Source organism: Antechinus flavipes, chromosome 1 (assembly GCF_016432865.1).
Source record: "Antechinus flavipes isolate AdamAnt ecotype Samford, QLD, Australia chromosome 1, AdamAnt_v2, whole genome shotgun sequence".
NCBI classification, from domain to species: Eukaryota; Metazoa; Chordata; class Mammalia; order Dasyuromorphia; family Dasyuridae; genus Antechinus; species Antechinus flavipes.
In genome coordinates, this window is record NC_067398.1 from 724,701,343 (window position 1) to 724,773,431 (window position 72,089).

The 72,089-nt window shown below is 41.6% G+C and overlaps 1 protein-coding gene and 1 pseudogene across 1 annotated transcript; one reads left to right on the top strand and one right to left on the bottom strand.

Moving 5' to 3' along the window:
- Positions 1–3,591: 3,591 nt before the first annotated feature.
- On the bottom strand, positions 3,592–5,559 carry LOC127543841 (zinc finger protein ZFP2-like; annotated as a pseudogene).
- Positions 5,560–22,168: 16,609 nt separating this feature from the next.
- On the top strand, positions 22,169–37,871 carry LOC127545817 (zinc finger protein 883-like). The gene is made up of 6 exons (XM_051973323.1): positions 22,169–22,525; positions 23,384–23,510; positions 24,080–24,175; positions 28,959–30,559; positions 35,495–35,605; positions 37,122–37,871. Exons 1-4 carry the CDS (start codon positions 22,511–22,513, stop codon positions 30,392–30,394), a joined length of 1,674 nt encoding a protein of 557 aa, XP_051829283.1. The 5' UTR covers positions 22,169–22,510; the 3' UTR covers positions 30,395–30,559; positions 35,495–35,605; positions 37,122–37,871.
- The last annotated feature ends 34,218 nt before the right edge of the window (positions 37,872–72,089 follow it).

Below are 72,089 nucleotides of genomic sequence, written 5' to 3' on the forward strand. Positions count from 1 at the left end.
AAACTCTTGTTGATGGATGACAAGAGAGGGTAGAGCTGGGGCAAGGGAAAAAATGGAAACTTTTTCCAATCTGAGAAAGAAGTTGCCTTTCAAGACTATATCTCCAAATGCATTAAAAGCCAAGTTAGAAAAGGGTATTTTTGATATTTAAATTTGGAATATGAGAATAAGCAATAAACAATCCACCAAGTAGAAGCTAAAGTTGCTCTTTTACTTCAGACTAGACTTGTTCTTTGGTGCTGACATTTAAGAAAAAAGGGAATTCATTTCTACAAATGGTCATTTTAAGGGGAAGGAACCAGAGAAGAGCCAGAGCAATTCAATCTGATGGCTCTTCCTACAGACAGAGTTTTTTAAAAGTTTTCTTTTAGGACAAAGAAAAAGGAAAGTGAACTGGAAGTAGATTCTGGACAGAGGGGCATGCATCCTCATGGAAAGAAGGCTGAAGGAAGAGATATGTACTAGACAATGGAACATTAGAAGAAAAGCAATCAGAACTAGTGGTCTTCTTTAAAGGGCAGTCATGAAAGGTAACCAACAACTTGTTTCCCTTCCTTTGACAGTTTTGAATGCTAACAAGCAAGCAGCTCGCGTTTTGTGAATCCCTGCCCCATCCTTTAATAGCTGGTAACTTGACATCCAGCTTGGGATGGAAGTGAGCTTCCCATCATGATGAAAATATAACTGATTTCCTTCCTATGTAGACCTTTGCCTCTAGAGGGATGTGCTAGGGCCTCATTAAGTCCAACTAGGGCAAAGGAAACCAGAGAACAAATGTATATGTTTAATAAAAAAAAGGAATTAAACCCAGAACATAAATGAATGAATGAATAAAAGTAAAAAGGAGAGGAGAGGAAGTCTTGAAGGGAATCTAGTCTTCTTAGCTGTTGGTACTTGGAGCAAAAGGGAGAGACAGTGGCTTTATTGGTAGGATCTATCAATGCTCAGTCCATGGCCCAGAAGCAGTTCTAGGAGATGGATGTATTTTGGTTTTCTTCTAATGTGAGTTGGTGCTTGTGCTGCTTGTTTTTATTATCAGAACTTGTCTTATGTACTTTCTTAATTTGTATTTTTCAGTGTTCAGTAAAGGTAGAGATTCAAGAAACTAGGAAAACTGGGTTCAGATCTTGCCTCTGACATATACTGGCTCTATGACCTGGACCAAATCTATTCAACAAGCACCTACTATGTGCCAAGTTCTGGAAATACAAAGAAAGGCCAAAAAGACATTCCCAGTTTTTAAGACTCACAGTCTAGGGGGAGACAACATGCAACAGCTATGTACAAACAGCTCTGTCCAGGTTAAATCAGAAATAATCCCCAGAGAGCAGGCTCTAGCATGAAGAAAATCTGGAAAGACTCCCTGTAGAAGTCAGGATTTTAGTTGGGATATGAGGGAAGCCAAAAAAGCAAAGGTGATGAGGGAGAGCCTTCCAGGCCCCGGGAGGACCAGAGAAAGAGCCTGGAGCAGAAAGATGGAGGTTCTTGTTCGTGGACATCAAGAGAAGTCAGAATTACTGGACTGCAGAGTGCAGATCGTGGGGGTAAAAAGACTGGATGGGATGGAGCTAATTTATGACAGGCTTTGAACAACAAGCAGAGCAGTTTGTATTTTTTCCTAAAGGCAAAAGGAAACCATTGGAGTTCATGGGAGAAGGGGCAATATAAACCGATCCATTGTAGGACGGTCACTCTGACAGCTAAATGGAAGATGGACTACAGGAAGGACTTAGGTCAGGGAGACTGGTCAGCAGGCCACAGAAACAGCCCACGGGTGAGGGTCCTACAGGAAGGAGGCTGGCACGGTGACAGAAGACAGACATTTAGAGATGCTAGGAAGGTAGAAAGGATGAGGGTGTCTAGGGGGGCTGAGGATGATCCCTCATCCGCTGGGAGTCTGGGTGATTCTCAGGTAGTAACAGGGAAATGAGGAAGAGGGAAGAATGAGTGGTAAAGATAACTAATGCACAAAAGGCTGATCCAAGGTGACTAAGGGGGACTGTTGGAGTCCTTGTATGGGCCTGTGCCCCTGCAGGAGGCCATTCCATAGGACTATTGGGGGCAGGTTCCTAAGAGAGAAGTGGAAAGAGCTCGCAGAATGGGTTTGGGCTGGGAAGGAAATGAGGTCCTTGGACCCAATCCCTGACAAGAGGACTATCTTCAGATATATGTCTCAGGGCTTTGGGAGAGATGGCCTCTCACCGGGAGAAGAGAGTAGGAGAGATACAATCTCATAGGTAACCCGAGCAAGCTGCCGGCTTCCAGGAGCACGGAGTAAGCTTTGCTCATCTGGGAACAGGTAGCAAAAGGGCCTGGCCATATAACTCACCAATGGTTAGGAAACTGGGTGGGCCAAACAAGAGCTACCCAACCCTGATACCATCCCTTGCTGTGCCTAAGGGAGGAAGAAGAGTCCCTCCAGGGACCAGGTTCTGAGTCTTAGGCTGGAAGCACTTCTGAGATAGCTTGATGGAACAGTGATAGAGCCCTGGCCCCCTGACCAGAAGCCCCGATTTCAAATCCATTCTTCTCTAAGAGGATGCAAGACGGCATAGAGAAAATGACTCTGAGCCAGAAGAACTGATGTCCAGCAGACACCTTAAGCTTAACATGTCCAAAACTAAACCCATCCCCTTTTTTCACATAATGTGCCCCTTCAAAATTTTGAAGTACCCTAACTATGCTCCCAGTCACCCAGACTTATCTCCTGTCCCTCCTCTCATCCTCTATCTCCATCTGTGGCTAAACCTGTCCTTCTAGCCTTTTTTCTGCTTCAACACTGCTAATATACTAATGGAGGCCCTCGTCACCTCATACTTGACCTATGACAATCATCTTTTGGCCTCCCTGCCTCAGCTCTTTCCTACTCCAATCAAATTAGCCTTCCCTAAGTGCATATCACCCCCTTCTCTATTAAGCAAACTCCAATGGTTCCTTTTCCCCTCCCAGAGCAAATGTCAAATCCTTTGGATTTCAAAGTCCTTTACAACTGGCCTTCAATCCACCTTTACAGTCTTCTTCCACCTCACTTATCCTCCCAGACTCTTTGACTCAGTGTCACTGACTCATATGTTATTCATTATACAGAGACTTCAAGACTACTGGCTTTCCCATTCTCAAAATGCTCCATTTCCTGGCTGCCTTGGCTTCTTTCACATCCCAGATAAAACCCTACTTTCTACAAGAAGACTTTCCCATTCTTCTTTAATGCCTTCTTCCAATTTATTCCGAATATTGTTTTTTGAACAGTTTCTATTGTATTCTGAACAGTTGTTTTCATGTTGTCTTCCATTAGACTGGGAGGTCCTTAAGGGCAGGAATTATCTTTTGCCTTTCTTTGTATCCCCAGCACTTAGTCCAGTGCCTGCCATGTGGTAAGAGCTTAATAAATCCTTAGTGATGACTAAAGGATAAAATATCTGGAAGGTAATTTTTCATATCGAAAAAAACATTATACATTGTAGTTATGGCTTTGGTAAAGGGAGACTTTGGGATGGGAGACTTGAGAGGAAAATGTTTGGAAGAACTATGAGAAAATTAGATGAAACTTTGCTTCACCTATAGTTTGTATTTAATATGACATCCACAATATTCAGCAAAATATGTACTCTAATTTTGTCAAAATTTTTATATTCTTAAGGTTTATTTTTCTTAAAATTTTACTCAGTATGAATTTTCTGATCTTGGATAAGACTTTTGATTCGGAAGTTTGTCCCATATTTATCATATAAGGTTTTTCTCCAGTACAAAGTTTCTGATGAGCAATCAAATGTATGGAAGGTTTTCTCACTTTCATTAATTTTCTCCACTATTAATTCTCAATGTATACTAAATGCTGTACTTTCTAGTTCAATACAATTATAAATTTTCTAATATAATCCTGTGCTAGAAGTTAAGAGCTAGCTTATGGAAAAACTGTCCACATTTATTAATTTGTAATTAATAGTTAATTAATTCTGTGATGTTCAGGGAAGTGTTTTTCTTCTGGTAAAAAACCTTCCTACAGCCATTACCTAATGTTTCTCTCTAGTATGAATTTTTTGATGTCTGGTAAGTCCTGAGCTCTGGCAGAAGGCTTTTCCACATGCATTACATTCATAAGGTTTTTCTCCAGTGTGAATTCTCTGATGTTGGGTAAAATGTATACTGCGGTTGAAAGCCTTCCCACACTCACCACATTCAAAAGGTTTTTCACCAGTATGAATTCCCTGATGTTGAGTAAGATGTATGCTTCGGTTGAAGGTCTTCCCACATTCATTGCATGCATGAGGCCTTTCTCCTGAATGAATTCTCTGATGTTTAGTAAGTTTTGACATCCAATAGAAGGCCTTGCCACATTTATTACATTCATAGGGTTTCTTCCCACTATGAATCCTGTGATGGGAAGTAAGGGATGACCTGCGACTGAAAGTCTTCCCACATGCATTACATTCATAAGGTTTTTCTCCACTATGAATTCTCTGATGTTCAGTTAGTCCTGAATTCCAGCGGAAGGCCATTCCACATTCATTACATTCATAAGGTTTCTCTCCTGTGTGAATTCGTTTATGATCAGTAAGGAGTGCAATTCGGCCAAAGGCTTCCCACATTCGTTACACTCATAAGGTTTCTCTCCAGTATGAGTTCTTTGATGTTGAGTAAGGTGTATACTCTGGTGGAAGGCTTTGCCACACTCACTGCATTCATAAGGTTTCTCTCCAGTATGAATTCTCTGATGTTTAATAAGTTCTGAGGTCCAAAAGAAGGCCTTGCCACATTCATCACATTCATAACTTTTTTGTCCACTATGAATTCTATAATGAGAAGTAAGGGATGACCTATGACTGAAAGATTTCCCACATTCATTACATTCATAAGGTTTTTCTCCAGTATGAATTCTTTGATGTTCAGTAAGTCCTGAGCTCCAACGAAACACCTTTCCACATTCACTACACTCATAGGGTTTCTCTACTGTATGAATGCTCCAGTGTTCAATTAGTTGTAGACTATTGAGGAAAGACATTCCACATTCATTACATTTATGAAGTTTCTCACCTATATTGATTATTGGGAGAGAAATAATAGATGAGCTGTGGTAAATTTTTCTACCATCATTATCTTTATGAGGTTTCTCTTGAGTATTTATTCTATGACATTTTAAAAAATCTGAATTATAACTGGATGATTTCTCACATTCATCAAATTCAGAAAGTGTCTTCTTCAAACAAAATCTATTATACTTATTTGAGTCAGGGTACAATCTGAAGCTCTTTCTTTGTTTATCATATTGGTGGAAACTCTTTCCAACATATATCTTTTGTTGGGAGACAAAGGTTGGCCCCAGAAGAAAGATTCTGTCATATTTCTTACATTTACGATTCGGCAATTTATTGAAAGTTTTTCTTTGGAAAGTTTTTGCTTGCTTAGAATGTTTTTTCTCATACCTTTGCTGTCTTTCTAGCCCAGTTTCATATTCTACTGACTTTAAGACATAAAGACCATCTTTTATGAAATTTTCTTGGAATGACTCTTCCACAGAAATGTTTAGGCTTAGAATTGACTTCTTGGCTTCAAGTCTATTCTCCCAATCTGAAAGAAAGAAAAAGTAAATACTTCCATTTCTTAGTTACATTTAGTCCTGTCTTCCATTTCTTCTATTAAGAAAAATGTTGAACTTTAAAACCTAAAACAAATAATATTACTATTGTATGGTTATTTATCCACTTGGTTTATAAAAAGCATTTTTAAAGATCTTCATAAGAACCTTGTGAGGTTGGTAGGCTAGTTATTATTTTCCAAATTAGGAAACTGATTTAGATTAATTTGTTGACTTAACCACTAATGAATATCAAAGCTAATATTTGAAAAGTCACAATAAAAGAATCACACAGAATTTCAAAGTTGGAAAGGACCTCAATGCAACCTTTATTCTAAAAGACTTTCTATTTTAATGCCATTACCAATTGATCCTTTGCTTGAAGACTTCTAGAAAATCCAAGGCAACCCATTCCGCTTTTAGATAGTTCCAAATGTTAAGAAGATTTTCCTTAACATCAAGCTTACATTATCCTCTGTAGTATCTCTCTATTACTCTTAATTCTGAGATCAAAAAGAACAAATTCAATTTGTCTTCCACATGGCAGCCATTTAATTACAGAAAGTCAGCAATCACATTCCGATTGTGTCTCCTCTTCTTTAGGTTATATATCTATCAAAGGATATATAAGTCCCTCCCAAATGGTCATATGGACTATTTGTGACCAATAAGTAAAGCCTTCCAAACTGGTATTGGTCTGAACAGCCACAGTCAGACACAACCCCAAAATCATGATGTTATTCCAGTCCTCTTTAAGCAAGGACAAAATAGCATCCTTCAAATCACCTTCCTGTGGCATTAACTCTAAAGGAGCTAATGAATTATGAACCATCTTGGTTCACTTCAAATCAAGTTGATTCAATAAACATTTATGTGTAAGAAATCATGGTAAGAGAAAGAACTAATGGATTTTGAGTACAGATTGAAACATTCTTTCCCCACTCCCCTGGGGAATTGGAGTTAAGTTACTTGCCCAGGGTCACACAGCTAGGAAGTGTTAAGTGTCTGAGATCAGATTTGCACTCAGATCCTCCTGAATTCACGGCTGGTGCTCTATCCCATTCCTTTTTTATATAACCTTATTTTTCTTGGGGTATTTTTGGTGTTGGTTAGTCTTTTTTTTAACACCCCTAACATGAAAATGTTCTGCATGACTGTATATGTATAACCTATATTAAATTGCTTGCTTTCTCAACAAGGGGCAGGGGGAAGGAAAGAAAGAGAATACGAAACTCAAAAATTCTTAAAAACAACTGTTAAAAATTGTTTTCACATGTGATTTGAAAAGACAAAATGTTAAATTAAAAAATTAACCAGTCATTTTTTTTTTTTTTGTACATGAAGCCTTTCCCAATTCCACATAGCTATTAGGACCTACCCTCCCCAAATCATTTTTTGTTCATATACATCTATTCTATTGTTATTCAGTTGTGTTCAACTCTCTTTGACTTCAACTAGTGCTTTGCTGTTTTACAGGTGAGGAAACTGAGGCAAACAAAATGAAATGATTTGTCCAGAGTCACACAGCTACTAAGAGTATGAGGATCAATTTGAACTCAGACCTTTCCCACTCCAGCGTCATTAATCTATCTACTGCATCATTCAGTTGCACTATTTAAAAAGAAGAAATTAAAGTGCTGAAGACAAAAACCAGTAGATTCAATTACATTTAAAAAATTCTCTCCAAAGAAAATTAAAACATTCAAAATAAAATGGACAGAAATAGATTGGGGAAAATTTTGCTTTCATATTTCCAGTAGAAACTTGGCATTCACAGTATATAAGAATGGATACAGATTTATGAGACCAAGATCTATTTCACTAAAGACAAATGATCAAACTTATAAATATGCCTTTTTTAAATGAATACAAATTGTTAGTAATTTCCTAGCAAGAAAAACCTATTCAAACTTTCTAATCATCAAAGATATACAAATAAAAAAACCCCTGAGACTTCACTTTGCCACTTTTAAATTGGCAAAGGTTTGTAATCTGGAAAATTAGGCATGGTCAAGCTGAAAAAAAAAAAAAACAATGGGGTTCTTATACTGTGAATGAGGTCAGGAACTGGAGCCATCACCTTCAAAGCCAATATGGCAACATACAAAAGGAACATCAGTACTCCTACTGACCCAGTCGTCCTACTGGTAGGATGGTACTCACAGGAAGCCAACAAAAGAAAACAAAACCAGAATTGAGGCCTGTAATCTCTGCTTCTAAAGGGGGCTTAGGCTGGTAGATCATTTGGGCTGCAGAAGTCTGAGCTGCAGTGAGTTAATGAATAGCCACTTAACTTCGAGTTTGGGCAAGATGGGGACATTTAATCTCAAAATAATAATCACAACAAAACAACAACAACAATAATAATGTATAACATCATGTATAATATAAATTGTATAGCAATAGCATGTATAATAAATATGTAATGCATAACAATATGTATAATATATAATGTATTACAATAACATAAATAATGACAATGATGGTATTGTTAGTAATAGGAATAACAAAAGGCCAAAAATAAATCTTGTGTCTAACAGCTGTGTTACAGTTACATTCTGGCATTTATATATATATCAAAGCTTCATAAACTATAGGTTGCAAACTTATATGGAGTCACACAACCGAATGTAGAAGTCCCCAAATTGTGATTTATTATCAGTAAATGTTTGATTCAGGTACCTACTTTAGATACCTTTGTACCTGGTATTTCTCAGATGAAAAAATTTAAGATCAGATATATATCCTGCACCTTTATGATAGCTATGATGCAAGACTATAGGGATATGTGGAACTTTTTCTAAAAAATGTAAGAAAGTGAAGTCAGAATATACATACTGAGCTAGGGGGCGCAGTGGATAGAGCCCCAGCCCCGAAGTCAGTTGGACCTGAATTCAGATCTGATCTGGGACACTTCACACTTCCTGGCTGTGTGACCCTGGGCAAGTCACTTAACCCCAACTGCTTCAGGAAAAAAAATACATACACACACACTGATCACATCTTGAGAAAACTAACAGTAACATAATCTTAGGGACTATTTAAAATCAAAAGTGACTAGGATGGGAAGGAAAAACAGGGCATGGTACTATTAAACCTATATTTTACAAGGAAATGAATGAATGGATGGCAAAAAGTGAGTAACGGCTGCTACGGAGGCAAAGTCAGAGGAGAAAAGAAAGATGGGGCTTCTGTTAAAGGCCCTGGAAGGCCAGGGAAGCTTCGGGCAGGAACTGGCTCCCTCGGCCCTCCTCCCGCTGTGGCTGGACAGTGTTTCAGAGCCTTCAGCTGAGCAGCCCCGGGGCCTTTCCCGCCCGGTTCCCAAGCTCACCTGGACCGGAGTTTGCCAGGACAGATCCTTCTTGAATCCCAGGGGCTCGCTGTTGCTCCAGCTGCTTGATCACGTCTGGCTTAGAATCCTCAAGTCCTGTCCAGTGAAAACAGGAAAGTGCTGGGCAAAGAGCCCCTCGGAAAGGAGGCCTAGCCGGATAACCGGTAATTAAGGCCTGCTGTGTGCACGGCACTTGCCTAAGTACAGTCTAAGATGCGACCGTGGGCACCGGGTAAGGTTGCAGAGCGGGTTTGCGCTCCCAAAGCCAAGACAAAGCGATACATTTGACTCATTTCCAGGTAAGAGAAGAGGCATCCAACAACCCCATGAATCTGTGCATTTGACCTTGGGGATCACCCGATGGAGCTCCCAGGGGCTGGTGCCCCCCCCCCCAGACCAGCCACCTGCTAATAACGGGTAGAAATCCCTCCTCCCGGGGCCAGAGAAGGGTTAGGATGCGCAGGGGCCGCAAGCCCGAGGATGATCAGCACTAGGACCTGGCCTGGGGCTTACTGAGGCCCCGGGGGAGCCCCTTACCCAGGCCCGCCAGGGTCCGCTAGTTCTCCAGCATCACCTCCCGGTACAGCTCCTTCTGGGCCGGGCGCAGCTGCCGCCACTCCTCCCGGGAGAAGTCCACGGCCACGTCCTGGAAGGTCACGGAGCCCGGAACCCCGATAGGTTTGGGGAGGCCGCCCTGCAGACAAGTGCGGCCGTGGTGGGGGCCGAAGGCTCAGTCAGGGTGAGGAAGATGGCGGGATGGCAAAATCTGGGGCCAAAGCGAGGAATGGCAGAGGCTAAGGGCATCCAACTCCTAGCACCCCTCCCCCAATCCTGAGCTGGTATCCTGCCCTTCGGTACCCCAGGTCCAGTGCTCTGAGCATGGCTGCGCCCCCTGGAGGACTCATGAGGCATTGGCCCTTCTGGACCCCAAGCCCAGCACTCTTGGCCCGACTGCGCCCCCTAGGGGACCCATGAGGAAGTAGCCTTTCTGGACCCCAAGCCTGGTACTCTGGGCACTGCTGCGCCCCCTAGGGGACCCATGAGGAAGTAGCCTTTCTGGACCCCAAGCCTGGTACTCTGGGCACTGCTGCGCCCCCTAGGGGACCCGTGAGGAAGTAGCCTTTCTGGACCCCAAGCCTGGTACTCTGGGCACCGCTGCGCCCCCTAGGGGACTCATGAGGAAGTAGCCTTTCTGGACCCCAAGCCTGGTACTCTGGGCACTGCTGCGCCCCCTAGGGGAACCGTGAGGAAGTAGCCTTTCTGGACCCCAAGCCTGGTATTCTGGGCACCGCTGCGCCCCCTAGGGAACCGTGAGGAAGTAGCCTTTCTGGACCCCAAGCCTGGTATTCTGGGCACCGCTGCGCCCCCTAGGGGATCCATGAGGATGTAACTCTTTTGGAATCCAGATCCCGCTGCGCCTCCGCTGGGGGACCCATGAGGAAGTAACTCTTCTGGACCGCAGGCCCCATACTCTGGGTTCCGCTGCGCCCCCTAGGGGATCTATGAGGATGTAACTCTTTTGGAATCCAGATCCCGCTGCGCCCCCTAGGGGACCCATGAGGAAGTAGCCCTTTTGGATCCTAACCCTGCTGCTCTATGCCCCGCCGGGGCCCCCTAGGGAACCCAAGAGAAATTGGCCCTTCTGAACCCCAGCCCCTTCCTCTGGGCACCGCTGCACTCCTTACCCACCTCTAACCAAAGATGGCCCCAGTTCTTAGTGTCCAGTTTGAGAAGAGAGGGGCCACACTCACCTGGCGGGTCCTAGCCGTCATCCTCCTGCTTTCTAGGACGGGTGAGCTCCCTGCTGGAGGCGAGGCGCATGTGTCTCCTCAGAGACAGGGCGCTCCTCGAGGGCAGGGACTGTCTTTTGCTTCCTTTGTAGCGCCAGCGCCTAGCCCGGGACCTAGCACACAGTAGGTGTTCATAAACGGCGGCGACTGCGTGCTGAGGTCACGAGGAGCCCGTATGCAGCCCAACTCATTCTCCAGGATTTCTTCCTTCTAGACCCCTTCCTCCCCAATTAGAACAGAAGCCCCCTGAGGGGCGGTTTCTCGTTTCTTGCATCCTCAGCACAGTCTGGCATGCAGGAAGCGCCTAATAGATGCTCTCTCTAAAGTCCCTGCTGACACCTCAGTCGGTCCTTCGGCAGAGGAGGGGGCTCGGCGGGGGAGTGGAAGCGACGAGAGAGACGGGGGATGAGGGCGCCGACAGCACCAGATGACCTTTACGCTTGCGGTCTCATTTGCCGGCGATGCTTCCTTTTGCAGAGGTGTTAACAGAGGTACCAAGCACCCCGCCAGCAGCATCAGGCAACCCAGGCAACGCTGAGGGGCGGGGCGGGGGGAGAGGACGGGAAAAAAAGGAGCCCAGGACCGGCTGGGGAAGCCGGGGAGGGAGGGAGGGAAAGAGGGAGGAAGCGCAACATCACGATCTGATTGGTCGGTTTTCTAGCCGCGCCTCCAAGGTCAGCCTATGGACGTGCCGAAGAGTTTCTGCGTTACAGGACTGCGCGCGCGTAATTCTCAAAGGCCAGACCAACAATGGGGAGCCTTTCAAAGTCGGTGCGGGCTGCTCCTCCCGCTCTGTCCGCGCTCTCCCGGCTCTCACCCAGGGCCGCGGGGACCAGGGAGGCCTAACACTGCAGAGCCAAAGCGCCTACGAGCGCGCCCAGAACTGCAGCACCGCGGGAGGGGGTAAAGCCGGGGGGAGAAGGAAGCGCCTCGACTTTTCTTCCTCTTGCCTGGTTATCTCGTTTCCAAGGCAACCACGGCCCGCGTGTTTCAAGTTTCTCCTGGAAGCCCCAGGAGATGCTCGTGCTCGGGCCTGGAGGCCCCTCCCCCTCCCCGTGCTAACTTCCCATGGAGATCTGCCGTGCTGGAGGGGAGCTTAAGGACCCAGAGCGGGGAGGAGGCGGGGCGGCTTCCATCGGGCCTAGGCTCCCGAAAAGCTCGGCTACATCCTCCTCCTTCCTCTTCCTCCTGCTCCTTTGTGTGCCCACAACCAACCCCCATGGGTGTGCTTCTTCGTTCTCAAAGAGGACCAAGACGGCGTCAGTATGTTAAAGTGTGTCCGACTGTGATCGGTCAGACCAGCACGGGCTCGGGCCGGGGCACTGCAACAGGTCGGACATAAATAGTCCCCGTGAACCTTTGGGGCTCTTCCCTCACTTTGTGCATCTCATGTTGCTTCCGAGCTAATTCAGTTTTCCTTTGCTTTTAGAGCACAGCTCCTTCTCTGATGAGGGCAGTGTCCCCCATGTCATACAAGCATTCCAAAATCCTTCCGAGGGACCCTGAGAGTGCCCTTGTGTCCCTTTTTCTGACCACTTTGTGAGCGCTTGCCCCGCGGGAGTGCTCCATAAAATAACCTTTTGGCAAGCGTACTTTGGGCATTCGAATATTGTGGCCAGCCCAATGGGGTTGCGCTCTCTGCAGCAGAGTTGGGATGTGTGGCACGTTAGTTCAAGAAAGGACCTCAGTGTCTGGTATCATATCCTCCCGGGTGATTTTCAAAATATTCCTAAGACAATTTAGATGAAAGCAATTTGGATTCCTAGCATGGCTCTGTTTTCACAAGCATGCAGAAATAATGTCCACGCAAGGGCTCTGAGGACAACCATTCAACAACTGTGTTCAGAAACAGCCCTTACGCTCAGGGAATTTGCTTTCTGAGAAGACACACACAGCTATGGTAGGGAATTCAAACCCTGAATATGAGCAACTGGGTTTAGAGCCCAGAAAATATAGATTTATAAAATGAGATGTGGCCTAAGACAATGTGGTATAATGAATGGAGAGCAAAGCTCAAAGCCAGGAAGATAGCATTTATATTCTGCCTTTGGCATGTACTGCCCTTGGACAAGTGATTTAACTTAGTTCTCTAGGCAACCCTATAAAAATATAAATTACTGGGAAGGTGCTAACCTGCATTGGTAGAGTTTCTTCCCTCCAGTGAAATCACATCCTCTCCTCATGAAATATTGTTTCTGAAATGCTGGATACTTGGTGATTCAGAACTGAAACTAGAGGGAGAAATTAGGGATATGTATATACATGCACATATGTATACACAGACATATATACATACACACATGTGTATATTGTTACATATCTTTCATATGGAGATAACCTTGGGATTTATGTATATAGAGATGGTAATTTATGGCAATCAGAGATATCACCAAAAGAGAGCCTGGAGGGAAATGAAAAGCAGAACCAAGACAGGGCCTTGAGTGGTAACCCGTTGTACCCTCTAGAATGGCTGTGTTGTAGGCAACAATCATCCCTTCATCTTAAATGTATTCCTCTTCCACTCCATTTATCTACTCACTCTTACTGAAACCTGATCTCCCCCTAATTACGGCTTCCCTGGCCACCCTTTCCAATACTGGCTATACTTCATTCTTCTCACCTGACTGATTGAAATGGGAGAGTTGTGACTTCTGCCGTCTCCTCCCTTGAGGTTTATGCTATTTATGTCTACCACCCAGTCAAAATCCTTGTAGCTGTGGTCTGCCCATCACTCCGTTCCCTCTCAATCAGATACCTAGATAACAATTTTTCTTTCCTTATCAACTCTCACCTTTATACCGGGGGATTTCAACATACATACTGTGATAGTCTTTCAAGTATTTGAAAGGCAACTATGGTGTTTCCTCTTCTCTAAACTGGCTAACCCCCTCAGTTCCTTCAGCTGTTACTGGTTGATAGCAATCGTCAATCACCAAGCATTATGATTATGACATGGTCTCCATTGCCCTTGATTGAAAGTGCTCCAGTTGGTCAACATTTATCCCAAACTGCTTTCATCCGCGCTTAGTGGGTCCGAGCGGCATTTCTGTACACTTGCATAGTCCAGCCTGCCGGATGCCCTCTTTGGCTGTGTGCCCGGATGCGGGCCTGCCCTGGACCCGGAGCAGTGGCAAACGCGCTTTGCTCAGCCTCCTAAGGTCTTTCACAGCTGCTGGTTTCTAAAGATGTGGTGACGAGAAGCGGAAAACCAAGGGAGGTGTGGACCCTGGGGAATATAACCTGTTACTCTTGCCTCTGTTCATCTTCCCTCATCTCTGCAGTCCATTATTTCTCATCTATTTTCCTCCTCCCTTTCTGCCCTCATTCTGTTGTAATAGTCTAGCATCATGGAGTTTAGCCTTTCCCCTCCTCTAGTGGCCAGAATTGTCTTGCTGACCGACCTCTAATCAGTCGTGTGACTTCTCCAAAACCTTCAGCAGCTGCTTGAAGCCACCAGCACATAATAGAAACTCTTCTTTTGTTGAATTCCCTCCTCGGTTTAGCTCCAGGCTCTGTCCTTGAAATCTTTTCCCATAGTCCTTCCCTAGGCAAATTGTATTACTTGCTGTTCTGTTGCTCATAGCTTTTGCCGTCTTTCCAGATTCCGTCTTCCCTCGCCATGCATTTGCCAACATTATCCTGCAGCTAAGAATGTCCTTCTCTTCCCTGCCTTGCTCAAAATTCCCATTTTTCTTCAAGGCATAGCTTAGATGCATCTCCGATGTATCCGTCCATTACTCCACTGGTTCTACTCCATTCATTCACTCTCCTGCAAATCCTGCCTGAATCCCTGTCCCCCAACATGAGAGGAAAAGAAAAATAAAACCTGTTACAAACGCATATAATCAAGCAATGCAAAGCAAACATTTTTGCCTCTCCTACCTCAGGGAAGCAGTCATTCTTGAACCCAGGTCAGGTCTCCCTGGCTCTGTGATGAAATCACAGATTTTGTTTTTTCCTATTTGTTGAATGGATAGGAATTTTACTTCTCCCCTGAAATAGGATATCTGTATCATCCTATTTCATCTGATTTTTTAAAATTGGAAGTTTGAAAATTACATATGGATAATTATGTATGATTTGTGACTTTAACTTCATTTTTCATGATGTTATCTAATTTCCCAGTATATTTTGACTAAAATCCCTTATTTAATATTGTATGATCCCATATTTACCAAACACTATTCTATATTTCCTATTCCAATTCTGAATTCTGATTGGTTATATTCATTATATATATAAATTAATTTTAATATATATTTCATTATTTTAAATATATTTAGTATATTGGAATATTGCTAGGAGTTGGAGAAGAGCACTCTGGGACAGACATAGGAGCACTCTGGGACAGACACAGGGGCATTCTGGGACAGACACAGAGCACTCTGGGAGATTGAGAGCCAGAAGCCCTCTCTCGGAGGCAAGACAGAACCCTAACCCTAACCCTAACCCTAATTTTTTTTAAATTAATTTTTGTTGATACCTTCAAAATCACTTTTATGGATGATATCAGTGTCACTTTTCAATGACTCCATCTCTCTTCCTAAGGACACCCTCTTGTTACAGAAGTATAGCGTTAAGCAAAACAGATCAAAACATTGATTACCTGTAATAATACAAGCCTTGTGCTGTAATTATAATTTACTGCCTTGATTAAAAGGGATAATATTAAATGTTGTCTAGCTGTTCAAAAATGGAGACTGCTACTAAAATGAGGTCCTTCACCATTGCAGTTGTCTCTCACAGAACTTTTTGGCTTCTCCGTGTTCTCCGAAAATGTAAACACCCCTAATTGATCGCAGTAATCCTGGTCAGAGCAGACCACTGCTATCACACTCTAACACTGAAAGCTCTGGCTCTTTGAACACAACCTGTGCTTATATTAGCTTTCTTGGTGGCCACGGAGTCTTATTAATCTTCTAATACATTAATCTTTTAATCCACTTCTAATCCCCAGACCTTTATTTAGGCAAACCTCTTTAATCATGCTTACCTCTCCTTGTAACTGTGAAGCGGATTATTTGGATCCAAATGCAAGACTTTGTTATTCCCTTTAAATTAATTCATGTTCCATGTGATGGGTATTCTTGCCTATGAAGATTCTTTGCAGGCTTAATCTGACATCCTTCTAAGCTTTATATTATCTGTCTATTCATCCATTATTATCCAAATCATTAATAAAAATGATGAGGAACATAGACCAAGGACATATTTCCAGAGTAACCTACTGGGAAACTTCCAAGTTGACATCAAATCATTAGTAACTACTGTTTTTGTCTTACCGTTCCACTAATTCTGCATTACTTCACTGCTTTTGTCAAGCTAAGGTCTTTCCATTTTTTTTCCTCAAGAACAAACGTGGTAAATTGTTGTGTGTGTCCACTGGAGAGACAACATGATATAGGGTAAAAACAATGGGTTTCAAGTTAAAAGACTCAGATCCAAATCCCAATGCTTCTATTTACTATCTCTGTGATCCTAACCAAGTCATTTAACCTCATTTGTTCTCAATTTTCTCATTTGTATAATGAGGGGGATGGACTAGATGAACCCTCAAGATTTCTTGCTCCCTCTGCTGAACCTGTCCACTCCCTAATCCAGCTTCCATACAGCTGCCAAAATCATCTTCCTAAAGAACAAGTCTGACCATATTATTCCCTTGTTTTTCTTTCTCCTTGAAATTACTTTTACTTTATATGTACTTATCTGTACAGATAAGTATTCTCTATTCCTCACTAGAATATAAGCTTCCCAAGAACAGACATTGTTTCATTTCATTTGCACTCTTGTCACCTGCCAAACTGATAATCCACATGATAGTTGCTTAAGGATGGAACTGAGTTTGTTGCCTGTTTGTTAGACAAAGCAATTTAGGGTATAGGGAAAGAAACACTGCACTTATTAGCAGTGTGAATATGAGCAAATCACTAAACTACTTTGTGACTTTTCCTATTTGGAAAACAATCTAAGACCTGTTCCACTCACAAAATTGTAAGAATCAGTGCAAAAGGTCTTACAGAACTAGAAATAACATAAAGAATAAAATGTTATTTCTGTGTTTTAAAATTTAATAGTAGATTTTTCCAGGTGGAGAAAATAGGAATGCTGAACAAAGGAATACTTATTTTTTTTTTTAATTTCTTTCAGATTGGAAGAGTAGACTTGAAACCAAAGAGTCAGATTCAGAACTGAATATTGCATCATCTCAGAAAAGACCCATGAGAAATGGTCTCTGTGTCACTATATTGGGAAAGTGTGATGCCACTTTATGGAGGCAGCAGATCAATAAGGAAGAATATCCTATGCAAGAACAGACCATGAAAAGGAAAATTTCCAATTAAGTGAGAGGTCATAAACATAAGCAATATGGCAGAATCTTTCATTTAGGTCCAGTTCTTTTTCTATGACAGAGAACATCTCTAAAAAAGAGAATTCATCCTTGTGATAGAGTTTCAGAATGTATTCAGACTCAAGTAAATGTAACAGGATCTGCTCAAAGAAAATACTTTCTAATTATGATGAAAGTAAGAAATCTTTCAATTGTAATTCACATACTGTTGACTACAATAAATTTATAAATATAATGAATGTAGGAAAACCATTGACCAGAAATCTCTGTTACTTCCCTTCAAACAATCCATAGTGCAGAGCAACCCCAGAAAGGTAATGAAGATATAAGAGTTCCTACTGAAAACAAGCCTTATGAATGTAATGAATATGGAAAGTCCTTCCGCTGGAGTTCAGGACTTACTGAGCATCAGAGAATCCATACTGGAGAGAAATCTTATAAATGTAAGGACTGTGGAAAAGCTTTCAGTCACAGGTCATCTCTTATATCACATCACAGAACTTACAGTGGAGAAAAACCTTATGAATGTAATAAATGCAGCAAAGCTTTCTGCCGAAGCAAACGTCTCACTGAACACCAGAGATTCACACTGGAGAGAAGCCTTATGAATGTAATGAGTGTGGGAAGGCCTTCCACCAGAGCACAGAACTTAGCAGACACCAGGGAATCCATACTGGAGAGAAAACGAATGTAGGAAGACTTTCACTCATAGAGCATCCCTTACTTTCTTTCTTTTTTTTAAGATTATGATTATTACTGTTCATCTTTTTTTTTTATTATTATAACTTTTTATTGACAGAACATATGCCTGGATAATTTTTACAACATTATTCCTTGCACTCACTTCTGTTCTGACTTTTCCCTTCCCTCCCTCTACCCCCTCCCCTAGATGGCAAGCAGTCCTATACATGTTAAATATGTTGCAGTATATCCTAGATACAATATATGTTTGCAGAACCGAACAGTTCTCTTGTTGCACAGGGAGAATTGGATTCAAAAGGTATAAATAACCTGGGAAGAAAAATAAAAATGTAAACAGTTTACACTCATTTCTCAGTGTTCCTTCTTTGGGTGTAGCTGCTTCTGTCCATCATTGATCAGCTGGAACTGAATTAGATCTTCTCTTTGTCAAAGAGATCCACTTCCATCAGAATACATCCTCATACAGTATCGTTGTTGAAGTGTATAATAATCTCTGATTCTGCTCATTTCACTCATGTTCATGTAAGTCTCTCCAAACCTCTCTGTATTCATCCTGCTGGTCATTTCTTACAGAACAATTATATTTGTGGAATCTTCTTAATGGGAACAATAAAGAATGTTTTTTAAATATGTGGAACTTTTTTTTCTTTCTTTTTTTTCTGAGGCAATTGGGGCTAAGTGACACAACACTTCCTAAGGTGTTAGGTGTTTGAGATCACATTTGAACTCAGGTCTTCCTGACTTCAGGGCTGGTGCTCTATCCACTGTGCCACCTAGCTGCCCTTGGCCACGTGGAACTTTCAAAAAATATTGATCATATTTTAAGACAAAGAAGTAATGAAGATAAATTCACACAGAAAATACCAAATAAATCATTTATAGAGAATAATGCAATAAAAATAGTTATTGGTCAGGAAGCACAACAAAAGACACAGACCTAAATGGAGATGCAATAATGACATTCAAAATAATGACTATGCAAAAAATAAATCATAGAAGGAATAATTGTGTAAAAGTTAGGGATATATATATATGTGTATATTTTTATATACACACATATATATATAGGCAAAATATATATAACCAAAATTTTTGGATGCAGCTAAAATAGTGGTTGGGGAAAAATTATAGCCATAAGAACATACATTAACAAAATAGAAAAGGAATAGCCTAATAAACTAAATATACATTAAAAAATTAGAAACAACAAATACACTCAAAACAAATATTAAAAATTATACATGAAACCTAATTAATGCTGAGTCAAAACAATTAAGAAGATGGAAACAAGAGGTAAAAGGAAGCATTTATAAATATCAACTCTGTCAAGAACTGTGCTAAGTGCTAAGGATTAAAAATATATAACAAAACAAAAACCACCCAGAAAAAAAAATGGACTCCCTGCTTCAAGAAGCACATTTTATGGGGAGAAATAACAAAAGTGTACTGTATGAGGAAGAGCAAGGCAGTATTATTGGATGAAGAGCCTATGGAGAGTGGTGAGGCATAAGAAGACCAGAAAAGGAGAAAAGGGCAGGTTAAGAGGCACTTTAAAAACCAGAGGATTTTCAATTTGATTCTGGAGGTACCAGGAGCCACTGAAGTTTAACAAATAGGGCTGAGGAGTATTTAGGAAAGGTAATCTGATGGCTCAGTGGGTAGTGGACTGGAATGAGGAGGGTTGGGGCAGAGGGATCAACCGAAAGCCCATCCCACAGTCCAGGCTTTTTTATGTCTAAAAAAGGGAGGAGAAAAAACACAAAATTCAGGGGGAAAAAAATCATTATTAGAGATGTGGAAGAAAATGTAAGCCTAATTCAATCCTTTAACTGTGGATAGAGAAACTCAAGGAGAGTACCAGATTGGATAAGAAAATATAGTACATAATCATACATACAGGGGAATGAATGGTTGCACTAGAGTTTGTAGTGATGTCAGAGAAGATATATAAGAGAAGTGAAGGTAGAAATGATAAGACTTGTCGCTGATTGGATGCGGGAGATTGTGACTTGTTGGCCGCCGGATGCTGTCCTTCCTTCTAGAAGAGAACTAAAATGATGTCACCATTGTTAGACGCCTTACCGTGGTTCCGACTGTGGCAGATCAGGACAAGAGGAGCTCGGAGTGCTCGGCCACAGGTCGGCCACAAGTCGTTCCTGTGAACATGTCTGGGGCTTCTCCCACGTTGTGCACCTCCTGCTTCTTCCCAACTAATTCCTCTTCACTCACAGAGCCCGGCCCCTTCTCTGAGGACCGCAGGCCATGCTGGGAGGTCCTGGGCCAGAGTCTGCCATGTCATACAATCAGTTCCTAAGTTCTTCAGAGAGACCTTGAGAGTTTCCTTGGATGGCTTTTTCTGACTACCTGGTGAGGGCCTCCCTGTCTCCATTAAATGGAGCATCCATTGGGCATTGGGGAGCAAGGTGGCCGCCCAATGGAGCTGCGCCCTCTGAGGCAGCGTGGAATGCTAGGCACTTTAGTTCGAGAAAGGACCTCAGGGTCTGGTACCTTCTTCTGCTGGGGAATCTTCAGAATCTTCTTCAAAAGGAAGTGATCCAGTTCCTGACACGGTCCGCGTGCACCGTCCAGGTTATAAATAGAGGTAACAAAAGAAAATTCTTTGTCTATTAATGATTAATAAGGCAAAACTCAGGGGAAAAAAGAGAATTAAATTGTTTATTAAAAATATGTCAAGGTAGCAACGCGGATGGGTCGATCACTAGAGATCAACAAGGGATCCAGGAGGAGGGCAGCGTTCAGACTGAGACTAAGCAGATAGGTCCACATCAGCAGAAGGGGACTGCCCGGCATCGTGCTCCTCCCCGCCATCGTGCTCCTCCCCGCATACCCACTCCTCCCCAATGGCCTGTGGTTCCCAGCTAACAGACTGGGAGGTGACCAGTTAGTTGCTGGACAGCAGGTGGTGCAGAAGCTGCAGACTGGGGGGCTGATACCTCTCCAACCCTGACTTAGGAACAGGAGAGGGAACAATGAGTCCCTTTTTTAGACATATTTTGTCCCTAGGTTGCTTAATGTACTTTAAAGCAACCTTTCCTTTTTTACATTTTATTTATCTTAGGTTATGCATGTACATTCATTTTTTACATATTCAGAACAGAAGGGAGAAACTGACGGAGTAGATCTTCTAGGAAAATACAAGGATGACTTTGGAGGGCTTCTGTTCTGGCAATCGGATCCAAAGCCCTCCCCCAACCCAACCTAGAAATGCTATAGTTCTGACAATCTGATTCCCAATAGACCCCTCCTCAGTTGTTGCTGACTGTCAGACAGATAATCTGTTGGTCAGGGATCACCAAATCCCGGAGACCATTCCTCTGGGCCTAGAATTAACATGTCAATGGTAGAAAGCTGGATAAAAGGGTCTCCTGTCTTAGGAGTTTGCTCATTTCTTTCGAAATTCAGCCCGCTTTTAATAGCGTTAAAATTACTACAAACTTTGCCCAGGACTTGGAATTGGGTTCAAGCCAGAAAATTTTTTTGAGACACCTTGGGACACTGGTCTGTGACTCCAAACTTTTGGGGTCCTTTTCCCAACCTCAACAAAATCAGGGAAAAAAAAGGGGGGGGGAAATCAACTCGGATTGCCGAGCAGAACCGGGTCTGTCCGGGAAGACCCCGTCATGGTCCCGTGGCTGTCGTGCCTCGGCCCGCTCAGCCTCCCCAGCGGGGAGCCCATCGATGGACCGCAGGGCCCAAGAACTGACCATCACAACCGATTAAGAAACTGTACACAGGGCCCAGCGGGCACCACGCACGGTACCAGGACTCTTCCTGACTGGGCGACTCCAGGAAAGTGCCTTCCCTGCTTGCCTCAGTTTCCTCCTCTGTAAAGAGTCGGAGAGGAGAAAGGCCCAGAAAACCGCCGAGGGGTCCCAGAGAGGCGGACACGCCTGAGTAACTCGGAATTATGTCCTGGGGAAGAGTTGGACTCGAATCAATGCTCCCAGAACACAGGCAGAATCCGCGGGAAAAGCGGCAAGCTGGGGGGGGAAGGGAAGGAAAGTGCTCTATCGGGTTATGATGGGAGGAGGTACAGAAGACTGGTTTAGCCCCAGGATGGAAGGGAAAAGAGGACATTAAAGAACAACACAAGAAGGGGGTTCCCTTTTTAAGGGAAGACAGCGGGGTTCCTCAAAATGACGCGGACTCCGCCTTCAGAGTCCGCCCCCCTCGGCTCTGCCGGCGGCCAGGAATTGTTCATGGGCATGCGCAGAAGGTTGTTTCACAGACCACCGCCACCCCCTTCCGCCTCCCCTCCGTACCGGGCCATACTTCTTCCCCCTACGCGACAGACGCCCTATCCTGCCCCTTTCAATGCACCGCCCTCCGCGACTTCTTCCCCTCCGTTCTCATTCTCATTCGTAGTTGAGGCCAGACTTGGGACTACTGGGAGCTGGAGTTGGAGCGCCGGCTGGGAAGATATCTGCGCGTGCGCCGTCCTCCCCTGAGTCTCGCCCATTGGTCGGGGCCGGGCCGGGGCGCGTTCTGGGAGCCAATCATCGGTGCAGATCAGGGTCTGGGGCGGGCAGAGCAGCAAGGCTGGGAAGCTGCCCTCAAAACCCTCCTCTGGGGTGCCCTCCCGGAGGCTCCGGACTCGACCTGCGACTCAGCCCGCCCGCTTCCCTTTTCGGAGAGATGCCGTCCTGAGGAGCGGGCCTGCGGAGGCGAAGTGCGCCGGGCCTGCCCTTTATCTCCCCAGATTCACCCGCCCTGAAGCCGGAATTTGGAGCAGCCGCAAGGAGATGGGGGGCCCCCAGGTGCGGGACAGCCGGTGTCCAGTCGGGGAAAGTGAAGTGGGGGCGGGGAGGGGGGCCCTTCCCGCAGGGGACCGTGTAAAGCTTTGTCCCGCACATGCTCAGCAAAGGGTCCGTGGTGCTGGAGGCGCTGTGCAAACAGGAAGCCCAACTGAACGGTACCGGGCAGGTGTGGAGCGTGCCCGGAGACCGCTGGGCGGGATGTCCAGGAGTTTTGTGTAGCCTGCTGGGCCGCTGCCCCACGGTTTTCAGAGGGCCTCCCGTGGGTGGGCCAGGCCCCGCCTCCCACTCCCCTCTGCGGTCCCTCCCTGTCTGCTGGCCCGCTCCTCACCACCCAGTGGCCCCTTTCTCCCTTGTAGTTTACTTTGTGTAGATTTGTTCGCTCCTTGCTCCACCCTTTAGAGTATAGGCTCCTCCCCCAGAGCATAGGCTCCTCCCCCAGAGCATAGGCTCCTCCCCCAGAGTATAGGCTCCTCCTCTCTGAGGGCAGGCACTGTTGGGGGCCTTTTTGTATTCCTAGGACTTAGCGCAGTACTTGGCATACAGTTGGTGCTTAATAAGTGTTTGCTGATTATTGATTGGCTGATTTATGAGTGGGTACAGAGAGAGTCTCCAAGCCTGGCAGCCAGGGACGGGTGGGGAGCTGAAGGCCTAAGGTGAATACCCACCTCAGTGAGCTCACACATCCTGCCCAGCACGTTGGGGTTATTGTTTGGTTCCGTGACTCAGAAATGAATATAAGATGGGGCACTCAGGAGGTGAGGGGTCCCTTCCTAATTATGTCTGTCACCATCACCCCACTTTCCAGAGGTCAGTGGGAGAGATGGTCCTTGGGTGAGCTTGTGTTGTGTGCTGTTGCAGGAATCGGTAACGTTCCACGACGTGGCCGTGGACTTCTCCTGGGAGGAATGGGGGCACCTGGGCCCTTCTCAGAAGGAGCTTTACCGGGAGGTGATGCTGGAGAACTACCGGAACCTGGTCTGCCTGGGTAAGGACCCCGGGACCCAGAATCTGGCCCCCGAAGGGTCTTTGGGGCCTCCCTCAGTCACGCGTTTGGCGTCCTGCTTTCCTGACCATTTTTGAGAAGGAAGCCAGGTTCTCGCGCTACCTTCTTTGGGTAGAACAGTGCTGGTTCCGACCTCCTGAAAGCCGGCTGCTTGCTTGTGTTGCCTTTGTAGCACCTCTCCTGCTCGCTCCTCCCGGGCTCTGAGGTTTTCTCCTAAAGCCCTAGGGCCTAACCCCAAATATGAGCAGTCTCCATCCTCCTACCGGAGCCGGCATTTTCTTTCCAAGTTCAGATCCACTCTGCCAGTTCTTTCCACTTCCCTCTTAGGAACACAGTGATTACTATCCCCCCTAGAGAACTTTTGTAGAGTTCTCCGTGGGTTCCTCTGAGTCCCGCTGCTCCTAGAACAAAAGGTGGTCAGGCTGGGTCTAGGGCACCGCCAAGTCCTTTGAGTTTTAAGCAGTGGCTTGTAGTTCTCTGGCGAATAGTTTTGTTATTAAACTACCTCGGTTGTTTTCTGACTCCAGTGCTTTTCTGCTTCCAATGAGCAGGCCTTGCTGTGTCCAAACCAGACGTGATCTCCCAGTTGGAACAAGGAGAAGCACCTTGGACGCAAGAGGGAGAAGGCCTAACATGCAGGTGTGCAGGTGAGTGAGTGGAACCAGACGGATGAGCTTGGCAGCCACAGTTCAGATCTCAAACTATATTACAGAGTAATGCAACTCCCTATTTGATGAGAATTAGTAGGTAAAGTAAAAAGCAATCTGGTAAAAATTTTGCTTAGACCAGCATCCAAACTGTATTTTACAATAAATTTAAAATGGACACATAACCTGAATATTAAAGATCATATCATAAAATGATAGAAGCCATATGGATCATTTACCTTTCACAGCTATGCTTTAAAGATATATTCTTAACCAAATAAGTGATAGAGGTATTTATCAAAAATAAAGTAGATAATTTTGATGACACGAAATTGAAAAGTTTCCATATAGATAAAATGATTCCACCTATGAAAAGAAAAGTGATCAAATGAGAACAATGGTTGTTGTATCAAAATTTTCTGATAGAGGTTTGATATTTAAGATACATAAATAATTAACAGACGTATCTATGTATCTCTATCTATATATTATAAATATACATAAAAGAACAAAAGCCATCCATTCCCTGATAGATAAGTAGTAAAAGAATATGAATGAATTGCTCTGAAAAGAATTATAAACTATTAAGATATGAAAAAATGCTCCAAATCAACTACAATATGAGAAATAATAAATGATTAATATTAACATTAAAAGAAATAATTATTATTTACATACTATGTAATATATCATTAATACAATATTAGTAAAGGTATTGAGAATACCTTAACTATAACTAAATAACTTAACATTAAGCAAACTGACAAAGAAGACAAGATTGGAAGTCAGTTTTGGAGGAATTGTAGAAAATAGGTATACTGAGGCATTATTGGTGGAGCTGTGAACAATCATTTTTGAAAGCAGTTTGTAATTATTCAGATGAAATAATTAAAAAGTCCATAACTTTTGATTTTGAGTATCTATTACTGGCCTTATACTCCAAGGAAGCCATTGATAAGAAAGTTCTACTATACATTAGAATTTTTAGGGCAGAACTTTTTTTTTAACCCTAGTATTAAAAAACTAAAAACAAAGGAGATGTCCACCGATTGGGGAGTAGCAAAACAAGTTATAATTAATCAACATATGGGAATGTTATTGTTCTGAAAGAAATGATGACTACAGTAAAGCAAGGGATGACTTATGTTAACTGATATAAAGCAAAGCCAAGACACAATCTATGCAGTGACTCTAAAAAATCTAAATTGGAAAAAACAGTAACAACAAAATTTGAAGATAAATGAGTCAAAATTACCAAGAACTTCTGATCCAAAAAAAAAAAAAGGATGAGATCCTGAGCCCACTTACTCTTCTGTCTAGGTCAGAGGTCTGTGCCATATTTTTTCAGAATTTTATTTTTTCTTAAGAAAATCTTTTGTCTTATGGGATGACTGCAGGACGAAAAGAGAATAGAAGGTGATGCAAAAAGAAAGGATATCAATTAGAACGTATTCTTTCAAGACGAAAGTAGGGTCCAGATTGTGAAGGAGTTTAAAAGGTGAAGGTGCTGCACAAGGCAACAGAATGTCCTTGGAGACTTTTCACAGGACGGTGGAGTGACGTGGTTGGGCGTGCCGTCAAGACCCCTTTGACAGCTCTGGGCAGTAGTAGTGCAGCACAGACAGAGAGTCTAGCCCTCAGTGTCCAGGCATTAGAGACCTTCCGAGGCACAGGTCCTCGCATCTCTTGGCTCTTCTGAAGCTCAGGATCTTTGATGAGAGAGAATCTCTTTTGGACATGAGATCCAAAGTTTCAGGGATAAAGGATATTATATAGTTAGCTTTGTGAAGACTTAGGGGAGGAAAATGAGTGCAGAGCAGTGGGGATGTGCTGGGACAAGATAATCTGGTAGGTGGCCAGCTGGTCAGGCTATGGAGGTAAATAGGTTTAGGCTGAAGTGAGGTAGGTGAAAAGAGGGGATATCATGAGAGAGGGACATTGCAGGGTTTAGATCATGGAGGTAGATGCAAGATTGGAAGCAGTGTCTAACTGCCTCTAACCCGAATTCCCTATCTTTTACTAGTGATTGTGAGATTTAAGGTTCTATTCTGCTTCCACTAGCACTGCCTGTAAGGTATCTGAATGGAAAGAGGAAGAAAAGGGTATCATTCAGGTGAAGGAGGAACTATGATAAAAGGTGATAGAGTTAATAATAGTCCTGGTTTGTATGGGATGAGACAGTGAGAAGACCTGAATGGGAAATCGGGGTGCTCTGCAGGGGAGTGGTGAATATTGTTTCGTCATTTTAGCTCTGATTTTATGACCACTTTTGGGGGGTTTCTTGACAGAGATACAGAAGTAATTGGGCATTTCTTTTTCTAGCCTTCATAGCTGAGGAAACTGAGGCAAACAGGGCAAAGTGAAATGCCCAGGGTCATACAGCTAGGAAGTTTCTGAGGCTAGATTTGAACTCTCTGTTGCCCTGACTGATGGAATATACAGGTGGAGAGGTAGGGTAAGGTCCCTGCAGAGAACTTAGGAAGGCCTGCCTGTGGAATTTTGAATTTGTTGTGTAGGGTAGGCCTAGAAGCTGGATTGTGAGATGATTAGGAAGATTATGCTAAAGCAGATTTTGTCCTGCAGCTGTTTGGTGAGTGATTGGAATGGGATGGAGGTGATTAATTAGTGAAATGAGTCTAGACTTCTGCTGCCCTCATCCATCAACTAATATTTCCCTGTATTCTTGGCCCTTTCCTATCCCAGAGCTTCCTAAACTCTCTTGGTTCATGGTGGCCTTAGTATCAGTGTTGATAAGCTTAGACTGAAACCCAGTGAAATCATAAGTGAGATCCAAATGCTTTCATGTGGTTTCGTGGTTGGAACCTCATCTTCCTGAGTTCAGATCTGACTTTCTATATTGTGACTCTGGGCAAATCCCTTAATGCTGTTTGCCTCAGTTTTTCATGTGTAAAATGAGCCAGAGAAGGAAATAGTAAACATTCTAGTGTCTTTGCCTAGAAAACTCCAAATGGGGTCAGAGAGGGTCAGACTTAACTGAAATGATGAACAGTAACACCCCAAAGGGCATTTGAGGGGATGAGTGTTTGTAAATCTTAGAATGCTATCTAGATCCAAAGCAATCCCAATAAATTTGGGACAGAAAATGCCATCTGCATTCAGAAAGAGAACTTTGGAGATTGAATGTAAATCAACACGTTATATTTCGCTTCTTTTTTCTGTTTTTTTTTCCTCTCCCATAGTTTTTCCCTTTTGTTCTTATCTTTCTCTCCCAACATGATTCATAAAGCAGTGTGTTTAAAAACAAATAGATTTTTTTACAATTCAGTTGCTGTTTGAAAAGAATATGGGCACAAATTGAAAGAAAAATAATTTTATTTTATTCTTAATTACAGCCACTTACTAATGAGATGTGTACACCTATTGGGCATTATACATCTCAAATTTAAGGATTAGATTAAACTCTACCACCCTCATTTCCCGTTCCACGCTTATTTTCATGCAATCCTTCTTTTTTTTTTTTTAATCATAGCAGCCACTGAAAACTAGCTTCAAAAAGATAGGTGTTGCAAAAGAAATTAATATTTGATGACCTCTAGCCCTTAGCAGACAATCTACTAACAAACATCTGCTATGTTTCCCTCGAAAGTTTAAAAGATCCCATGCTCTGCCATGTGCATTTTGGGAATTGTGATTCTAGCTCGTCCTTTCATGTCACTTTCCATCTTCTCTTCATTTTGGATTCCTTTTCTGTGTCCAACTTTCTCTTTCCCACTTTCATATGAGTCTGCACAGCTCTGTCCGAGAACTGTCAAAGCCATATACTTTTGGAGTTGTCCTTCCTTTCAAATGTCGGCTTTTCACACTGTGGTAAGACTTTGTCATGCCAATGCTCATTTTTTCACTTAGGCATTGAGAAATCATTTAATCCTAAGTAGGTGCCCCTTTATATCACTTGGCTGTCTTCATTTTTATCCATGTGTATCACAGGATTGTAGATTTCCATTCCCTATCCCCTCAATTTGGAGATGAGCAAACTGAGGCCCAGAGAGATTATGTGATGTGCCCAGTGTCACATAATAAGGTATATGGTTTGAGATTCATACTAAGAGCTTCCTTTTAGCTAGTTCAAGTGCTCCATCCACTAGACCACCTAGTTTTTCATGAACTGTTTCCCTGGTACATAGACACATGATGCTGGTATCTCCTATAGAACAGGGGAGAGAGCCATTCCTAAGCCTGAAATCAGATGGAGATCCAGGAGTGTGTGGAAAAATCATAGTCTTATTAATAATATTCCTTGTTCTTCCTTTCATAGTGGCTGTAATAAATAAGGACTCCTCAGAAGGTAGCCAGTCCAACCTCTTATTCAGTGGAGGAATCCTCTTCATATTATCCTTAATGATGGCCAACAGTTCTGATGAAACATTTCTGTATACACTATAAATTTACCTCATAGTGGATGAGCAGCATGACATGATGAAAAGAATTCTGGAATGGAAATTAGGAGACCCAAGTTTGATTCCTCCCTCTGCTCTTAACTAGTTGAAAGACATTGGTGTACTCAATAAGTCACTGAGTTATTTAGATTATTAGAAAAATAACTTCTTTTAGAAAGTGAGATAACTGACCCAACTTTCTTATAAGACTATTTTGAGACCATTAAGAAAGCCTTTAAAATTGTAAATAACCATATAAACATATGGTAATAGATGTAGTTGGTCTGCCTTTTGGCACTTTATCATGATTGTTTTTGGAGGAGACCCAGATAACAAAACTTAGGCATCTGGTAATAGAGGATATTGACATATTTTCTTTCTTTCAGACTGGGACATTAGGCCTGAAACTTCCAAACTGGGCATTTCTAGTAATCTGTCATCCCTGGAAAGACTCCCAAGAGAAGACACCTGTGACTCCAAGTTGAATGAATCTTATGAATGTAATGCCAGGTTAAAAAGGAAACAGGATAATGAAGAGATACATTTTCAGCAAGTAAAAATCATTCAGAAAAACTTTTTGAAGACTGTCAGGGACAATGAATGTAATAAATGTGGCAGAAGGTTCAGTCTCGAGCCAGTGTATTCTGTTTATCAGGAAGAACAAATAGGAAAAAACCTCTACAAGTATGATACAGACAAAAAGACCTGTTCACTCAATTCAGACTTAAATAGAAGCAGTGAAATTAGTTCAAAGAAGATGTTTCCCAAACATAATGAATGTGAAAATTCCTTTCACCCTAATTCCAACTTTATTGAATATCAAAGAAATTGTATTGAAGAGAAACTTTGTGAATATGACGAATGTGGGAAAGCCACATACCCTAACTTATCTATTGCTTCATATCACAGCATTCATTCTGGAGAGAAACAAAATAAATCTGATAACTGTGGAGGCACCTCCTCCCGGGGCCCACAACTTAGTGAGCATCATGTAATCATGCCTCTTGGAGAGAAAGCATATGAGTGTAATGAATGTGGGAAGACATTTAGATACAGTTCTTCTCTTACTTCTCATCACAGGATTCATACTGGAGAGAAACCCTATAAATGTAATGAATGTGGGAAGACCTTCAGACACTGCTCATCCCTTACTTTCCATCTCAGGATCCATAGTGGAGAGAAACCTTATGAATGTAATGAATGTGGGAAGGCCTTTGGCCAAAGCATACAACTTCTTGGACATCAGAGAATTCATACTGGAGAAAAACCTTATGAATGTAATGAATGTGGGAAGACCTTTAGACACAGTTCATCTCTTATTTCACATCACAGAATTCATACTGGAGAGAAACCATATGAATGTAACGAGTGTGGGAAAACCTTCAAACATAGCTCTTCCCTTACTTACCATCACAGAATTCATACTGGAGAGAAATCATATGAATGTAACGAATGTGGAAAGGCCTTTCGAGAGAGTTCAAAACTGACTCGACATCAAAGAATTCATACGGGAGAGAAACCTTATGACTGTAATGAATGTGGTAAGGCCTTTAGCCGGAGAACACAGCTTACTCGACATCGGAGAATTCACACTGGAGACAAACCTTATGAATGTAAACAGTGTGGGAAGGCCTTTTGTCAGAAGACACAGCTTACCAAACATCAACGAATTCATACTGGAGAGAAGCCATATGAATGTCATGAATGTGGAAAGGCCTTTCGCCAAAGGTCACATCTCACTTGCCATCAGCGACTTCATGCTGGAGTAAAAGTTTACGAATATAATGAAAATCAAAAGGATTTTAGTCATACACTTTGCTGAATATTCTAGAATGCATATTAAAAAAAACTATAGATGAAGCAAATTCTTCTTTCAATTCCAACAGCTATTCCAAACCTTTTCTTTTTTAGTGTCCAGACAACTCTCTCACCTAATGCCAAGACATTGCAGATGAATTTCCTAATTTTCTCAGAGGGTATTTATCCGGTAGGAACTTACTCCCTCAGTTTTATTCTTTAGAAAACTTCTGTCATCATTGCTTTCTTATTTCTTTTCTAGTCTTTTTATATCTCCAATACTTAGTACACTGTCTAGCACATAATAGGCGCTTAATGTATTGAGTGGTTGGTGGACTGCCTGGTCATGGGGGAAAGGTATCCCATTTTTCCCTAAAACTGATTCCTCTTTTTGCATCCTTAATGCTCCAGCATTCTTGATGCCATCTTTCTTCCCTATTTCAGAACCTTATTCATATTTCTTAAATCTGGAAAGTTCAGATTCTACTCCTGGATGTCTAGCTTATGTGACTGTGAGAAAGTGTCTTCATTGGTAAAATGGGGTACCTGTGAGGATCAATTAAGGTATAATATATATGTAAAAAGTAATTTGTAGACTTTAATGTGCTCTATAAATGCCAGCAGTTATTAGTAACATTATTCTATCCGACTTAAACCATTTGCATGTGTTCCCAACCAGAATAAGCTTTCTTTTCTCTTCTTTTCTGCTAAATTTCTGGGGGAAAAAACATCTAGATCTACTGCTACAGGTTTCTTATTAATCTTTTCAGTGCATTACAGTGATTAGTATCTTTTTGATCAGTCTTTCTCTCTAAAGAATTTGCAGTCCCTTCATAATTAAGTTACTATTTTTATCCTAAATTTAGGGACACATTTGAACATCCTTCAGACCTTGCATGGGTATTCCCATTTCTTTTGTCTTCAATCACCAAATTCTGTCAGATGACGTCTATCAATAGTTTCTCTGTCTTCCCTTGGACTTATTCTCTGGCTATTTTCAATTCTGGGAATCTGATTTACTTCCAGTGCTTCATGGATTATTTCCCAATGGCCCTGACCTTAGCCTACTGTAATATGATTTAACAATTTAAGTTCAGATTAGCACCTTGTTTCACACAATTTCTCATGCTGTAAGTCTTGCTGGTTTTTCTTTAACCCTTCTGTATCTCTCACTTACTCTCAATAAGATCTATTGAATTACCTCTTTGTCTTTCTCTAAATGCAAGCCTTCATGATCATCCCTTTGGACCACTGGAGTGATGGCTTCCCTTTTCTTCCTTCCTCTCTCTTATCCCTTTAATTTCCTGTTCCCTCCCCCCAACCTTAGACTAATCTTCCTTAGAATTTAATCCTAATTATTTTGCTCAAAACATCTTTCAATCTTTCAATTTTCAAACTCATCTGATGAATATTTAAGTTCCTTCTGAGTCAAATACCAGTTTCTGTCTCCCCAATCTTCACAACACTGCTCTCTGGATAATCCAATCTGGACTATTTGATGTCTTAACAATATAACCTGTATCTTCCTGCCTTCCCTTTTGAATGTCCTGTACTTGAAAAATCCCCTTATTCTGTCTCTTGCTAGTTTCATACAAGACGTTTAAAGCCAAACTTTAATGCTATCACTCATTGTTTTTCCAATTGAAGTCAATCAGCATTTATTGTCTACTATGTGCAAGGCACTGTATTAAATGTTGCTGCCAGCATAATTTTAAAAAAATTAGAATACTTCTTCCACCATATTTCCCAATGAGTCAATGTCTAATTTAAAAAGTTTATTGGTGCCTTTGAAAAAACCAGTTTTCTAATATGTACATTATTTTACATTCTAGTTAACTATTTGTCATCTCTACCTGCTGGACTCTAAGCATTATGAAGGCAGGTAGTATGAGTTATTAAAATCTCTCCCATAAACAGTGCTATGAATTTACCATGTGATATATTATGATGGCATTTGAATGCCTAGATAAAATTCCTTGTGGAATTCTGAAATCTCAGAAGGGACTTCAAAGCCATGTGGTCCAATTTAGACCTGAATTAGCATCACACTGCGGCAATATTGACACAGGCTTCCCTAGTATCTTCTTCAAGGCTTCCAGTGAGCCATAACCTATTATTTCCAAGGCTACCCATTCTACTTCTGGAGAAATCCAATTTTAGAAAGTTTTTCCTTCATCAAACTTGCACCAGTTTCTTTGAGGTGTTCACCCATTGTTTTTGGAACCAAGGGATCAAGCTGATTTTCTCTCTTGTGTGACAGCCCTTTTGGGTACTTGAAGCCATGCTGTCATGTTGCTTTACTCCCTAAGACCCAATTCTTTCCTGAACATCCTCAGTTCTTTGACCTTCATGTGCTGTGTTCCTGGCCCTTCTCTGGAGACTCCTGGGCTTAGTAATGTTCTTTCAAAGAAATGCTATCCAGAACTGAACACTGTAGACTGTTCTAGCTGTGGTCTGATCAGGACACAGCGCAGCAGAACTTATACATCTTCGTGCCTTGGAGTGATGCTTCTTCACCTATGAGAATCTAGCATTTTAGCTGCCAGATCTGTTACGACATTAACTTATACCGAGCTTACAGTCCAGCAAGATCTCAAGACCTCTGTAACCATGTCCCTTCCCCACCAAGGCCTTTTGAAGCCCAGTGTGTTGGCTCTCCTTTCCAGCTTGTCAGTTGTATGTTTGATCATCATGTGTTTGTGCTTTATCCAAGATGTTGCTAAAGCAGTTAAACAACAAACACAGGATTGAGCCCAAATGTCAGGGGTGTTCCCCCAGCTGAAGCTGGCATTGAAATTAATGACGATTCTTGACCTGGCCATTTGGTCTGTTCCAAATCCACCTGTTTGTATGATCATGTGGCCGACCACATCTCCCCATCATTTCCACTATGATAACAAGCTTTATTAAAATCCAGACGAACTGTGCCTACAATTTCCCCCAGTCTGTCAAACCGTCTATTCAAAAAGAACATGAGGTTAGCCTGGCAAGAACAGTTCTTGAAGCTGGGATAACTTTTTGTATTCACTGCCTCCTTTTCTAGGTGTTTACTAACTACTCTTTAAGCAAAACTTTTCAGAATTTTGCTGGGAGGGGCATTCTGGTAGAGAGAGTTCTAACCCCTAAGTCACAGGGCCTGAGTATTAATTATAACGTTTCTACCTTATGACAAATCATAACTTTGATAGGTCTCAGTTTCCTTATCTATAACATGAGAAGCTTTAAATTGATGGTCCTGTCAACAGGAAATTAAGCTGATCGACTCTTTCTTTTTTAAAGAATTGGGACATTTGTCAGTTATAGCCATAGAATGAGAGTTGGAAGGGCCCTCAAAGGCCATCTAGTTTAACCAATGCATAAAAGGAATCTTTGCTATAACATACTTAGCAAGTGGGCATCCAGCTTCTGCTAGAAGCTCTCCCAGGAGAAGGAAACCTCTCCTGTATTGCCCCTCCCATTTCTCCACATCCTTTCACAGTTCATATACACATTTCTAGCCATACCAATCAACTTGTCATTGCCCATATATGACAGTCCTTTCTTGTCATGTTCTCTCACAGGCTTCTCCCTTATGCCCACATATTTACCTCTTCACTTTTGGCTCTCTCCAAGGCTTTAGCTTGTGTCTCCTTCCAGAGGCATTCCTGGTTGCTGGTTTTCCAGATTTTTTCCCTTGTTGCTGGTGCCCTCCTCCACATGAACATCCTAGATCTATCTACTCTTCTATGCATCCTTTGAGTAGATTGCAAATGCTATTAAAGCAGTGATTGTCATACATTTATATTTGTCCATTAGACATATGAGCATTTAAAATTTTTTATCAATTTATCACCAGCAATTCTGACCACTGTCACAGAATCTCAGATTTGAAAAGAATGGCAGCAACCGTCTAGGCCATCCCGTATTAAAAATACCTACTTTAATTTTTAGGAATTTTTTCTTTACGGCAAGCCAAAATTTGATTTTTTTGGTTTCAACCTTTCTCAATTCTTCCCTTCAGGGCAAATAGAACAATAATGTCATAGCCCTTTAGGTGCTTGATGATCACTAACATCCCCCTTTGATTATTAATAACAAGCATTTTACATAGAGCTTAAAGATTTACAAAATCCTTTCCATTGATTATTTGATCCCTTCCATAACACTATGAAGTCTTTGTTTTAAGCATCCACATTTCCCAGATAAGAAACTGAGGCAGGCAGATTAGGTGACTTACTGATTTACCACATGGCTAGTAAATGTCTGAGGCAGGACTCCACTTCACTTCTTTCTGACTCCAGGCTTAGAGCTCTATCCATTGTGCCTTTGGCCAAGCCTTCTAGCTCATCAACTAATCACCACGTGACATGAATTCAAGGCCCTTCACCATTCTGCAAGCTTTCTTGTAGATATTCTCTGGCTCCTCAGTGTTATTCCATAAACTTGTTTTCTGTGCAGGGTGTACTTGGAAAGAGGGAACTATGGGAGCCTCTTGTGCTTCTACACTTGGGACTGGTTCTTCTGGTCTTTCAGAAGAGGGATTAGGCAAATTAGTTTTTTGGCCTCAGGTGCAGATGAATAATGGCTGTAGCAAAAAAACACTTTTAGATGTGGTGCTGGGAAAACCATTCCTAAGGATAAGAGTTTTCCGATACTCCTTTGGGTTACTGCAGAAAGTGGTGAGCTTCTCTTTGGAGTAGAGACCAGAAGACTATTCTTTAGACATGTTACAGTGTGGGATCCCTTCTGGGAATGGCTTATACTGCCCCCTCCCCTATCTATTCCTCTTTGACTGAGCCTGCTTCTTTTAAGTGAGCTTATTTTTCCTAAGGATCACATTTCTCACCCCATTAAGTCTTACTGGCCTCTGTGAAGTTGAATTTGCCTTCTTGCATTTGGATTTCCAGTTCATTTTTCTTGTTGCATAAACCTTGGTTGTCCAGAGTACAGACATTTAGCAACTTCCTCCTTTCTTGGAGTTATACATGAACTTCTGGGTGTCTCTATTGCAGTTCTTTCCTCCTTTATAGCAATGGTCACATGTAGTTGTGATTCACATAGAAAAATCTCTTCTAGTTTAAAATACTCTTGACTAGATCTGGAAGATTTCAACCAAATGCAGCCTTGTTTTTTGTTTTTTCTCCAGGTATGGAAGCACCTTTATTTCATCATCACTTCTTAGAAAATGTCTAAGATGCAAAGGATTCACAGGAGCCCAAGATATGGAAATATAAAACACTCAAGATTCTCTCAGCAGGTAAACATGTTTTGAAGGGCTGGTGAAAAAGCAATCCCTTTGCCATCAAACCTGAATAGTCAGAGAACTTCTGAGCCATATCAGAGAAGGCTGATGAGGTCTAGGTCTCAAAAGTCATTTCCTTAAAATATTGGGGAAGTACAGAGGTAGACTTTCAAGTTCAGAGTCAATTCAGGAAATTTTGGGCACGTTGGGAGCTCCAAGCAGCTGTGTTGAACTAAAAAAAGCAGGATGATGACAGCTGTTCACTGATGAGGAGATGGATTCTCAGGCAGGCCAGACTTCCTTACAGATTGCTCCGCATGGGGAAGTGCCTTCATTTCAGGAGAAGCCCTAGTCTGCTGGTTTTCCCAAGGACTGAGCTGGGCAGTTGGGTCTCTGTTCTCTTCTTTGATTAGGTCTTTCCTCTTCCATCTGCTACAGTAACTACAGTCATATCTTGGAATGAAGTTTCTGAGGAACTCTAATTTCTGTTTCATGCTCAGAAAAGGAAACAGGCAAAAAGTGGCCCAAAACTAAATGTCACACTATGTGATTCTACCATTCACCCTTAACCGTTAGGGGAACAAAAGGAAAAGGAAAAATAGCTCCAGATACACTCTGGAGGAAAGCACAAAGGACCAAGCAAAGAAGGAATCTCACAGAAAGCACCAATCTAAGTTGTCTTGTCAATGTCTGGTGTACCATGTCCCTGACTAGGTCCCTGTCATTCTTTGGCTCTTACCCACGATCCAGAAATCTGATCTCTTTTCAGATAGCATCTTTCTAGCCAGCTCTTTGCCCCCCAAATCACTTTTTCTTCTCTGTATCCCTGGTCTTCAGTAGATAATGGTGAGGAAAATGCTCTCTGTGGTCTTTTGTTTTTTTTGTCCAAAACTTGGGAATCCCTTAGTGCTTTTTAAGTTCCTTCTGGCAGAATGACTCATGGCACCTGAACTGGTAAGGACTCCCGTTTTAACAAATCCTTGGAGAGTCTACAGTATGCCTTGGGCACATGGCCAGGAGGACAGATAAGAAATTACCGTTCTGTGGTGGGCAGGCTAACAAGGCTCTCTGGTGCTCCTGAGCAGGGAATTAATCTCTGCTCTTCTTCCTCTGGCCCAATTTGATCTTTTCTTAATGCACAAACAGATGCTTCTTTCTCAGAGCATCCAGCTCTCATTGCCAGAGTTTCTCATTTGTTTTTATCTGCTTGGTGGTGTTGTTCTGCTCTTTCTATTGGTCCCCTGTATGAAAGCCTCAGAAAGGTTTAAAAAAAAAAAAAAAAAGCCTTTTTTTTTGTGTGTGTGTTTGCTTTATTTTTATCTTTTTTGGGGGGAGGGGCAATTTTTAGTCAATAGTATTTTATTTTTCCAAATATGTGTAAAGATAGTTTTCAGCATTCATTTTGGTAAGATTTTGTGTTTCAGTTTTTTTTCTTCTTCCCATCCTAACTCCCCTTTCCAACACAACAATCTGATATGTTATATATGTACAATATATTTAAATATATTTCTGTATTTGTTGTGTCGTGCAGGAAAAATGAGATCAAAACAGAAAAAAACTACGAGAAAGGAAAAGGAAGGAAACAAATGACCAAAAAAAAGAGATAAAAATACTATGCTCTGATAGATCTCTCTGGATGTGGGTGGCATTTTTCATCCCAAATCAACTGGAATTGTTTTGGATCACTGCATTTCTGAGAAGAGATAAGATGGGACTGGGCACAGTTGCTCACTTCATGAGCATCAGTTCATGTAAGTCTTTCCAGGATTTTTTGAAATCAGCCTGCTCATCATTTCTCATGGACCACTAATATTTATTACATACACATAATTTCTTCATCCATTGCCCACTTGATAGGCATCCACTCATTTTCTAATTTCTTGCCACCACAAAGAGAGCTGCTACAAACATTTTTGCACATGTGTATCCTTTTCCCTTTTTTATGCTCTCTTTGGGATACAAACCCAGCAGAGACACTGCTGGATCAAAGGACATGCACAGTTTTATACCCATTTGGACAAAGTTCCAAATTATCTTCATCATAAGATGCTGTGCCACAGTGGGCACAAATGCTTATTATATCCAAACTATGGTTGGATCATTTCACAACTCAGGTTTTGAGTTTTAAATTTTTCTCCCTCCCTCTTCTCCCCTCTTCCTAAAATGCTTGATAATTTAAAATAGATTATGCATGTACTATCATGTAAAACCTATTTCCATATTAATCACAGTTGTGAAAAAAAAAAAAAAATAAAGTGAAAAAAGTATGCTTCAATCTGCATTCATAGTCCATTGGTTCTTTATTTGGATGTAAACAGCATTTTCCTTCCTGAATCCTTTGTACTTGTCTTGGATCGTTGTGTTGCTAAAGAGAGCTGAGTCATTCATGGTTGATCACACAATGTTACTAATTTTGTGTACAGTGTTTTCCTGATTCTGTTCATTTCACTTTGTATCAGTTCATATAAGTCTTAACAGGTTTTTCTGAAATCTGGCTATTCATCAGTTCTTATTGTGTAATAGTATTCCATTGTGTTTATATACAACAGCTTTTTCAGCCATTTCCCAAATGATGGGCATCCCTTCAGTTTTCAATATTTTGCAACCATGAAAAGGGGGTAATATTTTGTACACTATATCTTTTCTCCTTTTTCAATGATCAATTTGAGGTACAGATCTAGTAGTGATATTGCTGGATCAAAGGGCATACAGTTCGTCCTTTGGACAAAATTTCAATTTACTCTCCAGAATTCAGGTTGGATTAGTTCACAACTCCACCAACAAAGTATTAGTGTTCCAATTGTCCCACATCTTAATAAATCATTTTTCTTTTGTTATTATATCTGCTGGGCGTGAGATGGTACCTCAGAGTTGTTTTACTTTGCATTTCTCTAATCGAAAGTGATTTTCAACACTACATTATGCCTATTGATAGATTTGATTTCTTCACCTGAAAACTGTCTGTCCATACTCCTTGACCATTTATCAGTTGGGAAATGCCTTGTATTCTTATAAATTTGGTGTAGTTCTCTATATATTTTAGAAATGAGACCCTTATCAGAGTAACTTGCTGTAAATATTGTTTCCCAGCTTTCTGTTTCTTTTCTGGTCCTGTATTGGGTTTTTTGGTGCAAAAACTTTTTCATTTTTCAAAACTATTTTACATTTGTAATACTTGCTACCTCTTGTTTGGTCATGAACCTGTAACTTGCTTAACTTCTTTAAGAATCTGGATGTTATACCACGTGGCACATATATGTTCAGTATTGATAGTACATTGTCTGTCATACCTTTTAGCAAGATGTAGTTCTCCCTATCTCTTTCAATTAGGTCTGTTTTTGCTTTTGCTTTTGTTAGACAGGATTGCTACTTTTTTTTTTTAATTTCAGCTGCAGCAAAACAGATTCTTCTTCAGCCCCTTTTATTCTATGTGTCTTTCTGCTTCAGTTGTGTTTATTGTAAATAACACATTGTAGGACTGGTTTTTTTTGATGTACTCTGCTATTTTTTATGGGAGATTTCATTCCATTTACAGTTATGATAGTTACCTATGCTTTCCTTCATCTGGGGAGGTCTGGCTTCTGGAGGTTGCCGGGAATGCCTGCGTCTGCCAGCCGTGGTCAGATGCTGACTGAAAGTGAAGGGAGAAAGAACCACACGGGCCAGGTGGAAGATAGAAGAACAAGCTCTGTTTATTAATCTGAGGGTCAGGATTTATATGTTTTTTAGGTAAAGCAACATTAAGCATTTTTCCCAGGGAAACATGAACCACAGCTGTTTCCTGCTTCCTTGTTATCTCAAAGATAATAGTTTTAATGCCCACAAGACATTCACTAATGTGAATACCCTTGTTAACCACCCACTCTGCCTTCCCTACTGCCAGTCTCTCCTCATTCCCAGGCCCTCAGAGAAATCTCTGGTCAGTCTCTTGCGGCGCTTAAATCAATTTTGCCAAGCTTACCTCTCTCTGAGGTCTTCAGAGATCTCTGGGTATCGGTTCATAGAACGATGGTTTAAATGCACGATAGAGCGCTCGAGAACAGCCCTGTGCATGTTCAAAGGCTTTTATTCACATGATCACATCCTTCCCCTAGCTGACCTTCTGCTGACTCCTAGTGAACTCCTGACGGACTCCTGGTCCTGCTTCCTCATCCCCAAAGCTTAAATAGGGTCCATAAGGTCACACGCACAGCCAATCAAAGAAGGAGACGCCTCCCCGTTAACAATGGGATCTCAATGAGACCAGAGTTCCCACCCTCGAGGCGGTCCCTGTTTATTCACAGAAACCACTTCCTGAGTCTCAGGCAATGATGCCTGTTTACTTCCTGTTCGCACTGTCCGTGACTCCTCCTCAGACTATTACAAGACTGGTCTCAAGAGACAGAAGGAAGAGTGGGGAGCCCACATTCCTGAGTTTACACAGCTGTCGGCCCCAGGACAAGCAGCAGGGAAAGCCTGGGCTGGCCTGAGTCCTGTGACTCCTCAGAACTGGCCCTCAGCAGCTCCCCCTTTTGTCTGTGCTAACTTGAGATTGTATGTCTGAAGCTCACTTAGAGTATGGTGAGCCCATCTTAGAAAACAGGGAAGAAGGAAACAAAACAAAATCAAAATATATCCAAAGTAGGAAGAGCAACAGCAAGCTTAATACATTATTAAAAGGATTGAGTTGATTTATCCAATTTAATATTAGCAATTTAAGAATATTAGCAATATAAGAATCTGTTATTTCATGTTATATTTTGGACAACTGACTAATTTCCCATGTAATATTTTACATGGGAATATTTTAAATATTGAAGCTTATTCAATATTTGCTCTACAGTTATATTAGTGCAATATGAATATACATAGGGTGTTATACAGATAAAAGAATAATGATAATCATATTTCAAATTGAAGCGCATTTCTAATTGTTGTCTATGTCTTTCTAATGCTATTACGAACTGCTCTAAAACATCCAATTCTTGTTGCATCAGAGTGCCCGAATCAGTTTGATGCAGTAAAGCCACAGACATATTCTGTGCTAAATTGTTGGCAAACTGAGCAGTTTGTACAGAAGTTTGAAGGACCAATCAATTTTTTTCTTCTAAATTTTACAAGACCTCTTTCCTGAGCCATCGCATCAAAGGTTTCTTCTCCTGCAGACCGATACCACTTATGTGACACTTTTGTGGGAAACAAGGCATAACTGGGTTCTACAATTGAAACTATAGGCCCTGACTTAAGATCTATGCATCTTTAATACAGGACTTATTAAAGACCTGATTATGATACTTTTGGACGGATAAATTAATATGAAGAAACATTTTAGGGTGTTTGATACAGGCTTGCGTCAACATGAACTTTGGGGACTAATTAACTGTTCCCACACTTGTTTTGAGTGTCAGACCACACAAACAACCTAGGCATAACGCCCCCCTCCACCCTCACCCATCCCCTACAGTGAAAGTTATGTTAAGATGAGTACTGCAATTTTCCCAAGGTGCAAAAAAGCTCCATGTAACATTAACGGTGAGGGAACAAGTGAAATAAGGACTACGGTCAGTGACATGGGCACATTTTTTTCGAGCATGAATATTTGAGAACAATTTCTGCACTGATCACCATTGCTCATGTTCAAGAAATTGGACTTTCAGAATTTGGAAAAAGACTGTGGCACATGTTGTTTTGTTTCCCATCACCAGACAAACTGATACTAGAAAAACATATGGGGGCTTGACTAGTTAAAAGCTATATAGATCCTGTCTTATTTACATTCACTATATGTGAGTTACGTGCTTTTCCTCCCAAACTATCAGTATCGTTCACAGTTATCGGGGCCAAGTTATCATACCAAGTGACAGGTTTAACCCACGGGGGAGTAAGGCATGTAATCCAGTGCAGTCTTTCTTCCCTCCTGGAGGCACTTGTGATAGACATCATCGCAAGGAGACAAGCCAATGTCCTATCACCTCTACTCTGGCAATCTTGCTTCCTCTTCCTTTGGTCCTTTCTTGAAGGGTTTCTCTGGATACGTAGGATCCTCATCCTTACAGCCAGTGCTGACACATTCAGATGTTTCTCAAGGACTTGGGCTGGTTCTGCATTTCCTGGAAGAACACAAGCATAATCTCGTCCCCATGGTAGTAATTTTACTGGACCAGCCCAATGACCCATTTTTGGATCTTTCCACATGACCATGATATCTGGTTGCCCATCTGATAACCTGTTCTTTTGTCCCGTGAGTGTCTTTGTGTAGGACTACATCCCTGATCATCTACTGCCAAAATATTTAGGGTATATATTACCTGATCCAATCTTCTTACCCTATCAACTATTCCCCTTTTTCTGTTTGTCAAGGAGGATCTTAATATCCTCATTGTGCCTTTCAACAATGGTTTGGCCAGTAGGATTGTATGGAATGCCAGTAGAGTGAGTAATATTGTAGGTGAGACAAAATTGAATAAAATCCTTACTAGTGGAGGCGGGACCATTGTCGGTCTGGAGGCATCTTGGAATGCCATGAATACTAAAGCAAAAAAAATAAATCATCAATGCAATGGGAGGGGGTGGGGTGGGGAACCTTCCCCAGCTTGAGAGGTAACCATAATAAACCCAGAGAATGTATCCATAGTCGCATGTATATGGTGAAGACGCCCAAAAGATGGCTATTGAGTGACGTCCATCTGCCATATAGTGCCTTAGCATAAGTTGCACTATAAATTGTGTATAAGGGGTTACAGATCTTCTTGTTACTCACTCTAGGATTCCTGCTTGCTGATGTAAGGAATCTTTGGAGTTGGCAAAATGGTCATCTCAATAGGGAGACCCTTTTCTGTTCTTTGAGTTCTACATTTTTCAATTGCAGATTCCACCTTCTGAAGTATATTTTTCTCTGGAATTAACTGATTTGGAGAATTAAGATTAGGATCTTGTTGTTGTTGTTGAGGTCATTGGGGTTAAGTGACTTGCCCAGGGTCATACAGTTAAGTGTCTGAGACTAGATTTGAACTCAGGTCTCCTGACTTCAGGGCTGGTGCTCTATACCACTGCACCATCTAGCTGCCTCAAGATTAGGATCTTCTTAGCTTTCCTAGCTCATGAATTCCTATTCTCAAATGAGGTCAAAACCAACTGATATCTCCCAATAGTTTTTGAAAGTCATTCAAAGACTTTAATTGATCCCTTCTTATTGTGACCTTTTGTGGCTTTATATCTGTCTGATTTACTATCTGGCCTAAATATGAGATGGGGAAAACTATTTTTTCTGGGGCTACAAGTAAGCCTTGAAAGCTCCTTATTCATCATATTTAAAATCGTTTCTAATATTCCAGCATCAGGATGAGAGCATGGGATATCATCCATGTAATGTACGATACAAGCCTGTGGAAAGCAGTCTCTAATTGGTTGGATGGCAGTTGCTACAAATTGCTGACAAGTGGTGGGGCTATTTTTCATCCCTTGGGGAAGAACTTTCCATTGATAGCTTTTATGTGGGGCTTTTAAATTTATAGAAAGTAATGAAAATGCAAGATACGGCCTATTCTCTGATTGTATAGTATAGCTAGTATAGATTCTACCCTTCAGGTCTATTATCCATAAAGGCCATCCTTTTGGTCTCATACTGAGAAAGGGCAATCCTGTTTGAAAGCTGCCCATGTCTTGCATCTATCATTTGTGCATCTAATTCCCTTTCCTGATTTCTGTTTTATAGCAAAAATAAGTATATTCCAACTCCACGGACTATTAGATGGCTCAATATGGCTGGCCTCAAACTGTTCCTTCATTATTTCCATCAGAGTGGTCAATTTTTCTAGAGAAAGGGGCTACCCATATGAGAGGTGCCTCCTTCTAAGTTATTTGAGGTATCTTTTCTCAACAGTGACCCTTATTAAAAATCCTGATGTGTATTTGTATGGATACCCCCATCTTTTGAAATATATCTCACCCCCAAAAATTTATGACAGATTATCAAGGACATAAGACCGAAATCCTTCTACTTGTCATGAAAGCTACCAAGCACTTTGTTGTGACATCGTCACAGTACCTACTCCCTTCAAAGGCATCTGTTTGCTCTAAAGGCCATATCTGTGGCCACTGTGTTCCAGTAATTACTGACCTATATCTGCTCCAGTGTCTATTAACCTTTCAAAATTTTTTCCTTCAATATTCTTTAAAAATTTTTTTAAAATTATATTATAGCTTTTCATTTACAAGATATATGCATAGATAATTTTTCAGCATTGACAACTGCAAAACCTTTTGTTCTAACTTTTCCCCTCCTTCCCCCCACCCGTTCCCCGAGATGACAGGTTGACCAATACATGTTAAATATGTTGAAGTATAAGTTAAATATACGTATACATGTCCAAACAGTTATTTTGCTGTACAAAAAGAATCAGACTTTGAAGTAGTACACAATTAGCCTGTGAAGGAAATCAAAAGTGCAGGCAAACAAAAATAGAGGGATTGGGAATTCTATGTAGAGGTTCATAGTCATCTCCCAGTTCTTTCACTGGGTGTAGCTGGTTCAATTGATTACTGCTCTATTGGAACTGATTTGGTTCATCTCATTGTTGAAGAGGGTCACGTCCATCAGAATTGATCATCATATACTATTGTTGATGAAATAAATAATGATCTCCTGGTCCTGCTCATTTCACTCAGCATCAGTTCATGAAAGTCTCTTCAGGCCTTTCTGAAATCATCCTATTGGTCATTTCTTACAGAGCAATAATATTCCATAATATTCATATACCACAATTTATTCAGCCTTTATCTAATGGATGGGCATCCACTCATTTTCCAGTTTCTGGCCACTACAAAGAGACCTGCCACAAACATTTTGCACATACAGGTCCCTTTCCCTTCTTTAAAATCTCTTTGGGATATAAACCCAGTGCTGGGTTAAAGGGTATGCAGAGTTTGATAACTTTTTGAGCATAGTTCGAAATTGCTCTCCAGAATGGCTAGATGTATTCACAATTCCACCAACAATGTATCAGTATCCCAGTTTTCTCACATTCCCTCCAACATACCACATTATCTTTCCCTGTCATTCTAGCCAGTCTGACAGGTGTGTAGTATGTCTCAGAGTTGTCGTAATTTTCATTTTTCTGAGTAATAATGACTTGGAGCATCTTTTCACGTGGCTAGAAATAGTTTCAGTTTCTTCATCTGAGAATTGTCTGTTCATATCCTTTGACCATTTGTCATTTGGAGAATGTCTTGATTTCTTATAAATTAGAGTCAATTCTCGATATGTCTGGGAAATGAGGCCTTTATCAGAACCTTTGACTGTTTTCTCAGTTTATTGCTTCTCTTCTAATCTTGTCTGCATTAGTTTTGTTTGTACAAAAACTTTTCAATTTGATATAATTAAAATTTTCTATTTTGTGATCAATAATAAGCTCTAGTTCTTCTTTGGCCACAAATTCCTTCCTCTTCCACAGGTCTGAGAGGTAAATTATCCTATGTTCCTTTAATTTATTTATAATCTCATTCTTTATGTCTAGATCATGAACCCATTTTGACCTTATCTTGGTGTACAGTGTTAAGTGTGGGTCAGTGCCTAGTTTCTGCCATACTGATTTCCAATTTTTTCAGCAATTTTTGTCAAACAGTGAGTTCTTTCTTATCCCAAAAGCTGGAGTCTTTGGGTTTGTCAAGACACTAGATTGCTGTAGTTATTGACTGTTTTATCTTTTGAACCTAACCTATTCCACTGATCCAACTAGTCTATTTCTTAGCCAATACCAGATGGTTTTGGTGACTGCTGCTTTATAATATAGTATTTAGATCAGGTACAACTAGGCTGCCTTCATTTTGATTTTTTTTTTTCCATTAATTCCCTTGAAATTCTTGACCTTTTGTTTTTCCATATGAACTTTGTTATTTTTTCTAGGTTTTTTGGGAGTCTGATTGATATAGCACTAAATAAATAGATTAGTTTAGGTAGTGCTGTCATCTTCATTATATTGGCTCGCCCAATCCAAGAGCATTTAATATTTTTCCAATTGGTTAGATCTGACTTTGTGTGGAAAGTATTTTGTAGTTTTGCTCATAAAGTTTCTGATGTTCCCTTGGCAGATAGATTCCTAAGTATAAAATACTATCAGTAGTTACTTTAAATGGAATTTCTCCTTGTAACTCTGTTGGATTTTGTTAGTGATATATAAGAATGCTGATCACTTTTGTGGGTGTGTTTTGTGTCCTGCAAAATATTGATTCTTACTGTGGAGCAACTGTCGGTAATTGTCGGAGCCCCCCAGACTTCTCTACCTGTACTGCCAAATCCTTGAGCTCCCCTAACCTCATCCTCGTCATGACCTGTATTCAAATAGGGAATGATTAGTAACTGCGCAATCCTCTCTCCCTTTTGTAGTAAGAGGGGTTGGGGGCACGGGGAATATAAAAGAAAATGCCTCTCGGGTGAGAAGCCACAGCTCCCGGCACGAGGACCGGTCCCTTTAAAGAAGAGAAGCTGCCGCTAAGAATGATTTCCCTTGTCCCTTGGGGGCAGGACCTGGGCTCCCTGTAGCTGAACAAACCCCCGGCCGTTGTTAGGGAATAGGAGGAGCACGAAGTAGGGCGGCGACGTCCCGCCCCTCCTCTGGGTGCAGGAAACAAGTCCCCCGCTGGAGGGCCTGGCATGGAGGCTGCAGGGATCCGGGACCGTCTCCTGCTAATGGTTTCTGCGAAGAAGTAACAAGCACCAACGCGAACAAGCGGGGACTGGGGTTACTATGCTTCTGCCCCACGCTAGCTAACCTTTCCCCGGCCCGGGGACTTTGCTTTCACCTTGAATCGGGAAGGCAAAAGCGGCAGCCTCTCCTACACCTGAAGTGCCCGCAGAAAACCGTCGCCCTACCTTGGGCAGCTTCTCTGGGCCTCCGACGCTCCTCGTCTCCGAGGGCCACTCCGGGGGAAGCCTTCCTTTCAGGCCCCTGTTCGCGTGCCCTCGTCTCCCACACCTGCTCCCCCCGCCACGGAAGAGGCCCACTGTGTGTGAGGGGACATAGAGCCCCAGGGGCCTGCCGGGAGCTCCCTCCTCCGATGGAGAGGGGCTTTTTAGCTGAAGCAGCAATAAGCGTTTTCCCCACGGAAACGGCTCTTTCCGGGCTTCCTTGTCACCTCCGAGAGAAAACTGTCCTCTAGAGGAAGCAGAACCCAGGAGGGGGCGCCAACATTCCCCCGTGGGCTTCAGGACCCACATCAGGGACCCCTGGGCCGGCCTGAAGGCCCCCCACACACACTCCCTGCTCGGAGCCGGTCCCCAACAGGAGCTCGCCCGCCTGCTGGGGGCTGCAGGAAGTCCTCGCGCTTCCCTTCCCTCACGGGCCCACGGGCCGGCCTCTCAGTGCAGCGCGCCCCCGTGCCGGGCCCCTACGAGAAGTGCGGGGGGTGCGGGCTAGAGGCAGCCCGAGTTCGGACCAGCCTCGGAAATGAGCCGGCCGGGCGGGCCTGGGCACCCAGTGGGCCCCGCAGGGAGCCTCGTGCCCGGCTCCGCTCAGCGCGGCCCGGGGCGTCACCCTCCGCCCAGGGCGGGGCCTCCCCCTTCCTGTGGTCGGTTCAGACTAACCCCTGTAGTCCCTCAGAATCGGTCACCCACTCGGGGGGGAGGGGAGGAAAGGAGAGGGGGCGCTGTAGCCCGGTCCAGCTCCCCAGCGCCATCTGGCTCCATGCTCGGGGCACCCGCCGTGGGCGTGGCCGCGGACTCTCCCCCATGTCTGGGAGTCTCCGCCTTCCCTGGTGAGCTGCAGCTCCCAAACGCGCCCCCTGGCGGTGTCAAGGTGACTTACAGTTCTCTACCAGTGGTGCCCTTAACTGAAAACTGGCGAAGGAGAGAAAACCACCGCGTAATAAACCGGAGGGCGCGTGCGGACCTCCCTCAGCCCCGGGGTGCGAGCCCGAAAACGGGGGGCTGTGAGACTCCCGGAAAGAGCGGCGGAGGTGGACGGAGAGCCCTGGTCCGCGGGAGACATTCCCCCACGGCCACGGAAAAAGATGGAAACACCATCCTGCAGGAAACTTCACGTTAGGGGTCTCTCCCCCGAGTGCTGCACCGCGCCCCACGCGGCTCTGGCCCCTCTGGGGGGGGCCCTCCGTGTTTTCAGTCCCGTGACCGTCGTCGCCGTCCCGCACTTTGTTGTCATTGCGTTCTGCCTCGTGACCATTCCACGGGGCCCTTCCGCAGGCGGGTGCAGAGGGAGGAGCCCCGGACAGCTGGGACACAGCGGAGAGGCGGCAGCGGGCGGCAGAGAGGGGGCTCCCGACAGGCGGCCGGGCAGGGGCTGCAGCTGGGCCCCAACACCCCGGGCTCCTCCCTCTCTCAGCCCGGGACCTTTTCTCTGCTCGTCCTCCCCGGGAAAGCCGCAGTGTCTCTACCTCCATTCCAAAGAGAGCGTAAAGGCGGGAAAGGGACTCACGTGTGCAAAATGTGGCAGCCCTTTTGCGGTGGCCAGAAACCGGGAACGGAGCGGATGCCGTCAGATGGGGAATGGATGAGCAAGTTGTGGTATCTGTATGTCATGGAATACGATTGTTCTGTAAGAAACGGCCAGCAGATGATTTCAGAGAGGCCAGGAGAGACTGACAGGAACTGATGCTGAGGAAAAGGAGCAGGAGATCATTATAGATCCTAACAACGAGACTACCCAATGATTAGTTCTGATGGACGTGGCTCTTTTCAACAATTCAGTGATCCAAGGCGGTCCAATCGATTAATGATGGAGAGAGCCATCTGCATCCAGAGATAGAACTATGGGGACTGAATGTGGATCACAACAGCATTTTCACTTTTTGTTATTTGTTTGCTTTTTTTCTCCCGTGTTTTTTTTTTTCCTTTTCGATCTGATTTTTCTTGTATAACATGACCAATATGGCAATATGTTCAGAAGAATTGTACATTTAACTTGTATCAGATTGCTTATTGTTTAGTGAAGTGGAAGAGGCAGAAAGAGGGAGGGAAAAATGGAAAACAAAGTTTTGCAAAGGCAAATGTTAAAAACTATACAAGTATTTGGAAAAATAAATACTATTAAAAATAAAATGTGCGTCTGAAAAACGGTAAAAATTATATATCATTTTGTAGTCCCAGTGCTTAGCACTGTGCCTAGCACACAAAAGCTTCTTAGCAAAGATCAATCGGCTGACTTTAGTGAGGAGTAGTTACGGTTGAAGAACACAAACTTGAAATGTGGCCCATTAGCAGCTGTGAGATTTCTTCCAGTTTCATTTGGTGGTTTATGAGCAATAGAAGCAAAGACAGGTGGTGAAATAAGTCGAGGTGACCAATAGAAGATCAGGACTAGGACTTTTGAACTGGGTGTTCTTCATGCATTTCCAAAGTCAAAAACGTTCCAGAGAAAACTCGTTATCTTCCTCTTAAATCCACCCCCTTTCCAAACTGACCAATTTTTGGTCAATTTAAAAAGCACCACCATTCTTCCATTCAGTGAGGCTTGCTGCATCCTTATTATCCCTTTGCAACATCTTGCTTTTGTCCCCTTCTTCTCACTCACAAACACTCTGGAGTTCAGATCCCCCAACGCTCCCCTGGACTCTTCTGGTAGCATTCTGTTTGGTCTCTCTACCTCAGTTGCCTCCCCCTCTGCAGTATACCCTTCATCCAGCTGCCCAGGGAAAATTATGATAGTTTTTTTTTCTAAATACATGCAAAGAACAGGAGAACTGTTTGGTTCTGCAAATATGTATTATATCTAGGATATACTGCAACATATTTAACATATATAGGACTGCTTGCCATCTTGGGGGGGGGTGGAAAGAGGAGGGGAAAAAATGAAACATAAGCGAGTGCAAGGGATAATGTTGTAGAAAATTATCCTGGCATGGATTCTGTCAATACAAAGTTATTATTAAATAAAATAAAATTTTAAAAATAAATAAATAAATAAATACATGCAAAGATAGTTTTCAGCATTCACCTTTACAAAACCTGTGTTCCAATTTTCTTTCTCCTTCTCCCCTCTTTTCATCCCTAGAATAATCCAATATAGGTTAGACATGTACACTTCTTCTAAACCTATTTCTATATTTGTTATGCTATAAAAAAAAACAGATCAAAATTTAAAAAGGACAAAATAAAACAAGCAAATAAAACATCAGAAAATGTAAAATATATCTTGCTTTGGTCCATATTTAATCTCCATAGTTCTCTCTGGATGAAGATGGCTTTTTTCATTACAAATCTATTGGGATAGCCTTGAATCACCTCACTGTTGAAAAGAACCATGCCATCACAATTGATCATCATATAAACTTGTTGTTGCTGTGGACAATGTTCTTTGTTCTGCTTTACTGGTATCAGCTCATGCAAATCTTTCCAGGCTTTTCTGAAATCAGCCTGCTTATTATTTCTTATAGAACAATAATATTCCATTACATTCATGTACCATAACTTATGTGTGTATATATATATATATGTGTATATATATATACACATATATATATGATATATCCTTGTAGCATTTATCAATTGAGCAATGACTTGTATTCATACAAATTTGACTTAGTACTCCATATAGTTTATTATTTTTTTTTAAAGAAGCCTTTATCAGAAACACTGAATTTTAATTCCCCTCCCCTCCCAGTTTTCTACTTCCTTTCTAATCTTAGCTGCATTGGTTTTGTTTGTATAAAATCCTTTTATTTTAATGTAATCAAAATTAGCCATTTTGCATTTCATAATTGTCTCTAGTTCTTCTTTGGCCATAAATTTCTTTTCCAAAGATCTGAAAAGCAAATTATCCCTTGTTCTCTTAATTTGCTTGTAGTATTACCTGTTATGTCTAAATCATGAGCCCATTTTGCTATCGGGTATTAGATGTTAAATTAATCAATGCCTGATTTCTTCTATATTATTTTTCAGTTTTCCCAGAAATTTTTATCAAATAGTAAGTTCTCATCACAGAAACTGGAGTCTTTGGGCTTATCAAACACTAGATAATATTATAATCAGTGACTATTGTGTCTTGTGAACGTAACCTATTCTACTGATCCACACTTCTGTTTCTTACTCAGTACCTAATGGTTTTAATGATGGCTGCTTTATAATATAGTTTTAAGTGTGGTTTAGCTAGGTCTTTCCTTTGCATTTTTTCATTAATTCCCTTGAGGTTCTTGATCTTTTGCTCTTCCAGATGAATTTTGTTTTTGTTTTTTTCCTATCTCTATAAAATAATTCTTGGCAGTTTGATTAATATGACACTGAATAAGTAGATTAATTTAGGTAGAATTGTCATTTTTATTATATTAGCTTGGCTACTATGAACCATTGATATATTTCTATTAGTTTAGCCCTAACTTTATTTGTGTGAAAAGTATTTTGTAATTGTGTTCCTATAGTTCCTGGCTTTGTCTCAGCCTTTGTCTCAGACTCCCAAATATTTTATATTAACATTTATTTTAATAGAATTTCTCTTTTTGTCTCTTGCTCCTGGACTTAGTTGATAATATATAGAATTGCCAATGATTTATCCTGCAACTTTGCTAAAGTTGTTAATTGTTTCTAGTAGTTTTTTGTTGAATCCTCTAGGATTCTCTAAATATACCATGGTATCATCTGCAAAGAATGATAATTTTGTTTCCTCATTACCTACTCTAGTTCCTTCAATTTCTTTTTCTTCTTTTATTGCTAAAGCTAACATTTCTAATATAATATTGAACAGTAGTAGTGACAATGGGCAACCCTGTTTCACCCTTGATCTTATTGGGAATGCTGCTAGTTTATCCCTATTACATATAATGCTTGCTGATGGTTTCAGATTGATGCTACTTATTTTAAGGAAAACTCATTTATTCCCATGGTCTTAGTGTTTTTAATGGGAATGGGTGTTGTATTTTGTCAAATGCTTCTTCAGCATCTTTTGAGATAATGATATAATTTTTGTTAGTGTGGTTACCGAAACTGTCAATTATGCTCATAGTTTTCCTGATATTGAACAAGCCAGCCCTGCATTCCTAGTATAATCTTGCTTGTATATTATCTTGATAACTTGCTTTAATGTAATATTTTAAGATTTTTGCACCAATTCATTAGGGAATGGCCCTTCCTGATTTAGGCATTAACATATTTGTGTCATAAAAGCAATTTGGTAGGACACCTTCTTACCAAACTTTTCCAAATAGTTCTTTAAATGTTTGGTAGAAATCACTTGTAGAATTCATCTAGCCGTGGAGATTTTTTCCTTAGGGAGTTCATTAATGACTTCTACAATTTCTTTTTATAAAATAAGACTATTTAAGCAATTTATTTCATCTATTATTCTGGGCAATCTGTATTTTTAAGTATTCATCCATTTCATTTAGATTAACTGATTTATTGGCATACAATTTGGCAAAATAGCTCCTAATTATTGTTCTAATTTCCTCCTCACTGGTGCTAACTTCATTCTTTTTATTTTTGATACTGGTAATTTGGTTTACAGCTTTCCTTTTTTCTACTCAAATTAGCCAAAGGTCTATCTTTTTTTAGGTTTTTTTTTTTCAATAAAACTGTTAGTTTTGCTTATTAGTTCAATATTTTCCTTACTTTGAATTTTATTAATCTCTCTTTTGATTTTCAGAATTTCAAATTTGGTATTTTAATTGGGGGGTTTAAGTTTGTTCTTTTTAGCTTTATTTAGTTGCATGCCCAATTCATTGATCTTCTCTTTCTCTGTTTTATTCATGCAACCATATATTGATATAAAATTTCCCCTAAGAACTTTTCCCCTAAGAAGTTTTGGTATGTTGTCTCATCATTGTCATTCTCCTGAATGAAATTACTGATTATGATTTTTTGTTTGACCCATTCATTCTGTAGGATTAGATTATTTAGTTTCCAATTAATTTTTTATCTTTTTCTTTGACACGTTATTATACACAATTTTTATTATATCATTGTCTGAAAAGGATACATTTGCTATTTCTGTCTTTCTGCATTTGATTGGGAGGTTTTTAATGGCCTAATGCATGACCAATTTTTGTGTAGGTGTCATGTACCACCACTGAGAAAAAAAATTATTCCTTTCTATTCCCATCTAGTTTTCTCCATACCTAACTTTTCTACAATTCTATTCATCTCCTTAGCTTCTTTTTTATTTTATGGTTAGATTTATCTAGTTCTGATAGAGGGAGGTTGTGATTCCCCACTACTATAGTTTTGTTGTCTATTTTTTCTCACAATTCCCTTAATTTCTCCTCTAGGAATTTGGATGGTGTGCTACTTGGTAGATATATGTTTAGTACTAATATTACTTCATTATCCATAGCACCCTTTAGCAAGATATAGTTTCCTTCCTTATCTTTTAATTAGATCTATTTTTGTTTTTGCTTGATCTGAGATCAGGATCGATACTCTGCTTTTTATTTAACTTCAGCTGAAGCATAATAGATTCTGTTCCAGCCTATCACCTTTACTCTGTATATATCTTTTTTCTTCAAGTGTGTTTCTGATTCTAGCTTTTAACCCACTCTGCTATCCACTTCTGTTTTATAGGAGAGTTCATCCCATTCATATTCACAGTTAAAATTATTAACTATATTTCCCACCATCCTATTTCCCCCAAGCTAGTATACTTTCCTGTCTCCTTTCATCCTTTTTTCATCCTCCCCCCTTATCTCTTTCTCTTTCTCCTTTTCTGTCCTCCCTTTGATTAGCCTCTCCCTTTCCTTTCCCTTTCTTTTCCTACTTCCTTGTAGTAGAGATAAATTTCCAAACCAAAGGAAGTATGAATATGAGTATGTATTTTTCTTTGAGCCAAATCTGATGAGATTAAGGTTCAAACAGTGCTCATTTCCCTCTCTTTTTTCCCTCAACTGTAATAGGTCTTTTATGCCTTTTTATGTGATATAATTTACCCTTTTAGAAACTTCCCCTTTCCTCTTTTCCCAGTATAATCCTTTTTCTACTCCAATTTTCTTTTCTATATCATCACATTAAAGTAAAAAAATTAAATCTACATCCTTTAAGTATGCCCCTTCTTACTGCCCTGACAAAGATGACTCTTGAGAATTATATGTATCATTTCCCCATGTACGAATGTAAACATTTTAACCTTTAGAAAACAGTTTCTTTTTTCTTTTCTTTTTACCTTCTTATGCTTCCCTTGAGTTTTGTATTTAATGATCAAATTTTCTGTTTACCTCTAGTCTTATCAGCAAAAATGAGTGAAAAATCCTTTTTATGGGTCACAACTCTGAACTTGAAACAAAGGATTCTTACAAGGTGCTAAGTCAGTGGAATTGATAGAGACAATAGTTATCTAATTTAACATAGTTCAGTATGATCGATTTAATCCTACAAGGAGATATGATGGGCCAAAACTCGAAACAAGGTATTAAGTGGAATTGAGGAGACATTGGTTAAATCTAGTTTAGCATTGATTTAATTCTACAACAAGCAATGGTTTCCTAGTGATAAAATGATTGGTTTATACTCAGTGTGGAGCACATAAGCTAGAAGCTCTCAGGGCCAGAAGAGACCAGCGCACTAGAAGCTTTCTGAGGCTGAGACAGATTCATTCCATCATCCACCTTTGTGGTGGCTGGAGGCTGAAGCACAAACTTTTGGATTCAGAGAGATGCAGAGACAAGTGGACAGAAGAACAGAAGGCTGGAGCACAAGCCCTTGGACTCAGACAGATTCATCCTATCTCACACCACCTTGGTGGCAGGCTCTCCTTCACTTCTCCATTGAAAGCAAGACTCTGGAAGGCCCCCAGAAAACTAGCCAAGCTCCAAGTAAAGGAGATAAGACTTTGAAGGAGACAATAAAGGATTTGGACTTTTAACACCTGGCTGCGTGTGTGTGTGTGTGTGTGTGTGTGTGTGTGTGTGTGTGTGTGTGTGTATGTGTACTGAAATGAAGGCTGCTCCCAGAGACTCCAAGAAAACCTCAACAGAGAACATTACATTTTAGAGAGAACAAAACAGTTGATAGTATAAATTCAATAAACCTGATTAGAGTGTATAAACTTTTAAATATATTTATATCACCTCTGTGTTAATATTTCATTTTATATTTTTACATCAATATTCATTAAGGAGATAGGCATGTCATTTTCTTTGTTGTTTTTCTAGCAGGCTCATATTAGTGTTTGGATTTAGCATATTATATTTAACAAAATCCTTTCCCAATTTTGCACATTTTATATATTTAAATTGCTATTCAAATGTTTGACAGAATTTACTTATAAAATCATCTGGCCATGGGACTTTTTTTCTTCAGGGGAATAGCCACCGGTCATTTATAGCTTAATTAAATGTCTTTCTGAAATTGGGTTTAACTTTTCTATTTCTCATATTATTGCTCTGGATATTTTACATTATTGTAAGTATCCATCCATTTCATATAAGTTATGCACATATAATTGGGCAAAATAATCCCTTGTGATTTTATTTCTTTTTACTGGTGATTTTTTTCTTTTTTAATACTGGCAATTTGCTTTTCCTCTCTTTTTAAAATCAGATTCGAAACCCATTTTGTTAGATTTTTACCCTTTCTCTCCCTCTCCAAAAAAATCACCCAGTTCTAGATTTTATTAATTTATTGGGAGGGGTAAAAAGAAGTACATTGAGGTCCTCAAGGGTTTCCTTCTATAAAATAACATTTTTACTTTATATGATTTTTTTAAAATAAGTTTTTATTGATAGAACCCATGCCAGGGTAATTTTTTACAGCATTATCCCTTGCACTCACTTCTGTTCCGATTTTTCCCCTCTCTCCCTCCACCCCCTCCCCCAGATGGCAAGCAGTCCTTTACATGTTGAATAGGTTACAGTATAATCTAAATACAATATATGTGTGCAGAACCAAACAGTTTTATTGTTGCACAGGGAGAATTGAATTCAGAAGGTATAAATAACCCGGGAAGAAAAACAAAAATGCAAGCAGTTTATATTATTTCCCAGTGTTCTTTCTTTGGGTGTAGCTGCTTCTGTCCATCCTTCATGAATTGAAACTGAATTAGCTCTTATCGAAGAGATCCACTTCCATCAAAATACATCCTCAAACAGTATCATTGTTGAGGTATATAATGATCTCCTGGTTCTGCTCATTTTACTTAGCATTAGTTCATGTAAGTCTCGCCAGTCCTCTCTGTATTCATCCCGCTGGTCATTCCTTACAGAACAATAATATTTCATAACGTTCATATACCACAATTTACTCAACCATTCTCCAATTGATGGACATCCATTCATTTTCCAGCTTCTAGCCAGCATAAACAGGGCTCCCACAAACATTTTGGCACATACAGGTCCCTTTCCCTTCTTTAGTATCTCTTTGGGTTAGTATAAGCCCAGTAGAAACACTGCTGGATCAAAGGGTATGCACAGTTTGATAACTTTTTGAGCATTTTACTTTACATGTTGATTCATATTCATCTAATTACACTGTCAATGGACCCTTAAATCATAATAGTTTTCCAGTTTATCATTTTAATTATGTTTGTTTTTCCTATTATCTGAGGTCATGATTTACCTCTCTTTTTTAAAGTTCAACTGGAGCATATAAACTCTGTTTCAAACTGTTAATTTTGTGTGACTATCTCAAATGTGGTTCTTATAAACCAACCAACCATATTCTTCTACTTTTTAATCCATTCTGCAACCTTCCTCCATTTAATATAAACATTTTAGTCCTGTTCATGACTGCTCTAGTTAACTATTTCTCTTCTTTCCTCTGCTATTTTCTTCTTTCCTTATTCTTCCCTTGTCCCTCACTCATTTACAAAGAAAATACTGAGAGAAAATACTAACCAATCTCTTTCTATTCCATTATCATTCCCCTTTCTTTGGTCCAGATGCCAATGACATTCTCCACCTCTTGCCAGCTACCTTGTTCATTTTAAGTTGATATCCTGCTATATTATTATTTGCTAGCTTTATTAATAAATTGCTTCATTATGCCTAGCACTCTCAGAATTTCCCCAACAATCTGTTCTTAAATCCTCTCCCCTCTTCCCTTGTTCCTGATTGTTTCCCTATTGCTTAATGTTTTTACACCCTATGTCTGCATGTGTTCAACTTTTCTTTGGTCACTTCAAGTGAAAATCTGATTTTATCTCATTTATGTTGGAATCTTTACAACAATCATTAGAGTATTATTATTAGATTATTGATCTGACCTTACAAGAAGATGTTTTGGGCCAGAACCTGAAACAAGATACTAAGTAGAACTAATTGCTACAATGCTTGTGTTCACACCTTTGCTCATTGGAGTTCACATGTTTTGGGAAATTTCAGGGTTTAGTATGAGATATCTGAATTCACACCTCCCTTGAGAGCACTATGGGAGAAAACCCATAATCCCACTCTCTGATACATAAGAAGAAAGCAGAGGCCCAGTGAAGAGAGTTCAGCTGAATTACATTGGAGAGGAGCACTCTGGGCCAGACACAGACACTCTGGGAAAGCCAAAAGCCCTCTCTCCGAGGCAAGAAAGATTCATTACAACTTTTACCTTGGTGCTGGCTGGAGGCAGAGGCAGAAACAAAGGACAAAGCTGCAAGAGTTCTTAGAACAAAGGAGAGAGAGAGAGAGGCCTCTAAGAAGAGCTAACCGGGCTATTTTGGGGACAATAAAAGATCTGAACTTTTATCACCTGGCTGCGTTTTGGGTGATTGTTACTTTCAACTGCAACTAAGGCTGTCTCCAGAAAACCTCCCCTGAGAAACCTGCTTACTCCCAGAGAAAACCATCATTATTATATTTTAAAGAAAAAGATCATTGCACATTTATTTTCCCATCTCTTCTTCCATGGTTGTATGATCTTTTTCTTATTTGTGTATCCTCTTTACTTCCTAGTGTATACCTTCCCTCCACTTTTTTTTTTACTTTATATCAAAATAGAACAAGATCACATAATTTAATTCCTTCTTTGACCCTTGGAAATATTAGAAATCCAAGGGGACACTTGTTGCATCTCCTCTCATTAAAATTTAAACATTTATTCATGATTTTGTCCCTAAAGATTGCTCCAGAATACTAACCTTTCTGCAGCTACTCGGTATAGCAAATAGAGTGCTGGGCTTAGAGTAAGGAAAAATCATCTTCCTGAACTCATATCTGGCCTTAGAAACTTAATGTGTGATCCTGGGCAAATCACTTAACCCTCTGTGTCTGTTTTGTCATCTGTAAAATGAACTGGAGAAGGAAACAGCAAACTACTCTAGTATCTTTTCCAAGAATACATCAAATGGGAACCCAAAAAATTGGACACAACTTAAATAACTAAACAATAACAATAACCTTTCTAGGTTTCTCTTGTGTTTATTCTTTGCATCAACAATGCTTGGAAGTCCACTATTATTAAAGATCTGTTCCTCCCCAACTCCCACCCATAGGATCATACTCAGTTTTGATGGGTATTTTTATGTAAACCTTAATCTTTGGCTTTCAGATATATCATTCCAATCTATCCTGTATTTTTTCTTTGACTTGGAAATCCTGGATTTGGCTTTGACATTACTGGGAGTTTTTGAGGTTTCTTCAAAAAGAGGAGTCTGTTTTGGCCCCTGGTCTGGACACTTTGTAATTCATGATTTCTTCGAGTATTGTATTTAGGTTTTTTTTTTTTCTTTTTTAGATATAGTTTTCAGGTTGTTGGTTATTCTTAAATTTTTCTCCCCTTGATCTGATTTCTGGTCAATTGCTTTTGGTAAGAGATACTTAACATCTTCTGGGAATATTTTTGTCTCTTGATTTTATTCTCTCTCTCTCTCTTTTATTTTACTAATTTTTAAAAAAATTTCTATTTAGTCTAATTTTAATGGCTTCCTTTACTTGGGTAAAATTTTGTCCCACCTGTACTAAACTATCTATTCTACCTTTAATCCTTCCCCTAGGCCTCTCAGCTATAAAATGTGTAAAAAGTCATAGTTTGGTTTCTTCTATGCCTGTTCCCCAAATTTCATCAGCCAAGGCTAGTCCTGACCAATTCTGAACCTCTTTGGCCTCTGGGTAGGGAAGAAAACTGCCTGTCATGCTTGTGTCAGCAGATATAACTAAGCACATTGGTCCAGACTCATTGAGAAGTGGAACCTGCAAACATCTTCTGTGAGCCCCAGGTGCCAAGGATATCACTTTCTCCAAGGCTAATGGGAAGCAGGATTTCTTAACCTGGGCTTCACTCACTGAAAGGGTCTGTGGGGAGAGTGGACAGGAGGATTTCTATGAAATTAGTTGGGAATTTACTTAACCTGTAAGGGAAACTTAGCATTCCCTCCAGTGTGTGTGTGTGTGTGTGTGGGGGGGGGGTTAGCATTTCCAATAGGCATATATAATATATATATATATAATCAGTAGCCTCGCCACGATACAGAAAAGGTTAAGAATCCCGAGCTTAGGGGAGCGTGTTAAACAGCTGTCTTCTCCTTTGACCGAACTTGCTTCTAACCATAAGCTTTTGACCCTGAGTGTCACAAATAAAACGGCCGTTTCATTGCAGAAGACGTTGGGAGGACCGTATGCGAATTTTTTTCTCCTAAGTGTAACCGACTTTCCAGTTTAAGCGCGCGGCGTCTCGGGGCGGTTCTAAGCAGCACAAAGCCGCCCTAAGCCTCGGGGGACGCCCGCGTGTAACGGAGATTCCTTCCATTCCTTCCGGCCTTCTCTTCCGCGCGCTTTCTCCAGCGCCCTTGTCCCTAACCGCCGAGGCGCGCGGCAGCGGGAGGAAGGTTCCTCTGGATGCGGGCCCTCGAGGGCTCCCGACACCCTCCCGGAACTCTGAGGAGTCGGGGCCTCGGCAGTTGGCCACTCCCCACGCGCCACTGGGTGGGTGCTTGTCCTTCCTCGGACTGGAGGCCCACGATGACGTCACTGAGGGCGAGGGTCCAGTTGCGGGGTGTCCTGCCGCGCTCACCAGACCGCCGCGAGTTCCGAGCTCGGCCACCTCTGGCCAACGATCCCCGCCAACAGTCGGTGTGAGCGTTTGGGGGCCGCTCTGATTTGGAGGAGTTCACGTTGCCTGCGGCTGCTTCTGCTTCTCTCAGCCCGACCCTTCTCTGCCGAGGGTCGCAGTGCTGGGCGGCCTGGGCCAGGGTCTCCCGTGCCATATAATCGAGTTTCAGTTCTTAAGAGAGACCTTGGGAGCGGGGCCTGGATCGCTTTTCCTGACCACTCACGAGCGCCTGTCCTGGGTGAGCTTTTTTGGCAAGCGGACGTTGGGCGCTGGAACAATGCCCACCCACGGCGCTGCGCCCTTTGCCATAGTTGGAACCGGGCGGTTTAGTGGAGATGGGAGCGCAGGGTCTGGAGCCATCCCGCCGGGGTCATCCTGCCAAGGTCGTCCCGCCGGGGATCTTCAGAATCTTCCTGAGACAATTCAAATGGGAGCGATCCCGTTTCCTGGCTGGCGGGTAGACTGTCCAGTTTCACAGGCCTGCATCCATGTGACGGTCAGCACCATGGCTCTGCAGCCATCGTTTGGTGGTCAGTCTGACACCTCTCCCCCCGACTTTCCTGTGAAGCCCCCCAAACACTGAGCCACCTCTGGCGATGTCCATATCAACCTCCTCCTCGGTGTGGCTGTCCCTGCGCAGGGAAGGGAAGAACTTCCCCATTTACGTAATGGATGGGTCCAGGGATGGAGGATGGAGGGCGGGCGCTGGCTGGTGGAGGACCTGGGCTTTCTGGAGTTGTAGTCACAATCGCCCGGCCAGCGGCCTGAGGGTGACCAAGAGACCTCACCCCCATCAGTATGAGTGAAGGTGGCGCCTGCCCAGGCATGGGAACAGTTCCCCAGGCCCAATGAACAAGTGGCCATGAAGCTGGTTTGAAGCGGTTGCTGTGGAGTACTGACAGCTTGGTCAGACCTCAGAGACACTAAGGTCATCCACTGCATTCGGCCTCCACCAGGCGCTTGTCCTGTCACTGACTGATGACCGGAAGAGAGAATGAGATTGATGACTTTGCGTCATTCTGCCTCACTTAGATCCAATTCATGCCCAAGTCTAGACATTACCTGTAATGTCATTGGTTCTCTTTAAAAACAAAGGGCAAGGAGCAGCTAGGTGGTGCAGTGGATAAAGCACCAGCCCTGAAGTCAGGAGGATCCGAGTTCAAATCTGACCTCAGACACTTAACATTTCCCAGCTGTGTGACCTGGGCAAGTCACTTAACCTCCATTGCCTCAGCAAAAAGAAAAAAAAAGATAAAAAAGAAAATGAAAAACAAAGGGCAGATGACCCTAACTGCACTTAACATATCCTTTTTGTCATTGAGGGAAAAAAATAAGCAAAACTCCTATAACAGTATGCAGAGTCAAGCAAAATAGATCCCTTTATTGACTGTGTCTGAAATTGTAGGGGTTATTCTACATGAAGTGGTGAGCATGTTTCATCATGATGAGCCATAAGGCTGAAGGAAAGAATGGAAGGGTTTTAGGAAGGGGAACTTGATTATGGAGCTGACTTGGTAAGAATACTGGAACCAGGAAAGAACCTGGTTGTTTCAAGACTAGCAGAGTATGGGAACAAATTATTTCTCAAGGGGAACAGGGGACAAGGCTGTATTTATAACTGTATAAAGAATGGAGGAGAAAAAAGGATAAAAGTGAGTGGGAAGTGATTCTTCTACTAGGCTCTACAAATAGCAAGGCTTACAAGAAGCTGGTGGTTCCATAGTGTTAGCAAATGATGGATAACTGAAATTCTGATTAAGAATGAAGAGCACATAGACAGATATGGGAGATCAACTATCTCTCTAGTGTGATGCAAGAGCCCTGGGTTAGGCATCGGAGCATCTGGAGCCACATTGCTGCTCCTCTCATCAGTAAAATGAGGGACTTCAACCACATGACTTCTTAAATTTCCTCCAACTCTACATTGATAATTAGAAAATGCTTTGGAAAGTGGGACTTTCTCTCCTCCACAGGATAGATACTACTGTCCCTTCAATCTCAAACTATGGTGTAGTTCATTTGCTTCAACTGGCATAGTGAAGAGAGTGCTGAACTTGGAGTCAGGAAAACCCAAGTTTGAATATGGCCTCAGACGCAAAGTAGCTGTGTGATCCTGGGCAAATCAAATATCCTCTGCTTCAGTTCCTTCAACTGTAAAATGGGGTTCATAATAGCACCTATCTCCAGGGCTGTTGTAAAGCTAAACTGACATAACATTTGTAAACTTCATGATATAGTACCCACATATTTGTTGTTTGGTTTTACCTGAAAGCCATGATCCAAAAAAAATTATCAAGGAAAACTGACCTGATATTCTAGAACCAGAGCCACCTCCTGAAATATGAAACTCCAGGAATATTATAGCCAAATTCTGGAGCTCCCAAGTCAAGGAGAAAATTTGCAAGCATCCAGAAAGAAGCAACTCAAGTATTAGTGGAGCCACAGTCAAAATAACGAACAATTTAGCAGCTTCTATATTAAAGGATCAGAAGGCTTTGGAATATATTCCAGAAAGCACTAGAACTTCAAGAATCGCCTACCCGGCAAAACTGAGTATAATCCTTCAGGGGAAAAAGTGGATATTCAATGAAATAGAGAACTTTCAAGCATTTGTGATGAAAAAGAGCAGAATAGAAAATCTGATTTTCAAATATAGAACTCAGAAGAAACATAAGGAGGTAATTAGGAAAGGGAAATCACAAGGGACTTAACAAGGTGGGGTTAAGTGACTTGCCAAGGGTCCTACAGCTAGGTTTATATTTTATTACTACATGGGAAGATACTTGTAACTCATAAGAACTTTCTCATTATGGCAGGAGGAACACACACATATATATATGTGTATGTGTGTGTGTGTGTCACAGGTGTGAGTTGAATATGAAGGGGCACTACCTAAAAATCAAAAGAGTGAGAAAGGAATGTACTTGGAGAAAAGGAAAGGGAGAGATGGAATGGTAATTATCTGCCATAAGCAAGGCAAAAAGCTTTTACAATGGAGGGCAAGAGAAGGGAAGGGTGAATGAGTGAACCTTAACCCTCATCAAAGAGGAAATACCATACTCATTATGGATATAGAAATATATCTTAACTTGCAGAAAAGGAGGGGAAGAGAATACAAGGGGGAAGGTGAGAGGCATATTGGGAGAGGTGGTCAGAAGCAAAATACTTTTGAGGAGGGACAGGGCGAAAGCCTCAAGAGAACAGAATAAAGGGGAAATAACAGCAATAGTAACTATGAAAAAAATTTTGAAGCAAGTTTCTCTGATGTTCTCCATTTCTCAAATGATATGAACTGAGTCAGATTTATAAAAATAGCCATTCTCCAACTGACAAATGATAAAAAGGTATGGACTATGCCCATTGGACTATAAAATCATGCATATCCTTTGACCTGATGGTACAACTTTTAGATATGACTCCAAAAGATTAAAAAAATTTCACATAGCAGCTCTTCTCAGAGGAAAGAATTGGAAACTAAATGATGAGCAGGATGCTCTCAGAAAAACCTGGAAAGTCGTCCAGGACCTCATGTGCAGTGAAATGTACTGTGAACATAGTAACAGCAAAGTTGTGGGATAATCAGCTGTGAATGACTTTGCTATTCTCAATAACATAATGAAGCAAGACTACTATGAAGGATTTATGATGAAAAATGCTATGCATACCTAGAGAACTGATTGTGTTTGAGTACAAACTGAAGCATACTTTTTTCCTTTTTTTTTTTTGTTTTTGTTTTGTGGGAGATCTGTTTTCTTCTGCAACATGACTTTTATGGAAATGTTTTGCATAAGTTCATATGTGCCTTAATGGGGGAGGGAGGTGGAAGAAGAATCTAAAGTTTTAAAAACAAATGTACAAGAATTGTATTATATGTAACTGAGGAAAATAAATTAAAAACATGAAAAAATGAGTGCAATATTTTCATTAAAAATATTATCACAAGGATCTTATATTGATGTGTGCAGAACTCAAATTTATCACCTATTCCCCTAATGTCCATGCACTTAAGGTAAATTTTTATATTCTTTGTGTGGCATTTACATGGTCGTATTAAGATTTCTGAAGTCACAATTTTTTTTCATTTTAGTAATTAGGTTAAAAGGATCCTATGAAAGCATTTCTGAATACAGTATATATTAAAAGACCAAAGTTTGTCATGCAGATTCTTATGTCTTTCCCTGAAAGGTGTGTGTGTGTGTGTGTGTGTGTGTGTGTGTGTGTGTATGCGTGTGTGTGTGAATCAGATTTGATATTCAATTGATAATTATGTATCTTCAGTATTCAATTATAGTAGTTTCTGATTTAATTTTCAAAAGACTGCAGAAAAATATTTGCTATGACATTAAAATCTATATAAAGTGCAAGGTCACAAAGCTAGCAACAGTGTGATGTGATTTTAAACTCGACTTAATTTAATTTCAATTTATACTTTTTTATCATTTCTGAAAATATTACTAAATTTAAGTTTCAATTCACATCTTGGTTAAATTTCTTGTTCCATTTGGGCAGAGTTGGTTAGGAGATAACGATGATCTCAAAACACCCACCATCAATGCTATCATAAGTGCCTATCATGTACCAAGCAAAGCTACAAAGACAAAAAGGAAATGGCTTCCAGTCTCTACCATTAAGGTTTTACATATATAATTCAGGATGTATGGATAAACACAGTTGTGGTTACTGAATATTAGGGTATTAGATACATTTGCTTCCATATGTTGTATAGCTTTGGTTTTATTGGTTGATAAAATTTTTTAACCAGTGGCAAATTGCTTGATTACTGATTTGTGCTACAGTGTGAAATCTGGCACTGCAAGATTCCTTTTTTTCTCTTTGGATTCCTGACTTTTTTGTTTTATACTTCATGTGTTTATTTCATTTTTTCTAGTTATATAAAGAAATCCTTTGGCAGTTTGATATGGCACTGAATAAGGTTTTTAGTTACCAGTGTCATCTGTATTGACTCTGCCTACCCATGGATAATTAACATTTTTCCAGTTATTTAAATGTGTATTTCTATAAAATTATGTTGTATTTGGACATTCTTATGGGCACTGTAGAAGGTCGAATTACAAATAAATTTGCACATTCTTTTAATAACTTTAGAATTTATCAAGCCTTTTGGAGGCTTTATTGGTTTTATGAAAAAATGCTGACAATTGCTGTGAATTTATTTTCTGTGCTATAATTTTGCTGAAGTTAATATAAATAATTTTTAATTTACCTTTTTGCTATAATATCACATCTCTCATTTTTCTTGATTTATTTTGATTGGCTTATTAAGAGAATCATGTCTAGTATTGTCAAATAGAATTGTGACAAGGGACATCTATGTTTTACTCTTGAATTTGCTGAAAAGGAGTCTAGTTATTTGCATTACTAGTGTAACTATCATATATTCAAGCAATTCTGCTATAACATGTTTCCCAGTAAACCATAATCTTGTGATACAAATAACACAGGTTATAGGGGAAATGGGAATTAGAAGCACTTTACTGAAAAACTTCCATCAGTGACACATATTAAAAAAGATAGGAACATAATGAAAACATTATTTAATATGTAAAATGGGTAAGATACATAAAAACTACATTAAATAGTAAAAATTCACCAGCTCAACTGCAGCTCAGCCTAGGCCTCAGGCTGTAAGAGCAAGGAGGGCAGACTTTGTCTCTAGATCTCTGGGACCAAAGAAAGGGATTAAACAAACAGAGCAGTCCTTAAGAGCTCTGATTGCACCAGAAATCAAATATGACCCTAAGGTTTGTTTGTGGGAGTAAGCAGAAGGGTTACAGATTTTGAATTATAAGGGGGGACAATTTTGGAAAAATCAGAAGAAAACTCAAATTTGAGTTATTCAGTTTTTGAAACACATTATAGCAGAACTACATATATGTATAGTGTATAATATACATGTATGCATGTAAAGTATTATTTGTATATAGTTTTTACATATACTTTTTATCATTTTAATGATAAGTCCATTTCCTAGTGTGTTGGAATCCTTACAAAGTGTTATCATTAGAGTTGATAGAGACAATAATTATCTAATTTAGCATGGTTCAGTATGATTGATCTGATCCTACAAGGAGATGTTATGGGCCAGAACTTGAAAGAAGGTACTAAGTGGAATTGATGGAAGCAATGCTTGTGTGCTTGGGTTTGCACCTTTAAGAGTTTACACATTAGAGGTCACACATTAGAGCTCACACATTGGAGTTCTTGTGAATGGGAGATACACAGTTAACTTTGTAACTTTGTGAATTCACACCTCCCATAATCCCACTCTCGGAGGAGGAGTCAACCCTTTACACTGAGCATAAAAAGAGCTTCAGTGAGTCAAGTCAGAGTCAGTTCAAAAGAAGCTACGAGTCGCAGTTGACCTAGAGCCAGAAGTCACTTCGGAAGATTGACAGAGTGAGAGTTCAGTTCGGGAGATTGAGAAACTAATCTGCAGTCAGGCATAACCAAGATTCAGAGAGAGGCTGAAGCTAGCAACAAGAGCTCTCTGAACCAAAGAAAGCTAACTGGGCTATTTTGGAAGAAACTTTGGAAGAAACTACTTTAACACCTGGCTGAGTTTGAAATGATTATTATTTTGAACTGAAACTAAGGCTGCCTCCAGAAAACCTTCCCAAGAAACCTGCTCACAGAGAATGATCATATTATACAAAAGAAGAGAACACTACACTAGTGTGTTAGAATCCTAGTGTTAACTCAATGGAATTGATACAATGCTTAAATTAACACCTTTGAGAGTTCACACATTAGTTCACACATCTGGGAGATTTCAGGGTTCATTATGAGATATCCAAATTCACACCACCTATAATCCCACTCTCAGAGGAGGAGTCAATCTTTGAGTTTACACCTCTAAAAAGAGCATAAAAACAGCTGAGCTTAGATTTTAGTTCAAAAGATTGAGAGGGGAGCATCAGTTGGAGATTGAGATGCCAGGAGTCAGAGTTGAGCTGGAGGCAGAAGCTGGCAGAGAAGCTGCAAGAGCTCTTGGAACCGAGGAGGGAGATAGGCCACCAAGAAAACTAACCGGGGCTATTTTGGAAGAGACAATAAAAGATTGGATTTTAACTCCTGGCTATATTTGAAGTGATTATTATTTGGAACCGAAACTAAGGCTGCCTCCAGAAAACCTCCCCAAGAAACTTGCTCCTAGACAGAATGATCATATATTATAAAAAAGAGAACACCATACTAGTGTTTTTAAAACAAATATATTTTATTAAAAGATTTTCTGATTATGGTTTACAATTTTTCTAATATTTAACTGCATTTGTGTGTAAATTCAATCTACATAATTTTTGTGAAATACTGTTATAGTTTCTTTGCCAATATTTCATTTTTGTTTTAAATTTATATTAATTATTTAAAAAGTATATTTTCAAGAAGCTTTTCTAAATATTTTGATACTGATGGGATTTAGTCTTTACCTTGTACCCTACTCTGTGGATAACTTACCCAGCAACAACGGAAACTGCCCAATGACAAAGGCTGTTTTTTAGAACTCTGGACATTCCTCACTGTTTAGTAAGGTCTTTGAAACATGTCACATGGCCCAAACCCCTTGCACCTGGCTGAGTGGGCAACCACATACCGCCCAAGAAGGCTGAGTTCAGCCTGTGACAGGTAACCCAAAAACTGGTCTATGTATGAGACCCCTTGCCCAGCTTGGTGCCATTCACTTAAGGACTAAGCCCACCCGATGTTGGTGATGAAATCTGCCTTGGCTGAGGACCTTTACCTGATGGATTCTGACTGACCCTCCTCCTGGGACCTTTTCTTTTTTTGACCTTGTGGGGATAAAGACAGTATCAGTATCTTGGTGCCAAAGGTACATGTGGCTTTGAGGCCCATCCCCAAGCTGCTTTCTGGGATGGCTTCACCAACAGCGCATAAACAAAGTGCATCAACATCCTTGTTTTCCCATAATCCCCCTAGCATTTGTGTGGTTTTCCTTTTTTAACTTTTCCAGTCTGATGGGTGTAAGGTAGACCCTTAATTTTGCTTCAATTTTTATTAGTATTTACAGAATTTTTTCATGTTGGATTTGTTCCTTACAAAACTATATCCTTTGACCATTTATCAATTAGCAAATGGATTTTATTCTTATAAATTTAAATCCTTTTTATAGATCTTAGAAACCGAGGCCTTATTTTGTTTTCTTTTTCATTTTTTTCCCTTTTTGATCTGATTTTTCTTGTTCAGCATGTTTGTGGAAATATGCATAGCGAAATTGTACATGTTTATTGGATCACTTATCAACTAAAGGGTGGGAGAAAGGGAGGGAAAAATTAGAACACAGGGTTTTGTAGGGGTGAATATAGAAAATTATATATGTATATATAAAAAACCCCAAAGTTTTAATACTCCTCCCAAAAAAATTCTTCAGCCTATGTTTACACAGTGTTGATAACTAAATATTAGTTTTTTTACTTTTCAAGTCTGTGGTGGTTGTTTTAAGAGCACAATCATTTCTGTAATGCTAAAGAAAGCTTAGATAAGATGGTATATCAAGGTTCTACTGCTTAGTAATACAAGAAACTTCTAAGAGAAATTAGATTTCTGGTTAACTGCAAATTCTCTGAAAATGGTTATTTCAAAACCCATTCAGCAAATTATTTAACATTAATTTAGTGTATCATGGTTGTCTTGCTTAACCAATATGGTCTATAGCTTTTTTCTTTTTTTTTTTTTTAGTTTTTCAGTTGATCAAATTCTTTTTAAAAAATTATTATTAAAGCTTTTTTTTGACAAAACATATGCATGGGTAATTTTTCAGCATTGACCCTTGCAAAATCTTCTGTTCCAAATTTTCCCCTCCTTCCCCTCATCCCCTCCCCCAGATGGCAAGTAGTCCAATACATGTTAAATATATTAAAATATATGTTAAATCCAATATATGTATACATACATATACAATTATTTTGCTGCACAAGAAAAAATGGATCAAGAAGGAAAAAAAACCTGAGAAAGAAAACAAAATGCAGGCAAGCAACAACAGAAGGAGTGAGAATGCTATGCTGTGGTCCACAGTCCTCTCTCTGGGCGTTGGCTCTCTTCATCACCGAACAATTGGAACTAGTTTGAATCATCTTACTGTTGAAGAGAGCCACTTCCATCAGAGTTGATTGTCCAATTATATTGGTTTTGCCATGTGTAGTGATCTACTAGTTCTGCTCATTTTGCTTAGTATCAGATCATCATGTAGATCTCTCCAGGCCTCTCTAAAATCATCCTGCTGGTCCTTTTTTACAGAACCCCCATGGGGTGCTCTCTTTCTACTGGGAAATTGTAAGTTCCACCGAGGAACTTGACTTTCTATGCTCTATTTCATATTTATCATCCCTGGCTTCTATTGTTTCCCTTCATTTTGTCTATAACCTCTTGCCTAAATAAATCTATATTTTGCCAAAAAGAAAACGAGGCCTTTATGAGAAACTTGCTACAAAGTTCTCCCCATTTATCAAACCCCTTTTAATTTCCTGCAACTGAGCCTGTAGCTCACCTCCCGGGCGCCTATCTCCAGCTTCCTTATTGCGGAGATCTCTCGGTCTGGCAGGTGCCCCGCTGCGGAGCAGACCCTCCAAACCTGGGGGGGGTAGGAAGAAACTGTCCCCAAGATGGCGGTTGCCGGGACTCGCTAGGACTGGGGCAGGCAGGGCCGGGCAAGATCCCTGGGCTCACTGCTCAGGACACTGGGTACCCTCGGGTCTTTCCCAGGGCTGTTTGTCCCAGGCTGTTCCCGTTCAGAGATTAGAAATCTGGGGGCTCCTTGGAAAGAAGGGCAGCGGGAAGGATTGTGGGGGACCCCCACAGTCTGTGCCTCTGGGCTGGGGAGGGGGTAGGCGGCGTTCTTTCGTGACCTCCACTAGCTTATTTTACAGATGAGGAAACTGAGGCAGACCCGCGCCCCGGGCCGGGCCTTCTCCCTGTTCCGAGACACCCCAGCAGCCTCAGTGCTAGTCACCACAGGTCCGCAGGGGCACATGGGCGGGTGACTCCGGGCAAGTGACGTCACCTGTCCCGTCCCAGAGAGGGGGGCTCTCGGGAGGCTGCGCTTGGGGTGCGGGGAAAAGGGGGTTCCGGCGCCCTTCCCCTCTCTGGGCTTGGCAGCATCTTCAAAGAGACTCGACACTCTCCCGCTTCGAGGCCAAATGAAACACGTACTGGGCCCCTGGCCCCGGCCTCCTCCAATGAAGAACCGTCTCTTCCCAGAGACCTTCGCAACGAAGCTTCCCCCACGTGCTGGGCCCTGGGACTCCTTCCTCAGCTCATGCAGCCTCGGATCCGCCCCCTTCAGGTCGGGTCTGGAAGGGCCCTGGAGGCAGGGGCGCTGGGAGCCTGGGCTTGTTGGGCCGCCCAGCAGCAGGGGGCAGTCACGTGTACCCCGCGGATCTATGCGCATGCGCAAACGCCAGCTTAGGCTGTCCTCCCTTCTTTTCCATAGAATCGCCTGACGTCACTTCCTAGCGTTCTGCTTTCTGACTTGTCAGGTTCGGTGTCTGGGCGCCACCGCACCCTCAGCCGTCGCTGCTACCGGAGCTCTGCGCCCTTGCCTGGGTGAGTGGGAGACGTCGTCTGCGCCCGGAAGGGCCCGAGCATATCCAAGGCTTAGATTCGGAGTCTTTGGGTAAGGGAAGGGAGGCGGGGGACAAGCAGTCCCCACCGTCGCCCGTCCGCCATTGGTCCAGTTCGGGGCGGGGCGTGTTCTGGAAGCCAATCAGCGACGTGGGGTTGGGAGGGCCTTGCTACTTCTATTGCTCCCGACCCGAGCCCCTCCCTCTGTTGCCTCTTTGGGGGTAAGGCCTTCCTGACCGGAAGTGACGTTAAATTTAGCCCGGAGCCCCTGGAGATGAGCGTTGAGGTGTGTTCTAAGCTCTCCCAGCAGCTCTGGAGACTAGGGGCCCCTGGTGTTGCACCGGCTGGCTTGTGGTGGGGGGCGGGGTCCTTGCTTTTCCTGGTCACTGCCTCCCCTTGTCGCGCTCTTGCTGAGCTGGGCGCCCCTTCCCCTCCTTGCTGCGGCTATGGGCCTTTCCTCCCGGGGTCACCCTAGCCTTGGCTTTCTGCTCGAACCCAAGTCCATTTCCTCTCTCCTGACTCGGTCTCCATGAGGCAGACGCTTGATGTTCCGGCGCTTTTGGTAGCGTCTGTCCCCCTCCTTTTCCCTCCCGCCGCAATCCCAGAGCTCGGCTACACCTAGAGCGGACGGGGAGGGCTCCCCCAGATCTGAGAAAGCTGGAGCCCCTGGGTGCACAGTTTGAGGTGGGGGACTCCCCGGTTCAACCCAGGACCTGAATGTGATGCGAGAGGAGAGGTCTCTGGTTGCGGCGTGCTGCGGCTGCGCCCTGTGACTCGCTGTGACCCTCTGCCGGCCCTTATGGAGCCCCTGTGGGAATGGCTGCCCCCACCCCCAGACCCTGCGGATGGTATTGCGGTACCACCGCTCAGAACCATTGGAGGAAGAGGGTCCCAGCAGGGAATGAGAGCGAGGATCCCGGGCGGCCCTGGGTCGGTCCCGACTCTAACCCCAACCTCCCATGGTTGACAAAGAGCTGGTCCCTGCCTCACGGAGAGTGAGACTACACTTGGAGTTTTACGGGCCGTGGCCTGTCTGCGCCTCCCACCCCCACCCCCGGTCCCACCAGACTCCCCTCTGGCTCTGGGGCCTGCGGGAGCCTTAGGCACTGACCGGGCTTCCTAAGGGACCTTGATGGGCCCCGGCCTGAAAACCGCACCCCAGCACAGCCAGTAAGTGCGCCCCGGAGAAGAGCATCCGGGTTAATTAAGGGCCATGTGGACCGGGCAGGACCATGGACAGGTCCCGGCCCTCCCCTGGGCGCCCCCTACGGCCTGGCCAGTGGCCAACGCATCCTGGAGCCGTTTTACTGCATTGTTGTTCCTTCCCCTCCCCCCCATTTCCCCCAAAGCCGAGGGGACCGATAGCCCGCGCTATCTAGTTAACCTGTAGTGTGGAGGGGACCGCAGGAGCCTTTGTGCAGGCCCTTCTTCTCTCCAGGTGTTCAGCTGTGTGCAATATTGTCCAAGTTCAGCTTGTTTTCCTCAACTTCAATTCATGTAAATCTTTCCATCCCTTTCTAAAATCAGCTTGTTCATTATTTTTTATAGAACAATAATATTTCATTTTCAAATGCCATAATTTATTCAGCCACTCCTCAACTAATGGGCATCTACTCATTTTCCAATTCTTTGCTACCACAAAAAGCTGCTACAAACATTTTTGCATATTTTTGGATAAAAGATATTCTCCTTTATGATTTCCTTGAGATACAGATCTAGTAATAGCATTGTGGGATCAAAGGTATGCAGTTTTGTAGCCCTTTGGGCATAGTTTCAAATTGCTCTTCAGAATGGTTGTATCATTTCACAGCTCTACCAACAGTGTCCCAGTTTTCCCACATCCCTTCCAACATCTTTCCTGTCATCTTAGCCAATTTGCGAGGTGTGAGATGGTACCTCAGAGTTATTTTAATTTGTATTTCTCTAATCAATAGTGATTTAGGGCATTTTTCATATGACTATAGATGGCTTTAATTTCATCATCTGAAAATTGTTTGTAACCTTTGACTATTTATCAAT

Excerpts from the sequence above, each read along its gene's own strand:
- LOC127545817 (XM_051973323.1), top strand. Across the intron at positions 23,511-24,079 it reads CCGGAACCTGGTCTGCCTGG|GCCTTGCTGTGTCCAAACCA; the intron begins GTAAGGACCCCG and ends TCCAATGAGCAG. Across the intron at positions 24,176-28,958 it reads CCTAACATGCAGGTGTGCAG|ACTGGGACATTAGGCCTGAA; the intron begins GTGAGTGAGTGG and ends TCTTTCTTTCAG.